Below are 72,089 nucleotides of genomic sequence, written 5' to 3'. Positions count from 1 at the left end.
CACTGTGAAGCATTCCACGGCCTCTGTAGTGTGGGTTCGATCCCCACCAGCCAGCGAGAATCCCACATGGCGCCATAGACTGCTCCTGTCTCGCCCTCTACTCCCCTCAGCAGTGTATTTTGTCAGTCTTCCTGTTCTGCTCCCCTCTCTGTCTCTGGTGAATCTTCTCACCTTCCCGCACATCTGGCCTGTACCCCATTCCTTGTATAAATAAATAAATCTTTAAAAAATATATTTTAGAAAAAAAATCTTTAAAAAAAAAAACTTGAGAAAGAAGGCACACTCCCAAACACATTTAATGAGCCCCCAATTAAGCTAACACCAAAACCATACAAAGAAAAGACACAAACAGAAAACTTCAGACCAATCTTCTTCAAGAACATAGATGCAAAAATTCTCAATAAAATCTTAACAGACCCAATCCGCCATGGGACTGGAACAAAAACAGACACACAGACCAATTAAATTCAATTAAAAATTCAGAAATAAATTTACACTTATATTCTCAACTAATCTATGACAAAGTACAGAATAGACAATGGAACTAAGAAAGTCTTTGATAATTGGTGCTGCGAAAATTGGAATGTTGCATGCAAAAGAATGAAACTAGACCACTTCCTCACACCATACACGAAAATCAACTCAAAAATGTATAAAATACATAGACAAACGACATTAAGCCATTAAAAAAAGATAAACACTCTATACCATAAACTTAAGAAAAATATTTTGAATTTGTCCCAGAAGCAAGAAAACAAAGGAGAAGATAAACAACTGGGACTACATCAAACTGAGAAGCTTCTGTAGAATGAAAGAGACATTAACCAAAATAAAGAGTCAACCTTCTGAATGGGAGAAAATACTTACAAGCATATAGCTTACAAGGGACGGACTTTTGAGCTCTACAAAGAGATCATACAACTAAACAAAAAGAAATCAATCCAACCAAAAAGTGGGCAAAGGAGCTTAATAGGCACTTTTCTTTTCTTTTTTTTTTTTTTTAATAGAGGCATGTTTGTTTGTTTGTTTGTTTGTTCGTTTTGTTTATACATGCACTGGGTACAGTCAGAAGCGCTGGAGGGTGAGAGAATTCACCAGAGCCAGAGCAGGGAGCAGAGCAGGCAGAAGGACCGAAGTACACTGCTGAGGGGAGCAGCGGGCGGCAGGAGAGGTCTGTGCGCCACGTGGGACCCTCCTCCGGTGGCCGGGGAGCAGCCGGGGATCGAACCGGCACGGCAGAGGCCGCGGGCAGCTTCGCAACCCAGCGCTCAACCGCTGCGCCACCAGGGAAGCCCAATAGGCACTTTTCTAAAGAAGACGTAAAAATGGCCAACAGGTACATGAAAAAATATTCATCATCAGTTATCATCAGAGAAAAATGCAAATCAAAACTATAATAAGATAGCATCTCATGCTAGTAAGAATGACATATATTTAAAACAAAACAACACAAAACAAAAAACCCAGAAACAAGTGCTGGTTATAGTGTGGAGTAAAAGGAACTCTTTACACTGTTGGTGGAAATGTAGACTGGCCCAGCCCTATGGAAAGCTGTGTGGAACTTCCTCAAAAAACTAAGAATGTATCTGCTATACAATACAGCAAGTCCACTCCTATGTATCTTCCAAAGAACACAAAAAAAGCTAATTCAGAAGGAAACCCATCCTCCTATGTTTATTTCAGCATTGTTTACAATAGCAAGATATGGAAACACCTAAATGCCCAAAACAAGATGAGTGGATCAAGGAAATGTGGTGTATATACCCAATGGAATACTACTCAGTGATCAAAAAAAGATAAACTCATGTCATTTGCAATTACATGAAAGGGGTTATGCTAAGCAAAATAAACCAGAAAGAGAAAGGTAAATACTGCATGGCTCACTTATATGTGGAAGTTAAAGAATCCAAACAAAAGTTCAAACAAAATCAAACTATAAAACTAACCCTTGACAGCTGCCCATAGATCTGATGCATCCAAGAGGAGAGGGAGAAAGGACGGCTGAGAACATAAAGAGGAGAGCACAGGGGACTATAGTGGAGGTCTGTAGCTATGTTGGTTGAAGGAGAGCTATGGTGACCAAACATATATTGTGAAAATATTAACAAGGACATAACACAGTAGTATTTTTTTTAATATATAAATAACAAATTAGAGCAGCAAAATATTGGTAACATATTCACTTCCATTAATGAAAATATCAGTGAGCTTATATTTCTATAAAAAGTTGAAGGGAGTGAGAGATATTAATGAACTGACATAGATTGGAAGAGACTGAGACATAAAATCTAAATTCAATGTGAGATCCTTAATGAGTCTTGGATAGGACAGTAGTGATAAAACTGGTAAAATTCTAAATAAGTCTGTTTTTTGTAGTATATGGTATTATATCCTAGTTTATTTTCTGGTTTTGATCATTGCTCCCATGGGACTGTCCATTGCAAATTAGATGTTTGGCCATCCTAATTGATCAGTGGAAAATGTTAATTCTGACATGACCACATTTATAATTATTATATATGTTATGACACATTTATAATTGTAACTATTAATATCAAATTATACAACACATTTTACATTGACAACTCATGTCACATTATCAATATTTCCTGACCTTCTCATGTTTTTCTCTCTAATATGCTTGTCTTTTTACTACCCCATTCAACTTCTACGTATATTTACCTAGATATATACATCTTCATTAAAATTATTGCTTAGGAATAATCTGTTAAGCACATTCATTTTTTACAAAACCTCTTTCATAAAAGAATTACATTTTGCAGTTATATCTAATCAGGATTTCTTTCTTGCTTTCTTTTTAAATATTTATTTATTTATTTATACAAGCACTGTGTACAGTAGAAGTGCGGGAGGGTGAGAGAATTCACCAGAGCCAGAGCAGGGAACAGAACAGGCAGACTAAAGAAATACATTGCTGAGGAGAGCAGCGGGCATGGCAGGAGAGGTTTGTGCGCCATGTGGGACCCTTCCTGGTGGCCAGGGATCGAACCAGCACTGCAGAGGCTGGGTGCAGCTTCACAGCCCAGCGCTCAACCGCTGCGCCACCAGGGGAGGCCCTCTTTTTTTTTTTTTTTAAGATTTATTTATTTATACAAGAACCAGGGTACTGGCTAGATGTGTGGGAGGGTGAGAGGATTCACCAGAGACAGAGTGGGGAACAGAACAGGCAGACTGATGAAATACACTGCTGAAGGGAGCAGTGGGTGAGACAGGAGAGGTTGGCCGTGCCATATGGGATTCTCGCCGGCTGGTGGGTTTCAAAACCATGCTTTAGAGGCTGAGGATAGCTTCACAGCACTGCGCTCAACTGCCTGCACCACCAGGGAGGCCCCTCTAATCAGGATTTCTTACAGTTACAGCAAATAATAACTTTGAGACTATTTCATAAATAATTACAGTGAATATATGAAAAACAAGGACATTGTTAAACTTAAAAATCTTACCAATAATGTTCAGTATGTTACTAGAAGATAAAAATTCATACTCAATATGAAAAAACATTTTAATAAATTCTATAATTTTATAGAATATTGAATATTAAAAATGAATATTACATGACAGACATTTTTATTTCTAAATAAATCTGTTTATTTGTTAACATGCAATATTAAAAATTATTTATTTGTATTTTTCCCAGGTGTACAGCTAAAGGTTTGATGAGAGTTGTAAGAGGAAAATATTCAGGACCCTGGCTTATATTCCATTGAGGCTTTCATTGTGAATGTGGAAGATCAAAAAAATCCCTGGATGTATATATTCCCAGAAGAATGAACAGGGATGAACAAGAATCTTAATGAATTTGGTTGAATGAACAAGAATCAACAACCCCTCAATAAGCAGATAATTGTGTTTTTTCCAATTGTTCTTACACTTTATGTAAACTGCAGTCAGAATTCCTATTGCCTATAGCACTATTGAAAGTGAGATCTTCAGAGTGATAGGAAGAATTCTCTGGAAAACCCAAACTTTTACAGAATCATCTGAGCTCTGCCTCCATGAGGTAGAAGATTTACTTCTGTGATGAGAAAATAGATCTGCCATAACTGTGTTAGTAACATCTTCAGTTAGTCACTAGAGAAATAACACTAGAATTTATTAAAGTGTAATAATGCATGTATTCATAAATATTTACTAACAGAATCCTTATAATAACCAAAAGGAGATATCACATTTCCAGAAAAAAGGGTTAAGAGGATTTATGGAGGTAACTTCAGGATGTCATTGAAATTTCACACCTACTTTGGTATAGAAAATTCAACTGTGATCCTTATAAATGAAAACAAGAAACCATAATCAGATGGTGCTTATAAGTTCCAAATAACTGAAAGATAAAATTAATATATTTCACATTTTTCCCTAACTAGAGTCTCTTCCCAGAAACCTTCTAAGAGCCCACTTAAACTCATTGTTTCTCAAGGTGTAGATCAAAGGATTAAGTGAAGGTGTAACTACAGTATAAAAGAGAGTGAGAAATTTACTCTGATTCTGTGTGTACTTGCTCTTTGGTTGGATGTAGACAGAAATTATAGTACCAAAGAACAAAACCACAACAATTAAGTGGGACCCACATGTCCCAAATGCTTTCCTCCTGCCTTCAGTGGATTTTATCCTCAGCACACTGCAAACAATGCAGCCATAAGACACCAAAATAAGTCCCATAGGCATAACCACATAGATGACAGTAGCCACAGAGAGCTCATTTTGCAGGAGGGTTGTGTCCGCACAGGCAATTTTAATCAGGGCAGGCTCCTCACATGCAAAGTCATCCACCCTGTGATGGCTGCAGAGGGGCAACTGGAAAACAAGGATGGTCTGAAGTGTGGCTTCAGCAAAACCACTGATCCAGGCTAGAGCTGCAAGTTGCCTGAGAAGCTTTGGATGCATGATAACAGTATAGTGGAGGGGTCGACAGATAGCATTAAAGCGATCATAGGCCATAATGGTCAAGAGGACACACTCCGTGGAGCCCAGCCCCAAAGCAATGTAGAACTGAAGCACACACCCAGTATAGCTGATGGTCTTGGGGCCCTTGAGATTCCAAAGCATTTGTGGGACAATACTGGTAGTGAAACAGAGGTCCAGGAAGGAGAGATTAGAGAGAAAGAAGTACATGGGTGTGTGAAGTTTGGGGTTCAAGTATGAGATAAGTATGATTGCTGTGTTCCCCATCAGTGTCACAATGTATATGATAGAGATTATCAGAAGTAGAGCCATTTCCAACTGGGGCTGGTCAGAGAAGCCCAGTAGGACAAACCCTGTTGGATTGCTAAAATTTGTGCCTTTCATTGTTTCTTCACTGAGAGTCACCTGTCTTGGTCATTCTTATTTATCCCTGTGGGAAGAAAATCAGGTATCATAACCAATGCAAAAATAATAAACTGAGTAAAACTTAAGTAATTGGACACTGGAATTATAGATGGAAAACAATAAATAAAATAATGCTATATATATATGAGAATGTGCAAACATGAAAACAAAATGAATTGAAAGGAAACATATATATGTGTACATATATGTGATAGACATTAGAATCATTTACTAAAACAGATTGGAGAGCTATATCAAACTATCTGAAGATTAAATACATATACCATCAATGTTCACTTAACAATAAAGCAAAGCAATTAAAAATAATATATTGTTCCATATAGAGAAATGTAAATCACTGTAGATACAATATGTAAATTTAAAGATACACCAAAGTGATGGAGAGACTGAGAGAAAATGTTTACAAAATTGGAGAAGGGAAACAAGATTGATTAGAAATTTCAAACAATTAGCTATGCTTATCATTAATATTAATTTTCATGAAGCAAATAACTACTGAAATAAGTAACTGAAATAGCTACTGAAATAAGTAATTATAAGTACAGAACTGATATTAGAGTTAAAATAAAACTGATCTCTCTGATACATTGGTTCACTCTCTATAAATTTTGATCTCTGGAAAAATTTGCTTTTCACTCTCCAATAAGCAAGTTCTTTCCCCTGGTGCTACCTTTTGTCCATATGTTTTAATATACTTTAATTACAAAAATATATAAAAATAATATATGTAAAAATGCCTAATGAAATCCATTAACTTTTTGTAAAGTAAATTATGTATAATTGATGAGTGTAATTTTAACAATTGATTTACAAAGATTATGGTATTTTTTATTTCTGAATGTCCAGTACTAGAGCACTGAAAGACTGTAGAAGGTTGATTATCTGTGGGATTAAAATATAAAGAACTTCCTAAAAGACAAACCAAAACCAAAAATTTCAAATAAAAATATCCTTAAAATACCCTAACCAGAAAATACAAACTTCTAAGAATTTTAGGCCATCATAACTGATTTTAAGCAATTGTTATACAGTACAGTTTAAAGAGATTAAGTGACTTGTTTTCTTTTTGGCTTCTGTGCTAACAGCATTTTAAAATCTGCAAGACCAAACTATTATGTGTTTTGAGTAAAGGGAAATCCTTCCAGAATTATAACAAAAGAAGTAAACTGATTCTGGTGGTACATTGCTTAGTATTTCTCTAACTGGTCAAATATTTTGGAAATAAAATGAAATCCTGAATGCTGTGATGCACCTCAGAATCGACAATGACTTTAACCATTTCCTCTTTTCACAGAAAAAGAAATGTGTTACTGAGAGATTAAATATCTGCTGGAAAAAAGATGAGTGTCCTCATTTTGTTTTATATACACTTCACTGTCATTTTTTTCTGTATTTATAATGATCTAACAATAGCCAATATTTTCCAAGGAGACTCCACACTGAAACTGCTCTGCCCTTACACAGTCTCATTATTCAATATGAGGAGAAGAGGATTTATGTGTAAAAGAGAAGGTGTTCAATTTAGGGGGTTAAGAATGTTATTGGGTTATAAATGAAAATGTCTTCTGTTAGCTGTCAAAAAAAAAAAAAGAACCAGTTCTGGATTTCCTCAACTTTAAAAATAAATTTTCCTTGTTTTTCCGTAACATGAAAAAGAAAGTCCTACCATCTAGGAAAAGTGACAAAGCAGCTGAAGAGGGTGTAGGTGATTTTTATGTAAAGTTTAATCATACTCACAGTTCCAGAGCAGGAGATTGAAGAACCACATATGAACTGTCTGTAAATTCATTCTGTCATGTAATATCTGAGCTTGAACTCTTCAGATTGGGGGTGTTTGCTTATGCTCTTCACACCTCTGGAGTTCTTACCAGACAGCTTTACTATATTTGATAAGGGGACAGGTCTCTGGAGGGAGAAAGCCACAGAGACTGCTTCTGTTTCTACTAGAAGACAATCGGTTTTATTCCACATTTTAAACATAAACATATGCATGTACACATGTATTTTGCTGTAAAATTATCAACAACAGACACCTTTATGTAATCGTAATAGATGTCACTGCTATATATATATCCATTACAGGGTAACAGAAGGGAGGGCAATTAAAATTCCAGGCTTTGAACACTGCAGTTCTAACTATATATATAGTGGACTTTGCAGTCAGTTAAGGTCATTCACCTACTCTATCACATATGCTACTTAAAATGTAAATATTTTTGATAGCTTCTTAAGAGATTTATTATTAAAATTAATTCATTAAGCTGTTCTTATGGGCCAATCTGTTTTGTATATATATATATATATATATATATACACACACATATATGTGCATATATATATATATATCTATATATGCATGCCTGAAGTTGATACACAATTACTGAAGATTCTTGAACTGATATATATAGACTTCTAGGAAATAAGAAACAATGGAGAGGAAGCAAAGTTTGATATCTAATATAAAAAGAACTTCACGAGCTTCTTAAATAATTAAAATAAAACCTTCATATCACAAATAAATTATACTTTACAGAGTTGCTATCATACCTTAAATAGGCAATGGTTTTTATAGTTATCTCTAAAGTAACTATACTTCTGTATGTGTGAAATGATCCACTGAGTTTGCAGTGCCCTGATAAGTGATGTTGAATACTTTTTCATGTGCCTGTAGGCCATTTGTACTTTCTTCTTTGAGAAGTATATTTTTAGCTATTCTGCCCATTTTCTATGGGCTTATTTGTTTTATTGAGTTGTATGAGTTCTTTGTAGATTTTGGATATTAGCCCTTTATTGAATGTATGATGTGCCATTTTGTAGGGTGTTATTTTTTTGAAGATTTATATTTTATTTATACTGTAGCTGGGGTACAGGCCAGAGGTGCGGGAGGGTGAGAGGATTCATGAGAGATAGAGTGGGGAGCAGAACAGGCAGACGTACAGAAAGCACTGCTGAGGGGAGCAGTGGGTGAGACAGGAGAGGTCTGCTGTGCCATGTGGGAATCTCCCTGGCTGGCCTGGAATCGAACATGTGCTACAGAGGCTACGGACAGCTTCACAGCACTGTGTCCAACCCGCTGTGCCACCGGGGAGGCCTGGGTGTTATTTTGTTTAAATGATATTTTCATTGTGAGATATCACCTCATTCCAGTGGGAATGGCCCATAAAAAAAAAATTGTTGAGGGTGTAGAGAAACAGAAATACTCATGCACTGATGGCGGGAATGTAGATTAGTTCACCCTCTTGGAAAACGGTGTAGATATGTCTCAAAATATTTAAACACTAGATATACCATATTACCCAGCAATTCCTTTCCTTGGCACTTATACAAAGACTAAAAAAAAAAAAAAGTAAATCAAAGGGATGTGTGCACTCCTTTGTTGATCGTGGCACTATTTATAATAGAGCAAAGTTATGCAAACAACCTAAGTGTCCAATGACAGATGATAGGATTAAGATGTGGTCATATTCAGGCTGGATTACTATTCATTTGTTTTTTAAAAAGACGTACTCTTGTCATGTGTGACAAGATAGATTGAATTGGAGGTGCTTGTGCTCAGTGAAATTAGTCAGAGGGAAAAAGACAAATACCAGATGATTTCACTCATAGGTGAAATACAGACACAAAACAAAGAAATTTACAAAGCTAGACAAAAATAAAGCCTAGAAATTTGACAGTAGAATTGAGGCTAACAGAGGGGAGAATAGGAATGGGAACAAGGTGAGGCAAGGCCCCGTGGTATATTACAAAGGGATATGGATGCTCCAGGGGTAAGTGGGGAGTGATGATGTCCTTCAAAGGAGATATGACCCTATTCCCCTGAATCATATACAGTGTGTTTAACCAATGTCACCTCAATAATAAAAAAATTAAAAAAGAAATAATCCCCTGTGTAGGATGTCACTCCCACACAGGCCAATGTTGTATAGGCCTGGGGATGGAGAAAATAATGTCTCCTGCTCACTATCAACCAGTAGGACCAATTTCTTGGTTCCCATGGGCCAAGGGTAATGCACCACTGAGGGCTCATGGAGCAAAACTTCCCCAAGAGTTCCGGGAAAAATACTGCAGACCCAGTGGGCTTAGAAGGCAGGACTGGGGCCATCTGTGACTTGCCTGGAGGGCAGAACATAGATGATTATTCTGAAGCCTTAAAATCTAATGGAAATCCAGTATTTAATAGATGTATTTAATAGATACAAGTTTTTAATACAGTATTTAATAGATACAAGTTTTGGACTTGTCACCTTTCACCTTCTTCTTTCAATTGTGCCCTTTTGGAATTTAAAAAACCTATCTGGGGCCTCCCTGGTGGCGCAGAGGTTGAGCGCTGGGCTGAAAAGCTGCCTGCAGCCTCTGCAGCGTCAGTTTGATCACCAGCCACCGGAGAGGGTCCCACATGGTGCACAGACCTCTCCTGCTGTGCCCGCTGCTCCCCTCAGCAATGTACTTCATAGGTCTACCTGTTCTGCTCCCCGCTCTAGCTCTGGTGAATTCTCTCACCCTCCCATGCTTCTGACTTTACCCATTACTTGTATAAATAAATCTTAAAAAAAAGTAACCTATCTTATTCCTGTTTACCGTGAAGCATGTAATGCTTCTCATTTCAGTTTCACAAATGAATTTGCTTCAGGATGAATCACAACTTGAGTCTCACCCATGCCTCATTTTTTTAAAAGTAGATTTTATTTTTGTTAATTTTTTCACAGTATTTGATTTCTCCCATCAGATGTAGTCCCCATAGTTCTCCCAGCACCCATGACCCATCACCATATTCCCTTGTTATTCCCTCCTGTTTTGACTCTTCTCACCCACCTCTCTGCTGAATGCCTGAGATCTATATTCAGCTTGCAGGTTTTCTTTCCCCTAACCCTTTGTTTGGTTTCTCTATATTCAACATATAAGTGAGATCATCTGATATTTTTCTTTTTTTCTTTTTTTTTTAAAGATTTTTTATTTATTTATACAAGCACTGGGTACAGTCAGAAGTGCAGGAGGGTGAGAGAATTCACCAGAGCCAGAGCGGGGAGCAGAGCAGGCAGAAGGGCCGAAGTACACTGCTGAGGGGAGCAGCGGGCGGCAGGAGAGGTCTGCACGCCATGTGGGACCCTCCTCCGGTGACCGGGGAGCAGCCGGGGATCCAACCGGCGCTGCAGAGGCTGCGGGCAGCTTCGCAACCCAGCGCTCAACCGCTGCGCCACCAGGGAGGCCCTAATATTTTTCTTTTTCTTTGACTTATTTCACTGAGCATAATCCCTTCCAGCTCCATCCGCGTTGCCACAAATGGCATGAGCTTTTCTTGATCGTTCAGTAATCCATTGCATATATATGCCACTTCTTGATCCATTTGCACGCTTATTTGAATGATATTTATATGAGGCTTTCAACTTAGAATTGAATATAGAAAAGGTTAGATTTTGGGGACTGTCTTTGAAACAGATCCCCATGGTGCAAGCCACAGGGCATGAATGGCTTTTCCCCACCACCTGAGTGGCAGGGTGTGGGGTAAATGAAGTTATCAAGCTTTTTCTGCCCTCCTGCCATTAGCACCTATGAACAGCATCTGCAGTCTTGCATGAGCACCTGTAATTATGGATACCTGGGCCAAGAGAGCAGGGGACATGGGCATATGTAAATGGGGACACCTGTACCAAGGGCAAAGGGCCACTCTGAGTTGGAACTACAAGCTGAGAGATAGGTGGAGAAATACTAAAAAAGAAAGAGTGTCTTTCCCCTGATTCAGCATTAAAGGCCTGTAAAAATCTACCAAAGACTCCAACATTATCTTTTTATCTGCGAGAACTGACAATGAAGCCTCTTGGGTTGTTTGCAAAACACAATACACACCAACTTTGTTGGGGCTGAGCCATGTCCCCTCCCACTGCACCAGTCAGATTTGATTGCCAGAGCTCCCTAAGCTCTGCTGGCATCTGCTTGGGTGCAGCAGTGGGAGCTTACCTGCCTGCTGCCAAAGTGTGTTGCCTTTGGGCATCCCAAAGCAACTTCAGCAGAAGCAGGCATTCCCCTCCCTGACACACCCTTGTGTAAGGGGGTCTACTGGGGCCCTGGTGACTAGTCACAGAAAATGCTGCCTGCAGGGGCAGAGAAGGAGAGAGCAGGATCTCTGATCCAGGCAGATGGGTAAAGGAGAGCCCTGGAGCCCTCGATGGCTTTTCAGGCTTTTATTAAGCTTCTTACAAAATAGTGTGGCCGGGGCTCCCAGCGAATCTTCACTTTCTGGGCTCTCTGGCGCTCTATCATGGTCTCTGCTGCTCTTTTTCTCCTTTGCTGCTCTGTAGGTTCTGCTCCCATTTGGCTGGTGTCTCTATGATGCCACCCTTATAAGCCCAGTCTCAGCCCAGGTGTGCCCACCTATGCATGCCCACACCCTCAGGCATGCATGTAGGACTGCAGGGAGGGCAGAAAAGCCTGACAATTTTTCACTTACCCTACACTACCTGAAGACCAACCTAGGCTGGCAGTGAACAGTAGTTTCTCCACCATCTGTCCTGGGGTATTGTTGTGGCAAGCCCACAGGCTGGAAAGGTCAGAGGGCAAGGCAGGGAGTCCAGGGGGTACTAGGAAGCAGGTGAGCAACCGAGTCCCCAGCCCCTGCCACAGATCTTTATGCTTTCTCTCTGGTGTTCTCTTGTGGAGTTCTTGCATTTCCTGTAGCCACACCACTTACCCCATTGTAGTTGTCCTCCTGTAGCCTTCTGAGTGACACCACCCACTCACATATGCCCACACTCATGCTGCAGGTGTCCATCACCAGGTATATATGGCCCAAGCCCACGCTCCCAGGTACCTTTTGCATCAACAAGATCAAGGCCACCGGTGATAGCCACAGAGGCTAGTGGTGCAAAGGCTTGATTAATTCACTTACCCAGCCCCCTCAGGGTTTTTCACTCTACAATATACTCACATTGGGGAATGTGGAATGCTGCAGCCATGACCCATAAAATTAAATGATATGCAGCTGAATACAACAGCCCAGTCCACCAAGCTGTTGGGGCACCCAACAGGAGAAAAGACAAGGTGATAGGCACCAGCAGATGATCTATCAAGTCTGCTACCGAAAGTGTTGCATATGTGAGGGGGTAACCACTATTCACTCACAGCATCTGCCCTCATGCCAGGAGCCATCATGCTTCCCTGGCCTTCTCTGGCTGTGATCACAGCCCCAAGCCATATACTTCCCATACATCTACACCAATGATGCAATCTGACATTGGCAACACATTCACTTTATACTCCTTTGGGGGTAATCACTCAATCCCCAGGAGTACTATCACTATTGTCATTCTGACACTCAGCTTTCATAGCCACCAATGTGACAAGCAAGCCCCTGCACTACTGCCAGCCCTTTGCACATGGGTCAGTGTAGGGTAAGGAAAAATGTCAGGCTTTTCTGCCCTCCCGCCATCAGGATAGATGATGGATCCTTGCGGTCCTGAACACATGCCTGATGGCGGGCACCTGGAATAGGGTGTGGGCCTAGGTAGATGGGATTCACCTGGGCTAAGACTGTGCTTTTAAGGGTGGCATCACGGGACTGCCAGTAGAAGCTGAAAGAGAAGCCAAGAATGAATGGAAACCGAAAGAAGCAGAGAGAAGGCCAGAGAGCCCAGATAGAATGAAGACTTGTTGGGGGCTGGGAGGCCTGCCAGCCTCCCCCGGGCCCCCAGCACACTTGCCTGCTGTGTACGGGGTAAATCCCAATAAAAGACCTGCAAAACCCCTGAGGGCTCCAGAACTCCTCCTTTACCTGGTCTGCATGGGATCAGAAAACCTGCACTGTGGTCCTTCCTGCCCTTTACAGTCAGGAACCCGAGGATACAAGCTCCACACGTGGCCTCTCTCTGGTCCCCTCTTTGGCTGTGGTGTCCACCATAACTTACTTTCCCCACCTATTCCCCAAGGATGGGCTCCTCAGAACCTCACTCTTATTCAAATAGTGAACAGGGCATCACCCACAGGTGATTTTAAGAGGCTCATTTGCCTTCTTTAACATCCTTCGGCTGCTTAGCAACCACTCAGGGCTTGCAAACCTTGGCACCAGCTTTTTGATACATCTCCTGCATGAGTGCAGAGAACTTGGCAAGGACTTCCTCCCTCAGCCAGTCTTAAGCTGCTGTAATACCTGCCACTGCCTCCACTCTAACTGTCAGCAGGGGTTATCACCACACCAGGCTGTGCCCACCACAGCTCCCTGACTGGTCCAGCACAGCCACCTGCTGTGACCCTGGGGGTTGCAGGCAGCACACAAGTGGAGGCCCATGGAGGCCCTCTGCACAACCCTGGATTCTCATCAACTTGGGTGTACAAATGATTCCACCCACCCCCATGTCCCACAAACAGAGCAAGAAACCTGTCAAAGTTCTTCCACCTTCTGGAAGAAACTGTTCATCCAAGTCCATCGGTTCTTTACTGTCAGCACTGGGCGAGCTCAGAATGATGGATGGGGGTCCAGTTCTTCCTGACAAGTCTGCTGCCTCAGGGGTCGTGGGCTGGTCCTCTCAGGCCTTCTCCTCCACACGAGGTCACGTCCTGTAGGTCCTGGACCTTGTCTGTCTCCTGTATTCCTGAAGCCTCTTTACCTCTTCTCAGTTCCTGGACTTTGGTCACGCCCAGCAGCACTATGGTGCCTCCAGCATTGTCCTCGAGTCCATTTGCAGCGCTGTGAGGGAAACACTCAACCCCCAGCCCTGTCTCTGAGCAGGGACCATGTCTTTCCATTGTCTCCCCACTGTGTGCAGAGTCCTCTCCACCTGCAGCAGGAACTCCACAGAAAGGAGACCGGCCACCAAAAGCTACGCGATCACAGCCCGCCACCCCTCAGTACCTCCCAAGGTCTTTGGTGGGCTTCATGCCCATCTGCACCAAATCATTTTGCCAACTACTGCCACGAATGTTTACACTTTCTCTCAGGTCTCTCTCTGGCATTCTCTCATGGTCTCACCCTTTCTGTAACCAGGCCAATCACTCATCCTCTCATAGCCGTCTGTCTCTGAATGATGCTGCCCTTATATCCTCAGTAAGGTAGAAGGGCAAGGCAGGGAGGAGAGGACCAAACAGGGTATACTAGGAGGCAGGCGGGCGACTAAAACCCCAGCCCCCACCACAGATCTGTACACTTTCTCTCTGGCGTTCTCTTGTGGTGATCTCATAGCTTCTGTAGTCATGCTGCTCATTCCATTGTAGTCATCCTGCAGCCCTCTGAGTGATGCCAAACTTATAGCCCTGGCCTCCAGGCGCAGGTATACCCACTCACGCCTGCCCTCACCCATGATCCAGGTGTCCACCATCAGGTATACCGGCTTGAGCCCATGCTTCCAAGCGTCTTTTGCATCAACAAGATCAAGGCCACAGGTGATATTCACAGAGGTCAGTGGTGTAAAGGCCTGATTATTACACATACCCTATAACCCACGTCCCTCAGGGATTTTTGCCCTATAATCTACCCATTTTATGGAATGCTGCAGCCATGACCCATAAAAGTAAACAGCATGCAGCTGAATACAACAGAATACAAGAGCCCAGTCCACTGAGTTGTTGGGGCACCCACGTAGGGGTGAAAAGACAAGGTGATTGGCACCAGCAGATGATCCATCAAGTCTGCTACCGAAGGCACTGCTTATGTGAGGGGGGCACCACACTTCACTCATGGCATGTGCCCTCACGGCAGGAGCAATCATACTTCCCTGGCCTTCTCTGGCTGTGGTCTTAGCCCCAACCCATATACTACCCATACATCTACCCCAACGATGTACTCTGACGTTGGCAACACATTCACTTTATACTCCTTTGGGGGTAATCACTCAGTCCTCAGGGGTACACTCTCTACTGTCATTCTGACACTCAGTTTTCATAGCCACCAATGTGACAAGCAGGCCCCTGAACTACTGCCAACCTTTTGCACATGGATCGGGAACCAGTGGATATAAGTTCCACACGCGGCCTCTCTCTGGCCCCCTCTTTGGCTGAGGTGTCCACCACAAGCTACTTTCCCCATCCGTCCCCCAAGAACGGGCTCCTCAGCACCTCACTCTTAAACAGTGGACAGGATATCTATCACAGGTGATTTTAAGAGGCTCATTTGCCTTCTTTAGCATTCTTCGGCTACTTAACAACCACTCAGGGCTTGCCAACCTTGGCACCAGCTTTTTGATACATCTCGTACATGAGTGCAGAGAGTCTGGCAAGGGCTTCCTCCCTCAGCCAGTCTTAAGCTGCTGTAACACCTGCCACCGCCTCTACTCTAACTGTCCGTGGGGCCCATCACATGTGACTATGCCCACTGCTGCTCCCTGGCTGGTCTAGCACAGCCACCTGCTGTGACCCTGGGGGTGGCAGGCAGCACACAAGGCTGCTTTAGGCCACCGAGGCCCTCTGCACAACCCTGGATTCTCATCAACTTGGGTGTACAAATGATCCCACCCACCCCCATGTCCCACAAACAGAGCAAGAAACCTGTCAAAGTTCCTCCAACTTCTGGCAGAACTGTTCATCCAAGTCCATCAGTTCTTTACTGTCAGCACTGGGCGAGCTCAGAATGATGGATGGGGGTCCAGTTATTCCTGACAAGTCTGCTGCCTCAGGGGTCGTGGGCTGGCCCTCTCAGGCCTTCTCCTCCACACGAGGTCATGTCCTGTAGGCCTGGACCTTGTCCGTCTCCTGTATTCCTGAAGTCTCTTTACCTCTTCTCAGTTCCTGGACTTTGGTCACGCCCAGCGGTGCCATGGTGCCTCCAGCGTTGTCCTCGAGTCCTTTGCAGAGCTGTGAGGGAAACACTCAACCCCCAGCCCTGCCTCTGAGCAGGGACCATGTCTGTCCATTGTCTCCCCACTGTGTGCAGAGTCCTCTCCACTGCATCGGGAACTCGGAGAGGGAGGTGCCCACAGAGAGGAAGCCGTCACTGGGACTACAGGCCTGCAGCCCGCCATCCCTTAGTGCCTCCCGTGGTTTCCATGCGCATCTGCACCAAGTCATCCTGCCCACTACCACCACGAATCTTTACACTTTCTCTCGGGGCTCGCTCTGTTGTTCTCTCCTGGTCTCACCTCTTCTGTAGTCAGGCCGCTCATCCTACTGTAACTGACTGTCTCTGAGTGACACCACCCTTATATCCTTAGCAAGGTAGGAGGGCAAGGCAGGGAGGTCAGGGGATACTAGGAGGCAGGCAGCGACTGAGCCTCCTGCCCCCGCCACATATCTTTATGCTTTCTCTCTGGCGTGCTCTCGTGGTGGTCTTGCAGCTTCTATAGCCACGCTACTCACCCCGTTGTAGTCGCTCTCTTGTAGCCATCTGAGTGATGCCGCCCTTATAGCCTCAGCCTCCAGGGCTCAGGTGTGCCCATTTATGCACGCCCACGCCATACTCCAGGTGTCCACCATCAGGCACGCATGTCCTGGGACCACACCAAGCGCCTTTGGAGCAACATCATCATGGCTACAGGTGATAGCCACAGAAGGTAATGGCATTAGAAGCCTGAGCAATTCGTTTACCCTACAGCATATACCCTGGGTCTCTGGCACTAGAGGCAACCCTGAGGCCCATGGCTCCTGGGCCATGGGAAGGAGTGTTGGAACCCCCTGAAACCACAAGAAGTAGAGACCTGTAGAGAGCTGGGCCAACATGGCAGCTCACAGTGGAGTCCATCCTGCAGCAGCTGGGACTTCTGTAGTTGACAGTCTTGAGCTCATGCAGATCAAAAATTCAGCAAACTGATGCCAATCAAATTCTGAGGATGGAGAAACATCCCAATCAGGCTTGCAGGATGGGAGACTTTTATGCAACCAACTCAGGCCCGGTAAGTTTGCCACTGGTTCTAGCAGCCTCCAATCAACTAGCACAGCAATGAGAAGTATGAGACACACGAAAGTCAAGTCTGATACCACAATTCACAGGGATGATGCTCTCCATCCTCCCTGGAGAAGGGCAGCTTATTATTCAGAGGTATTCTTTCCTGCTGAACAGCTCCTTGCAGTCTCTCAGGCCCCACTGTCATCCCCATGCCCAAACTGACATGGCCCTTTTAGCCCTCCCTACTAGGCCCAGGTGTCCATAATCATGGGAGGATTGCAAGTCTGCAGGTGCTGGCCTTAGAAGCCAGTGGAAGGAGGGTAAAAACAAAGCCTGATTCTTAACTCATTTACCCTTCAGGGACCCTGAGAGGATATAAGCAGGACAGGAGACAGTCTGGTTCAATTCAGCAGTCAGCCTCTGAAGAGAAAAGTATTCTGCAGACAACCTCTGAGAGAGTAACAAAGCTTTGTAGACCTCCAGTCCTCCATGGACCACTGTAGAGATCCATTGCACCTGCTCCTGGCTCTGCCTCTAACATCGCATGCAAGGGGTGTAGTCAGCCTCAGCCTGGTGTCGCTGACATTCCCTCCTGCTGATAGATGGTGACCAGCACCACTGACCAGTGCTATCCAGCATTGCTGACAGGTGACTGGCACTCTGTGTCTGTCTACCTTGAGAGCTGTCCACCAATTCTGATCATCCAGCACCACCTGCCAATTCTGCTGCCTCCTTAGTTGTCTAGTCTGACATCTGGTGCTGTCCAGCCCAGGCTTCAGACTGTTGCTGTGGGATACTGTGATGCCACCTTAGTGGCCCCACCTCTTACCCCTCCAGTTGCCACTGTGAGTTGGATCTGGCCCACTGATTTCTGATGTGTCGCAGCTCCAGGCCCCTGTTGACAGGACAGCACCATCTTTCATGAGTGGCCTCCGGTTGGGACTACTGGACTACAGACACTAAGTAGGGTGAGACAGCTAGCCACAGGTGGCCTTAGAAACTCTTGTGTTTCCCCAGTTTCCTGTTAAATAAACCCCATTCTAATTTGTACCCTGAGCCTGAGTAGTCTTGGCAACTGTTAGTGCATGGTGAGAACCCATAGACAATGATTACCTGATACCATTTTGGCACTATCTTATTGTGATGGTGAATGTATTTTGCATATAAGGAGGACATGTATTTGGGAATCCACATGGCAGAGTGTTATGTCTAATTTGTGCCCTCCCAAAATTTGTATGTTGAAGCTGGACCCACAGTTACTGTACTTGTAGATAAGATCTTTAATGTAAATTAAGGTTAAATAAGGTCGTAAAGTGGGGCCCTAATAGAATGTGACTAGAGTCTTTATATGAATAAATACTAGATCTGCACATATAAAGAGAAAGATCTTGGGAGGGTACACAGAGAAGGCAACCATCTCTAAGCCAGGAAAAGAAGTCTCAGGAAACGAACCCCACTGGTATCTTTTTTTTAAAAGATTTATTTATTTATTTATACAAGCACTGGGTACAGTCAGAAGCGCGGGAGGGTGAGAGAATTCACCAGAACCAGAGGGGAGAGTAGAGCAGGCAGACTGACGAAGTACACTGCTGTGGGGAGCAGTGGGCGGCAGGAGAGGTCTGCGCGCCATGTGGGACCCTCACCCGGCAGCCAGGGACCCTCGCCCGGCAGCCAGAAAAACAAAGTAAAGAATCAAGGAATCTGAGAAGGCTGAAAAATAGTGGGCATAATTACAAAATGGGAGAATGTAAATAGAAATTACATTGATGGCATTTGATGATGAGAATATTCAAAATATGTCATTATTCACCAATGGTATTCATGAACTAATAGCATAATGTTTTCTCCCATTCAGTAGGTTTTTTTTTTTTAATTTTAGTTATGGTTTCTTTCACTGTACAGAAACTTTCAAGTTTGATGTAGTCTGAACTGATTATGTTCTCTTTTTTTTTTTCTTTGCTGTTGAGAATGAATCTCTAAAGACATCACTAAAGCTCATGCCATGTAATGTTTTCCCTATGTTTTTGTCTATGTACGTTATGGTTTCAGGTTTTCACGTAAGTTTTTGACCCAGTTTGAATTGATTTTGGTGTATGATTTGAAATTGTGCTCTAATTTCATTCTATTGCAGGCAATTGTCCAGATTTCCCAAGAACATTATGAAGAGGCTATCCTCTTTCTGTGGTATGTTTTCAGCTCCTTTCCATATATATGTGGGTTTATTTCTGGGTTCTCAATTCTATTCAGTTGTTCTATGTGTCTGTTTTGTTCCAGTGCCAGGCTGTTCTAATTATTGTGCTTTTATTAGCTTGCGGTTTGTGAGTGTGATACCGCCACTCATTTTCTTCTTTGACATTTCTTTTGCTAATCAGGATCCATAAGAATTTGGTAATTCTTGCTCTATTTCTTTGAAGAATGCCATTGGGATTATTACTGGGATTGAAATTAATCTATAAATTGCTTCTGGCCTGTAGAGTTCTGTTGAGAAATCTGTCAATCGTCTTATTGGGGTTCCCTTATATGTGATTCTCGGCCTTTCACTGGTTGCTGTAAGGATTCTTTATCTTTAATTTTGCCATTTTAATTATAACTTCCTGGTGTGTATCTGTTTGGGATTATTTTATTTGATACCCTGAGCTTTCTGTATCTGGATATTTATTTCCTTCCCAAGTTTGGGGGTATTTCTCAGCTATTATTTCTTCATATAGGATTTCTGCCCCTTTCTATCTTATTCTAGAATTTCTATGAAGCAAATATTGTTCCTTTTGATTCTGTTTCATAAGTCTCTTATGTTGTTTTTATTTTATTACTTATTTTAACTTTTTGTTGATTTTAGATGATTTCCACTATTCTATCTTCCATCTCACTAATTCCATCTTCCATCTCACTAATTCCTTCCTCAGCCTAATTGAGTCTACTTGTGAGATCATCTATTGTATTTTTAATATCAATTATTGCATTCTTTATTTCTGTGACTTTATATTTCCTCTGTCCTTGATGTATTTCTCATTTTTCCAGTCATTTTACTATTAATTTCAGTAAGCATAATTGTTCTGGATTGGGACAATGGGAAGATGACATCCCAGGAATCTCCCAGCTTTGCTCTGGGAAGAATAAACTAAGAAGTCCAAACAGTTCCTGAACTCAAAGTAACATTGGCTTACATTGTTGTTTGTATTTTGAAAGTATAGAAACTCCCTTCTACAGATGGTACCATATAGTGCTCCCACCAACCAAACAGCCCACCATCTTAGTCTTTTTGCTTCCTCTCTATTTCGTGCTTGCCCCTCCCTCTTCCCCTCTCCCTTTGAATGTCTCAGTTCTATAGCCTGCTTTCAAGGTCTAGTTTTTGGATTTGACTTTAACTGACCCTTTGTCCTTATTTTTTATATGTTCTTGTTTCCCCTGCAGATACTATAGACCTATTCAAAGCAGAATCTCTTCTTATTTTATTTTGCTTTATGCTTAGAGACTATTACAGTCTTTGTCAAATATTAAACCTTTTGTGACTTATTGTTGAGAAGTTTGGAAGGATATTTACATATCTATTTACATGGAATCATATCCACTGAATTGCAAAAAAAAAAAGTCGCTTATAAAGGCAATTACTTTGGAATGGGGGGCTGCAATTGTATGGGGAATATAACAATAAAATTTATAAAAAATAAATAAATAAATAAAAAAAAGAAGGATTCTGCCAAAAAAAAAAAATAAAGGCAATTACTTTGGAAAGTAATTTTTAGATAAACATTTAAAGACAGGAGGCTGTGCATGTGCATGTATGTGTCTAAGCATGTACATGGACATGCTCAAGAAAAGGCTCCACATCTATGGAAATTAAGAGCAAGTTTGAAAACTGAACATCATATAGCTGAAAAGTCTAAATAAGGATCATTAAGGCCTTTCTTCTTCCTTCACTCACCCATTACATTCAGGTGTTCATAGTACACTTTCCCTCAGGTTTGTCTGGAGGAACTGAGTTGGGGGAGGGAGATCAGCACTGGCTGCTTCCCAGAGAATAGTATGAGTGGAGCACTAAACTGATAATGGGAATAGTGAACAGTAACATGCTGCAAGATGAGTCCATCCCCTTGTCCCCTACACAACTCCAGAATGCCAGCCAGGTCTATTCCTTAAAGAAAAATGTCAGAGGGAGAATCCTTCAATGAAGAACCTGAACTCCCCCAGAGAAGGCATCTTCAGTTATGTGCACTTGAGATCCCTGAGAAACCATATGATGGTCCCCCTACAACTCACCTACACTCTGCTCCTATGATGCTAGAAGCCCCACTCCTGCCCACAGAGCTTTCAGCATGGTGGAACAAGTGAGAAGCCTGGAGGAAAAACTAGGGAAGCAGCTACTTGAAGTATACTTACTCCTGAGGTTACAGTTCTGAGTACATGCTACCTCCTGAAATTTGGTGTGCTAGGCATTTTTCATTTTTACATTCATTTTTTTTAAGGTATCATTGGCTTAGATTATTGTTTGTGTTGTAGACATACAGAATCCCCTATTTAGGTGTTCTTACTATACCACATCCACTACCAAAGCACCACAGTCCATCCCCATAGTCCTGTGTACTGTGAATTTTTGATAGTTATCAAGTTTTTATATTTATGAGGAGACTAAAGATTTTAAATTAGTTTAAAAAATTCTTTCGTTATTAAGAACATAGATTTCATGTTACATTTTCGGACAATTAAAAATTGCCATTCTCCAAACCATAGGCATTTGAAAACTTAATATATTCAATATCTTTTGTTGAATATTGCTCACCTACGGGATTGCTGAAATAGGGGTTCGATTATTAGCTTCAGAGTTACTTTAGAAAATAATGTTTGAATAATGCATGGACTAAATGATCCATAAGTATTGCTTTAACTCTAAGATACTTTGAATCTGTAATTATGTATGAGTTTATATAAATAACTACTATTTCCTTTTCAAACGAGACTCATACACATGTATGATTTTTCTGGTGACCAATTAAATTGCATTTGTTAGTAGATAAAAAAAAATTCACAGAAAATTAAGTCTTCACTTAAACTATAAAAATATTTTGTAAAATATATATTTTTATCTCCCTGAAATGCATAGACTATAACATCAGTTGAACCAAGATGATAATTAACTACTTTCCACTGAGGCAATTCCTTGAGGGAGGGCTCCAGGAAGTCCAATGCTTTGCACTTAGTGTTTTCCCGAAATACTAAACATACCAAACAGATTTGTTCCCTAGTGCCTAGGCAGCGCTGGCTTCATTTCAAGTATCATGGGCTTAATGTTAAATTAAAATGTCCCTGGATCTATGTTCCCTGTTCAATCTTATATGAAAACATCTCAGCTCTTCCCTACATGAGAAATTTCAAGATTAAGCTACCAGCTAAATTCTAGAACAAAGATGCTCAATTTGAATTAAATAAGATTTGTTTCTACTGACTAACTTCAACTTTGGTGAGTGAAATTTCTTCACATTTGACAAAAAAATATGATTGTTCTTGTGAAGATACCAACCCATAACCTTTGTGGTGCTCTACACATACCATTCATTTTATTCATTTTCTGGATTTTGTTTTGATTATCTTGAGTCTTATGATCACACACAAATTTTTGTTGTTGGTATATCTCTTCTACATTTCTGAGCTGACAAACGCACCATTATCAGACACATATATTTGGTATTTCTATAGGTGTATCTATTTTTAAATATCTGTTTAAAAGACAGTCCTGAATTATGTCACAGTCTGACTTAGCACACCTAAAAGATGTGAGAAACACTAAATATTCTTTTTTTTTTTTTTTTTTTAGAATTAACTTTTTTTTTTTTTTTAAGATTTTTATTTATTTATTTTATTTATACAAGCACTGGGTACAGTCAGAAGCGTGGGAGGGTGAGAGAATTCACCAGAGCCAGAGCGGGGAGCAGAGCAGGCAGAAGGACCGAAGTACACTGCTGAGGGGAGCAGCGGGCGGCAGGAGAGGTCTGCGCGCCATGTGGGACCCTCCTCTGGTGGCCGGGGAGCAGCCGGGGATCGAACCGGCGCTGCAGAGGCTGCAGGCAGCTTCGCAACCCAGCGCTCAACCGCTGCGCCACCGGGGAGGCCCAGAAACACTAAATATTCTTTTTTAGATACTATAACACTAATAAACAGCAACATTTTAGATATAGGGAAACTTAATTAATTTGGAATAATTAACACGATAAAGATAAAATGGACATTATCAGCTTATCTTCAGTTCTTGCCTTTATCAGGTTAATTAATACAACTTGAAACAGAGGTAAGTCTTCTTCTGTTTTATGAGACAGTGAAGGGATTCTCTAAGTATTTAAGTGCATTAATATAACCAAGTATATTAATCCAAATATAAATCCAATTTCCTACAGATTTTTAAGATGTTATTCACCATTCTGTGAAAAATTGAAGGTTAATAACCAACTCCAATTATATCTGTAGATGGAGAACAATGATTGTGCTTGCTGAACTGGAATTGCTATCAAAATTCAGAAGCCTGTCATATTCATTTAATTGCAAGCCAATCTTACTTAAATCAGGATTGTCCCACAGATTCTATCAGCCATTCATGACGTGAATTCTGCTAGAAGAAATCAATTTATATGTGGTAAACAAAAAAGAAGACATATCTGTTTTGTAGTCAGTAAGACAATGTGAACTATTACTCATTGGTAACTTTTTCAGATACACTATCAACTCTGCCCTTTCTGAATTATTTTTTTAATTTATTTTATATATATTTTTACATCATGTTCATTTTTAAACAAAGTTTTCTTTTTTTTTCGCCCCTCCACCCCACCCGACAGGTGTAGTCTCCATAGAATATCCTTTTTCTTAATGCCAGTCAAGATCATTTTTGTTTCAGGTATGTACTCCTTCGGATTTCCCAACTACTCCATCAGTATATTCTCTTTCCAAGTGATGTCTTTGTTCTTGCTGGCATGTGTGTAAGAGAATCCAGCAGCCTGACCCTGTCATTCAGCCAAACTAATGTGGGATATTTGGCTTGTTTCATGCTTCCTTTCTCCCCAGGATGGTACTGGGCACACTTTCGAAGAAACATCTTCTTGCCCTTCCCAACATCACTCATTTTTATTTTACTTATTTTTTTACATCATTGTTCATTTTTAAACAATATTTTCCTCTCCCACCTCAGGTGTAGTCCCCATAGAGTTTCCTTCATCAATGCACACGGGCTCTATCACCACAGTTCCCTGTGCTCCTCCCTCCCTCCCTCTGATCCCTCTCCCTCCCCCTCTTCTGCAGGATGTCTCTAATTTATAGTTGTCTGTTTTTGTTTTGTTGTGTTTGTATTGTTATTAATTTTTTACACTGATGTCTTATTTGGTTCCCTTTAAATCAATCTTTCTTGTGCATGACCCAAAGTTTCTCGCTGAGATTCTGAACATTCCACTCTTGTTCATTTTTTAGCATTTTTTTTAAAGATTTATTTATTTATTTGTTTGTTTATACAAGAACCGGTGTACAGGCCAGATGCACAGGAGGGTGAGAGGATTCACCAGAGACAGAGCAGGGAACAGAACAGGCAAAATGACTGAAATACACTGCTGAGGGAAGCAGCGAGCGAGACAGGAGAGGTTTGTCGCACCATGTGGGACCCTCACCGGCCAGCCGGGATCGAACCGGCACTGCAGAGGCTGCTGACAGATTCACAGCATGGCGCTCAATGGCCTGCACCACCAGGGGAGGCCCCATTTTTTAAAGCTTTTTTATCTTGCTTCTGTAACTAGGTCTTTACAAATGACCATAGAAAATCCACAAATGAACTTCCCAATGATAAATTCAAAGTGCTCTTGTTATTTCAAATATCCTGTTTTGAAGTTATGACACTATTGTAGAGTTTTATTTTCTTTTTAAATTTTCCGCTGCCTCTATCATGCCCTTCAGGGCTGTTTTTCTCCTTTTTATGTGAATATTCTTTCTTTTTTTTTAAGATTTTTTAATTTATTTATACAAAAACCAGGGGACAGGCCAGATGTGTGAGAGGGTGAGAGGATTCACCAGAGACAGAGCGGGGAACAGAACAGGCAGACTGATGAAACACACTGCTGAGGGAAGCAGCGGGTGAGACAGGAGAGGTCTGCCGCGCCATGTGGGGCCCTCGTGGACAGTTGGGATCGGCCCCACGCTGCAGAGGCCGTGGACAGCTTCACAGGGCGGCACTCAACCGCCTGCGCCACCAAGGGAGGCCCTGACTATTCTTTCAGTCTTTTTGATTGGGTCCTTGTCTGCATACATATTGAAATTGAATTGAATATATAAAAGTCTGTCCTTAAATCTACCTCTTTTCTATCACTTACTTTTTCCTCAATAGTATTCTTGTAAGTACCATTTAAAGGAACCAGATCAAATGCATTTCTTTTTTTTAATTTCAATTTTATTTTTATATTCCCCATACAATTGCAACCCCCTTATTTTGACCCCAATCCCGCCCCTCCCCGCCCCCCGCCCCCCATAGAGTGTCTCTGGTTCATAGTTGTTTGTTGATTTTGATATTTTCTTTCTTATAGCTATTCTTTTTCCTGGTCCCTTATTTAGGTTTTCTAGATTCCTGCTATGAGTGAGACCATCCAGTATTTTTCTTTTTCTTTCTGGCTTATTTTGCTGAGCATGATCCCTTCCAGCGCCATCCATGTTGCTGCAAATGGCATGTGTTTATCTTTTTTGGATGCTGAGTAATATTCCATGGTGTATATGTACCACATCTTCTTGATCCAGTCATCTATTTTTGGGCATTTGGGTTGTTTCCAAAGCTTAGCTATTGTAAACAGTGCTGCTATAAACATAGGGGTGCAGGTGCTCTTTGGAATTGATGTTTCTGTGTCCTTTGGGTAAATACCTAGGAGTGGAATTGCTGGATCATATGGAAGCTCTATGTTCAGTAGGTCCAGAAATCTCCACACAGCTCTCCACAGTGGTTGGACCAGTTTGCACTCCCACCAACAGTGCAGAAGAGTTCCTTTTTCTCCACATCCTCGCCAACATTTGTTGATGCTAGTTTTTTTAATATGTGCCATTCTCACTGGTGTGAGATGGTATCTCATGGTAGTTTTGATTTGCATTTCCCTGATTACAAGTGATGTTGAACATTTTTTCATATGCTTGTTGGCCATTTGCATTTCCTCTTCAGAGAAGTTTCGTTTTAGCTCTTCTGCCCATTTTTTGACAGGATTATTTTCTTTGTTGTTGTTGAGTCTCATCAGCTCTTTGCAGAATTTTGTGATCAGTCCTTTATCATTAGTGTTGTGTGCAAATATGTTCTCCCAGTTGGTGGGGTTTCTCTTTGTTTTGGTTATTGTCTCTTTTGCTGTGCAGAAGCTCTTTAATTTGATGTAGTCCCAGCTGCTTATCTTTGCCTTCCTACATGATTTACTCACTATTAATGAAATAGGGGTATTTCAAGTACTACCATTCTTCTGAGTTCCATAACCTTTCATCTATCTTAATGGCTGGCATACTAAGATAGATGAAAGGTCCTTCCATCATAACATATGGGGACAAAGGTCCCCAACCATCTTCCTGTCACAGCTATCTCTGTCAAAGTATAACACAAATTCTCTTTTATCTACACATCCAATCAAGATTGTATCTTTATTATCTCTTGGTGCAAACTCATCGCTATGAAAATATTTTATCCCTCAATTTTATGTCCTTTCGATCAACCATACAAGCTTTTACCAGATGTTTCCTAAAAATTAGCTTCAGTGAGTTCTCAAAATACATTACAGGGAAATAGAAAGATAGCAGTTCAAGTGATTTCCAATCTTTTTTCATTGCTTAGGGAGTCATAAGTGTATAAAATCATGATATCTGATGGAGTAGCTCAAGAAAGTTGATAATTAACTTTTTGTCTATGTGTAATTAAAATCAATCATGTGAATATTTAGTTAAGTAAATAATTATTGTTCCAGTACATTATTATGACTTTTTAAAAACCTGTATAAAATTGGCAATCAGATTTTAGGGGTTCTATATTCCTAGATAATGACTAAAGATTTTTTTAGAATTAAATGTTTACTAATTAATGTGGAGATAAATCCACTTTGAGTTCTTTTATGCTGAATACATTGAGTGCCTTGACATGTAGATATATTATAAATTATACATTATTTTCCTACTCTTCTTTGACTTCCTAAACAGAGTTATACTTGCTATCTTCAACCATGGCCAACTTGACCTCAGTGAGTGGATTCTTTCTTATGGGGTTTTCTGATGACCGCAAACTCCAGCTTTTACATGCCGTGCTGTTTTTGGTGACATACCTGCTGGCCTTAACTGGCAACATCCTTATTATTACCATAACTTCTTTGGACCATCGCCTCCATTCCCCCATGTATTATTTCCTGAAGCACCTCTCTCTTTTGGATCTCTGTTTTATCTCTGTTACAGTACCTCAGTCCATTGCAAACTCACTTATGAACAGTGGTTACATTTCCTTTGGCCAGTGTATTCTTCAAGTTTTCTTCTTCATAGCTCTAGCCTCATCGGAAGTGGCCATCCTCACAGTGATGTCCTATGACCGGTATGTTGCTATCTGTGAACCACTGCGATATGAGACCATAATGGATCCCTATGCTTGTAAGCATGCAGTAATTGCTGTGTGGGTTGCTGGGGGCCTCTCTGGCCTCATGCACACAGCTGTTAACTTCTCCATACCTCTCTGTGGGAAGAGAGTCATTCACCAGTTCTTCTGTGATGTTCCTCAGATGTTGAAACTAGCATGTTCTTATGAATTCATTAATGAGCTTGCAGTAGCTGCATTCACCACCTCAACAGCATTTGTCTGTTTAATTTCCATTGTGCTCTCCTACATTCGTATATTCTCTACAGTGCTGAGAATCCCAACATCTGAGGGCCGGACTAAAGTCTTCTCTACCTGCCTACCACACCTATTTGTAGTCACCTTCTTCCTATCAGCTGCAGGCTTTGAGTTCCTCAGGCCCCCTTCTAATTCCCAGTCAGCTATGGACTTCATGTTCTCCATATTCTATACTGTGATACCACCAACACTCAATCCAGTTGTCTATAGTTTACGGAATGAAGCCATGAAGACAGCTCTGAGGAAAGTTCTGTCAAAGGAAGAATTTGCTCATAGAAAAATATATGGAAAGGCTATTTTTAAATTCTAAATACACATTCAAGTAAAAGGTATTTGCTATTATTTTTCAGATTGTATGAGGAATAAATCTACTTTTTTTTCAGAATTTCCTACCAAATTTTCTATTTTTTTATAATCTCAAAATATAAGAATATTGACTTTCCTTTCTCTAGTTCAAGTCTTAGTTTAAGGCATCTTCTAGAAGTTTTTCTGAAATCATAGAGAAAAAGCATTTATTTTGAAGCCTGGTCAGCATAAGTTAATGTTGGTTTTTGATAAATAAAGTCCAGACTATTGTCTGTAGGCTCATTGTGTTTATGAGATAGTGTATACATGGTGTGTATGTGTAATTTCCAATGGGTCTTCAAGTTTTTTATCTATATTAAGTATCCATATTAGTTTTCCCTTTCTATTGAGTATTAAAATAGTATTTACAGTCAGTCTTTCACACATGTCAGGTATGTTATATAACATTTCAATTTTATCAAACAAATCTTCAAGCTAGTATACATTGTCCCCATTCTATCAGTTAATACTCTAAATTTAAGAGAGAGACATTTTGTTGTGATATCTCAAATAGAAAGTAGTAAAACTGTGATTCCAATTAATATTTGTCTGACTCAGCTCTTGTTTATTTGCCTCTACTCATTGCAAATACTTTGTTTCTCAATGTGATTGTTTACATATAAGTCAATGATAAAAAAATAAGTTCACTAATTAAATAACCACGATACATGTTTGTTGGAGGCGGTCATTTTGTGTAGTGAGTAAAAGGGCCTTGACCTGAGTCTTTAAGGCATGTGAAAACACATGTGTCTTGGAAGAAAACTTTTAAGTGACAGGACTTGGTGTTGAGAGTCTGGAAAGTGACTTGTGTGGAGTCAGGCTTCTACATCTCCACAGTCTGAAAATAACAAAATGGAGAGATCCTGCACAGTGAGCAGAAGGGCCTTGACCTGAGTCCCTAAAACATGTGAAAACACATGCGTCTCGGAAAAAAACCTCTGGGTGACAGGACTTGGTGTTGAGAGCCTAAAAGTAAAGTACATACACATGTTTATTGCTGAAAATGTATTAATTATTTCATTTCCTCTCCTGAGCTGTGGAAATTTTGACAACTTTGCTATAGTGTTAGGCATGAGATAACTCCTGCTTCTATATATCAAAACAAAGATAGATACAACAGGAAAAATTTACACCGATGAATACGTGAGCCACAGATCTTGTATATCTGAAGTTGTGACTCATTTGGGAGTAATTTAATATTCTTCAACAAGGACTCATCTTGAGCAGGTTCTCTCAATTTTAAGTAAATCAAAGTAAATACTCTAATAGAATGGGAATGAGCAACTGCTGAATATTGGGAGAGTATTTTTATGTTTTTTGATTAATTTTTCTGTCTATAATAGTACACACACATGAATACTATTTGTTTTTTTTTTTAAAGGTGATACATTTCTCTTTCACTATAAGTTTGGCTTTGATGAAACATTTTATTAGTGCCATATTTTGCTGTTTTGAATTATAAATAACAGCTTTTCCTCTTTATATGCAAACTTAAATACACATATATTTATTTAAATATACTGCATATAATTTGTAAAAAATTCCAAAATGGAGATAAGAAAAGAAAAATCCACTGTAACTAACTAATATTATGCTATTAATGAATATATTGCTATATTTTTTAATTTTTGTTTTTGCAAGTTTAGATATTAGATTGTTTTACAATATCACTGTACATAAGGATCAATAAATTCTTTTGTTTTACAATTATGTCATAACCATGTTTCTAGTTCTATATGTAAAATAATTTTGTATATATGGTTGTATGTTATACTTAATAATACTGTATTTAGAATGTTAGTATTGTCATTGTTCTAAGTTATATTTTAATGAATATTTTAATCTATGCATATAATTATATATGTATATAATTAATTTCTTAGGTTACATGCCTAATAGAATTACCTCTTAATTATTCTCCTATGCCTACATTCACCTGTTCAATATATCATTGAATCTCCTTGGACATTTATACACTTCTGTTCATATTCTGTAAAATAGAGAGATTTCCATGGAATGCATTAATACTAAAATTTAATTAAAAAGAATGTTTTTCTCTCAGAGAGAATTTTAAAATTCTTGTGGGAAATAAAAAACACTACTAAACAAAGATAATCAACACAGAGGAATTAAAAGTTTATTTGAATGAGAATATCCATTTCTATCAAGAAGAAATTGACATATATCACTGTATAAATCCAAGGCATGCAGCATGGTGATTTGATTTCCATATTATGAAATGATCACCAAAATAGGTTCTTCTAAAATCCATCTTGACATATAGATACTAGGAGAAGAAAAGAAAAAATATGTTCGTTGATGAGAACCCATGATTTATACTCAAAAATTTTCCTATATATTATATAGCAGTGTTAGCTATAGTCATCATGTTACACATTACAGCTGAAGTACTTACTTATTTTGTAGCTGCAAGTTTCTACCTTTTGACTACCTTCCTTCAATTTTTCTTTCTATGGGTTTTTTTCTTTTAATTTTATATTCCACATATAATTTAGGTTATATAGTATTTGTTGTTCACTGCCTAACTTAATTCACTTGACATAATGTCCTTGAGGTTATTCACAAATGGTGAAATTTCTTCATTTTAATTGCTGAATAATATTTCATTGGATAGATGATAAATAACAGATAGGTAGATACAGACATTTACATATATAGGGAGAATTTTGATACACACACATTCATCCTTTAATGAAAACTTTGGCAGTTTCATTTTTACAATAAAAAAAGATTTATTAATTTTTATACAAGAACTGGGGTACAGGCCAGATGTGCAGGAGGGTAAGAGGATTCACCTGAGACAGAGCGGGAAACAGAACAGGAAGACCGGCCAAAATACACTGCTGAAGGGACCAATGGGTGAGACAGGAGAGGTCTGCCCTGCCATGTGGGTGTCTCCACAGCCGGTGGGGATAGAACCAGCACTACAGAGACTGCAGACAGCTTCACAGTGCTGCACTCAACTGGCTGCGCCACCAGGGAGACCCACTTTGTCAGTTTCTATATTGGTTATTGTATTATAACCAATTCTACTATAAACTTGCTGGTGTAAACACCCTGTTGAATTAATGTTTCATTTCTTTTAGATAAATACCCAAAAGTGAAATTGTTGGATCATTTGAGAGTTATATTACTAATTTTTGAGGATTTTCCATACTGTTTTTCATAATGACTGTTTCAATTCACACTCCCACCAACAATGTACAAATGTAATCTAGTTTCCATATCCATGCCAGCATTTATCTCTTATATTTTTGATAATGACCACTATAACTGGCACGGTGTGTTATCTCATTTTGCTTTTAATTTTCACTTCACTAAGTAACATTAAGCATCTTTCATGTAGCTGTTGGCATTTTGTATATTTTATTTGGATAAATATCTATTCAGGTCCATTCCCATTTTATTGAGTGGTATAAATTCTTTATGTAGTTGGGATAGTAACTTTATAACATACATAGTTTGCAAATATTTTCCCTATCGCATGGTTGTATTTTCACTTTGTTGATGGTCACATTTGCTGAGCTGAAGCTTTTTAGTTTGAGTCTGTCCTATTTCTTTGTTTTTAATTTTGTTGCTTGTACCTTATGTGTATAAAAAAATAATTAACAAGATTCATGTCAGGGAGCTTTATTCTTTTGTATTCTTCAAGGAGTTCATGGCTTCAGATGTTTTCATTGTCTTTAATCAATTTTAGGTTAATATTTTGTGAGTGCTATAAAACAGGTGCCTTTCTTTTACATAGGAATATCCAATTATCCCTGCACCATTTTGTAATGAGATTGCGTTTTCTCTTTTGAATATTAAATATTGGCTCCCTTGCCAAATATGTTAAATATATAGGCTTGGATTTATATCTGGACTCTAGATTCTGTTCCATTAATCTATTCCTGTGCTTTTTATCGTTGCCATACTGTTTGATAACCAGAACCTTATAGTAGAATTTGAAATCAGGAATTATTAATACTAAATGTTTGTTCTTTCTCAGGATTTCTTTGGCTATTCAAGGACTTTTGTACATAATTGTTTTTTCTGGATCTGTAAAAAAATGCCATCATGATATTGATACGTATTAAATTGAATATATAAATGACTTTGGTATTTTACTGATTTAATGCTATTATAAGTAAATGAATTTCTTTCTTTTTAGACTGTTTTTAGTGTACAGAAATGCTAATGATTCTTTGTATGTTAAATCTGTATCCTGTAACTTAAGTGAATTCATTAATTAGATTTAATATTTTTTGATTGAATCTTTAGAATTTCCTATACATAAAACAATATCATCTGCAAATAGAGATAATTTTACTTCTTTTTTTTTAGATCTGGTAGCTTTTATTTCTTTTTCTGGTCTGAATATTTTCATTAGGATTTCCAATATTATCTTTAACAGGTGTGGTGAGAGTGGAGACCCCTGTCTTGATACCAATCTTAGAGAAAAAGCTTTCAATATTTCACCACTGTGTATGATATTAGGTGTGGTCCTGTCATATATTGCTTCTGGTATATGGAGATAGTAAGTCTTTACCAATAAATAATTGCTTTAGATTAGATTATTTGATTGTTTTGTTGATTTGGATGAATTATTCTATTTTGGTTCCTTATCAGTTGTATGGTGTGCAAATATTTTTTGCTATTCAGTAGGGTGTCACTTCATATTGACAACTATCTCTTTTATTGTACAGAAGTTTTTAGTTTGCACTAAATAGACATTTACCCAAAGAATAAATGCAAATATCCAACAAATATATGAAAAAATTTTCCTCATTACTTATTATAAAGGAAATGCAAGTGAAAACCACAATTAGATACTACCTCATACCTATGAGAATGACCCATATTGAAAACAGAAGCAATCTCTGCTGGCAAAGAGGTGGAGAAAAAGGAACCTTCTTAAACTGCTGGTGAGAATTTAAACTGATTCACCCACATGGAAAGATGTGTGGAGATTACTTAAACCACTAAAAATGGATCAGAAATATGACCCAGCTATTCTACTCTTAAAAATCTACCCAAAGAACATAAAAACACCAATATGAAAGGAAACCTGTACTCTTATGTTTATTACAGCACTGTTTATAATAGACAAGATATGGAAACAAGATAAATGCCCCAAAATAGATGACTGGATCAAGAATATGTGGTATATATATACAATGGAATACTATTCAGCAAAAAATAAACTCGTTCCATTTGCAACATCATGGATGGAGCTGGAAGGCATTATGCTAAGAAAAATAAGTCAGAAGGTAAAAGACAAATATCAGATGGCATCACTTGTATGTGGAATACAGAGAAACTAAGCAAAGGGTCAGACAAAGATAAAACTTGAAAACTGACCATAGATAAGAGGAATCCAGGAGGGAACAAGAGGGTGAAAATATGTTGGAGGAAAGAGTACAGAGGCTTTTGATGGATTTGGGTGCTTTGGTGGTAGGAGAACTACAATAACTAAGCATGAGGAGAAAAGTCATATACTGTCCAAAAATCAACAACGATAGAAGAAAAAATTACTTCATAAATAAATTACTACTTTAAATATAAATGGGTTAAATTTTCCAATCCAATTTATGGAAACAACCTAGGTGTTCAAAGATAGATGAGTGAATAAGGAAGATGTGCAATATAAACAACAGACTACTGGTCAGTATAAAGAATATGAATGGTTCCCATTTTCAATAATATGGATGGAATTTAATGAAATTTTGATAACTGATGTAAATTAGAAGGAGAAAGACAGACACCAGATGATGTCTCTCATATATCAAATATAAAGAAGCACAACAAATGAAGAGACAAAACTAAACCAAAACAAATGTTGCAAACATAATAGTAGAGCTATTTTTTTAAGAGCTACTTTGTAAACATATGTATGTATTTCTCCATTGAAAACACAAAACAGCTCACATAACTAAAGAGGTATAAACCTAAACCCTTAAATTATATGTATTGTAAACCAATGTTACCTCAATAAAAATGTTACAAAATATATTTAATTCAGTTAAGTACAAAAAATTAATTAAGATATAGAATGAATGGATTAAAAAATTGACATCCAACAATATGCTTCTTACAACAGACTCATTTTAGTCTTAACAATGTGCATTGACTGAGAGTGAAGAGATGGAAAAAATATATTTCAATCATATAATAGCCAAAGGAGAGCTGGGTGCTATATATCAGAAAAAAAAAAATGAGCTTCAAACTGAAATTGGTAAAAAAGACAAAGAAGGTTATTATGCACTGATAAAGGTAGGGAGTCAATACATCAAGATGATATATTGTGCATGTAATTATTTATGCAACCAACACTGCAGCACCTAAATTATAAAACAAAAACTAGCAGAGGAAAAGGTAGGGTAAATATTGATACAATAATAGTTGAACATTTCCTCACACTCAAGAATGGATAGATCATACAGACAGATGACCAATAAGGAATATCAACTTTTAGCAATACTATAGACCAAATTTACCTAACAAACATATGTGGAATATAGAGAAACCAAGCAGAGTCAGATAGAGTCAATATTACAACATAATCCTGAAATCTAACCACAGAAATGAAGCTGCCAGAGAAAGGGGGACAGAGAGAAGTGAAAACCAAGTGGGGAGTACAATGGACTATGGGGGTCTGTGGGAGTCTACTTGGTGAGTGTGTCATAGTAACAACACCTGAAGGTGGAGTTCCTGTACCTTTAAAACACAAAGCTGTAGGGGGCCTCCCCAGTGGCTCAGCGGTTGAGCACTGGGTTGTGAAGCTGCCCACAGCCTCTGCAGCGCCGGTTCATTCCACCTGGGTGAGGGTCCCACCCGGGTGAGGGTCCCACATGGCATGCAGACCTCTCCTGCCACCTCCGCTGCTCCCCTCAGCCGAGTATTTTGTCAGTCTGCCTGTTCTGTTCCCCACTCTGTCTCTGGTGAATTCTCCTACCCTCCTGTGCTTCTGACTGTACCCGTGCTTGTATAAATAAATAGATAAATAATAAATAAATCTTTAAAAAAAATAAAACACAAAGCTGTAAACCAATGTTACCTCAGTTATAAAAAACAAATCTGGCTGTGAAATTGATGTTACCAGAGGAGCGGGAAAGGAGAGTAGACAAGGGGATTGGGAAGACAATAGACTATAGTGGAGGACTTTGAGTGCCATGGCAGTGGGTTTGGTATAATAACACACATCTGAAGATGTATGGACCTATACCTCTGCATCATATACAATGTTGTAAACCAATGTTATGCTGAACATACATTTTTTACATAAATTGTGTACATACAGAGACTTGAGGATTGGCCTAGAGTATTCCCTGCATTTTGTTTCTTGATCAGCATGTGTTCACTGTAATAGTTCACCAAGCTGTATGTTTGTGAATTGCTTATTTTTTACACAATTAAATTAATCAATAGAGCTTCATAATAAAAGATTCTCTTGATATTGAATATTTTACAGTTATTAACTGAATCTAAGTCTCTTTCAGTTGGCTAATGTGCTGTGAAATGTGGCAAAATCTTTATTATCATATTACTACTCATGATAAATCTTAGCTAAAATTTTATTGCCATTTATTCTCGCACTTTTGCAGCTGTTTTCCTCCATCATTATCGCATGCCTGAAACATGTCGCACATAAGATTTGTCTGGACTCAAACAATTGGAAGAAGTGTCTTTAAACAAGAGAGATTCATTTTTTCTATGAAAACCTGTAGAAAAGTATAAAGGATTGATATGAATGTGGAAAGTTTATAGGTGGCAAGCAGAAACTCAAAGATGTTTCCTCTTGGAGTCTTTAGTTTACCTTGGAAATTAGAAGCAAAAAAAGTAATAATCTGCTTTAGAGATATTTAGGACACAGGATAGAGAGATTAAATAATTTGTTTGTTATGGAGATAGAAGAAATGAAAAAGAGGAAGAGACTTCTGGGTGAATCAAGACTGCACTTGAAATTAAGAAAAATCAGGGGTCAAAGGCATCACTCAACATATTTGGACATTTATCTTCAGCAATATTTGAGTGTCTTTAAGTATTGAGGTAGAAAGTTCTTTTGAAAGGCTCCATTCCTACAGTTTTGAAATGTGACAGAAAGACAAGGTGACAGAAAATACAACAAAAATGAAAATAATTTGAAGTTCTGTATTTATAACATGTATGTACTCACATATATAATACATACTATATTGATAGTGAGAATGTAACATGAATATGGCAGAATGAGAAAACAACTTCATGTTGGGAGATTCTGAGGGTACAGTTTAAATATCTATGATTTGGTGTAGATTTAAACAATACTGAATGATCATAGAGGCAAATGAATATCTTTCAGGAAGTTCTCCTGGGACAGCTCTCTGGATACTGCAGAGCCTGATATTAATTGGCATATTGGGAGAACTTTGTCCTTGAGATCTTTTCCTATTTGTGTCCTGTGTCCTTTTCCAGTCTCTCCTGACTTGCCAATCTTTGGGGATCGTCACCTCAAATAACAGTACCCACAACAGACACATGGGTCTGAGACACTGTGTTGTCATTTCAAGGTAACAACAATACGCACCCATGGCTTAAAATTCTTTTACATGTAAAATGAGATTTTCAATGTGCAAAAATTAAATCTGGAAAAATCTCTTTTAACTAAGTTGCTTCTATTGATACCTTGATTTTATATCTATACCATGCACATGATTTTAACTATTACTAGTAAATTGAGATTCTAGTTCAAAGCAATATTTATCTTGAGGAAGGGTGTTCTTATGATGTTAGTTTCGTATCATAGTGAAATATAATTCTTCTACAAAACTAAGATGAGCATATTCTCTTATAAATAAGGATCCAGTTCATGACTGAACTTATCTCCTGTTGAGGTTTGGATCTTGTCCTATTGAGGTATTTTTTGGGGCAGAGGTGCAGAGAGTAGTAAAAACACAGGGAAAATTCTTACTTGGCTGTGTAGTGCAAAGTAGCAACAAACAAGTCACATTAAAGGGAACAGATCATGAAACATAAATTGGGGCAGTGATTCATTCTTATAACTGTATATAGATGAGCATGTATGTATATGATTGGAAGAGCATTTATTAGAATTAGATTAAAATATATATTAACTGGTTTGATCCTGGGGGCGGGGTTATTCTCTTGTTACTATTATGGTCTTTTTTCACTATTTTAAGGGATATCTTAGTGACTTTATGCTGTTTATAGAATGCCCTGGCCCTCTACCTGATCCTTACCTTGGCTTTCATTCCTTTTCAGAGAGTTCTGACAAGTATCATATTTAGAAGATAAATTAAATTAATATATTAATCTCTAAGAATTATTTAATATGTTTTACATCTATGTTTAACATTTACAAATGATAAAAAATTTCAGGATATGTAGTTATTATAAGGGAAGAATTTTTAAGCCTGAGTGATTTTTGCTGATGACTTGTAGAAAACACCAATTTGTCCTAAACATGTACAGTCTTTGGGAATGTGCTCTGAATTAGTGAGTATATGTAAAACATTTGCATTTACAACTATTGGACTTTTTAAAAAGTTCCTTTAAAAACTTGTCCTCTTTAAGATTCTAGAAGGTAAAATTTCTTTTTTTTAAGATTTATTTATTTATGCATGCAAGAGCTGGGGTACAAGCTAGAGTTGGAGGGAGGGTGAGAGGATTCACCAGAGACAGAGTGGGGAGCAGAACAGGCAGATCTACTGAAAGGGGAACAGAGGGCAGATCTACTGCTGAGGGGAACAAAGGGTGAGTCAGGAGAGGTCTGGTACGCCATGTGAGTAGCTCCCTGGCTGGCCTGGGATAAAACTCATGCTGCAGAGGGTGGTGATTTGTTTAACCTCTTGCACCACCAGGGAGGCCCCTAAAAGGTAAAATTTCTATGTAGACTTCATATATGTTGAAGCAACCTCTTTCACCTCACCAAAGAAGTCTCCTTTCCCTGATCCTCATTTCCTTCATTCAGATTCAACCACCTTTTCATTCAGCATGCAAGACCAGAAGCCCCTTTCTCCAAAGCCACAAAATAAAAATGTCAAGGAAATTTTTCTTGGAATGCTTTGCATGAATTGACATCAAAAATAAGCTTGTGGACTAAATGAGTTAACTAATCCCTAAAGGAAATATGTTTTTTGAAGTCATATGTGTATGATTAAACATTTTGATATGAATGTTGTTACTGTTACTTTCAATAGCCAAATATTTGCAATTTCATAGGAAAAATAACCTTTTAAGTTCCAGGTTTGTGTGTCAATTATATTTCAGTTCTTTCAAAAAATGCCCACCTTAAGATCCTGGTTGAAAAATGAAATGTATATATCATTTTCATGTATAAAATATTGATGTCCCTCATTTGTCACCCATTTAATTTGAATGATTTGTCATAAGCCATAAATTAACTGAATGCATTTTATTCTTCTGATAACCTCTTTCTTCCCTCTTTATTTCTTCTGCAATAAATTTTAGCTTCTATTATTTTTCTCGGGAAAACTCTTTGGCTTCACAATTACCCTTCATGTACCTCTCGTAAGGTCTTATCATTAATGCCGTCTCTTGTAGCTTCTGAAGGACACCATAGGGTCACTGTAATTTCTCTTAGAGTCAACTTCTCTTAGCTATTGTAAAGGTTGACATTATGGCCAATGGTCAACACATTATACTCTTTTAAATTCTCGTAGTAGGGCCTCCCCGGTGGCGCAGAGGTTGAATGCTGGCCTGCGAAGCTGCCCGCAGCCTCTGCAGTGCGGGTTCGATTCCCAGCCAGCCAGGGAGATTCCCACATGGCATAGCAAACCTCTCCTGTCGCACCTGCTACTCCCCTCAGCAGTGTGTTTCATCAGTCTATCTGTTCTGCTCCTTGCTCTGACTCTGGTGAATTCTCTCACCCTCCCATGCTTCTGACTGTACCCAGTGCTCGTATAGATAAATAAATAAATCTTTAAAAAAATAAAAAAAAAATTCTCATAATAGTTTCCTTTTTCTGAACAAGGTAATGGGTATCACCAATAGGAGTATCAAAGAAGACTTCATCCTGGTGGGTTTCTCTGATCAACCAGACCTGGAAAATATATTTTTCATAGGTGTTTTGGTATCCTATCTCTTGACTCTTGTGGGAAATACCGTCATAATTCTGCTGTCTTCCGCAGACCCTAAACTCAAAACACCCATGTACTTTTTCCTCACTCATCTCTCCCTAGTTGATATCTGCTTCACCACCAGTATAGTTCCACAGCTGCTGTGGAACCTAAGAGGACCGGCCAAGAACATCACTGTCCCAGGCTGTGCTATCCAGCTCTATGTCTCCCTGGCATTGGGCACCACTGAATGTGTTCTCCTGGCTGTAATGGCCTTTGATCGCTATGCTGCTGTTTGCAAACCTCTCCATTATGCAGTTGTGATGAATCCACGATTGTGCCGTGCTCTGGCGGGTGTCGCATGGCTGAGTGGAATAGGAAACACTCTCATCCAGAGCACTATCACCCTGTTGCTGCCTCGCTGTGGACACCGATGGATCCATCATTTCTTCTGTGAGGTACCCTCTATGATTAGGCTTGCATGTGTGGACATCCATGCCAATGAGATCCAGCTCTTCATTGCTTCATTGGTCTTGCTCCTCTTGCCCTTATCACTGATATTGATATCCTACGGCCACATAGTCAAGGCAGTGATCAAGATCAAGTCAGCTCAGGCTTGGCGCAAAGCCCTGGGCACATGTGGATCTCACTTGATAGTCGTGTCCCTCTTCTATGGAAGCATCACCGCTATCTACATCCATCCCAACAGCTCTTATTCCCATACTCAAGGGAAGTTCATCTCCCTTTTCTACACAGTAGTGACCCCAACCCTCAATCCTCTCATTTATACACTGAGAAATAAAGATGTGAAAGGAGCACTGAGAAGACTGTTTCACAGAGACCCAGGCTCGTAAAAGAAAAAGGAGAGCACAGGGCAGTCCGTTTGCGTGGCAAAAATGAAACAAAAGGTCTTTTTCTCAAGACTGTACTAAACTATAAGGAACATATGTAATTTTCATAATCTATATTATTGTATTTTAGTTGTCCTCATAATCACCTGTTCTCTCCAATATGATTCCCAGGCTCATATTGGGCCTTGTATGAGGCAATATTTCCCCACACCCTTGAAATATCTATCATGCAGCTATGTGTTTCTTGCTTTCCCTCCCTTCCTGTATTCATTTTTAACCTTTTTTCCTTCATCCCTTCCTTTTTTAAAATGCTTCTTTCTTTTTGGGGGGCCTCCCCTGGTGGCACAGACGGTTGAGCGCAGCGTTGTGATCTGTCCGCAGCCTCTGCAGCGCTGGTTCTGTCCCAGCCGCCGGCGAGAATCCGACATAGCGTGGCAGACCTCTCCAGTCTCACCTGCTGTTCCCCTCAGCAGTGTATTTCGTCAGTCAGCCTGGTCTGTTTCCCGCTCTGTCTCTGGTGAATCCTCTCACCCTCCCGCGCATCTGGCTTTTACCCCGGTTCTTGTATAAAATAAATAAATAAATCTTTTAAAAAAATGCTTGACATCTGACCAAAAATGTTAGTTGTTTGATTTGAGCATGCATATTTTCATAAACAAGCCAATAGCAATTATTCTTTGATGAAATAATGACTGTGAATCAATTATATTGCTTAGTTATTCCCTTATTCCTATTATTTCCTATTAGCCAAATCCAGAGATGAGCACAGGAGAAGAGGGATATATTCAACATGTAAATGTTTAAGCAAAGATGCTTTATCCAAACACTGTGTTGCACACCTCACCCTTAGTCAAATAATTTAACCCCAATATGCAATCTGGATCCACCTACTATACCAACATCAGATGAGATCCTGATTGGCAATATTCCCCTGAAGAAGCTGAAGAGATATCAAACTTATCTATCATTAAACTATGTAATTATCCATATTTTTGTTTTTTTAGAAAAAAGCCATTTTTCTGCCTTTTACGCTCACATCTACCCTTTTTCATTTCACATCATCATTTAACTCCTCACATTAAATCTCAATAATAAATTTATACAAAAGTAATTTAACCTGTGATCTATGCCATTTAAAAATATCCCATAAAATGAAAATATATTCACAAAGAACTGACATGCCAAGTAATAAATCAATATATGATAATAAATCAACATGATTCACTAAATATTAAAAATGTAAGCATAACAGCATCACTGCATGTTAATCATTGTGTAGGATTGGAATCTCCTAACACTGCTTACAAATTATATATAATATTCTTATGAAATATATTTCATGATTAATAAAACAATTAAGGTCACAACAGAAACACAATGAAACAAGAGGGCAAATATATAAAATGCCTATTTGTCTGAGAAGTAATAGTAAAGTATATATGTACATATTACTGAATATCCCTTTGAAGGAAGAGAGAAAAAAAGTATGTAAAGAAAATTGCTTTCTAAGTAAGAACATCCTTAATGTGTTAAAGCCCAGAAGGAATTGCCAAAGAGTAAGTGAAAATCAAATCAATGACTTCCAATGATATAAATCAGGAATAAAAATAATACAGCACTTTATATTTTTATAACTGAGTAAATCTTTATTGAATAAAATTTTGAATCTCATTTTCAAGTTTAGCTCACACATTTCTATTGATTTGTTTGCTTAACCAGATATGTAAATAGTATTTTGAGTATAATAATTTACTTAGCATAGCCAGCAAAATAAAAATTCTTATTCCTATTCCAATCTAAAAACCATAAAAAGATATACAAAATACAAAATGGTGTGAATCTGTAAAGACACAGAATTGGAGAGGACTTGAAAGCAGCAAAGAGATCAATAAACATTTAAAAGATAAGAAATAGATTGAAGGTTGCAGATGACTTATAGAAGAATTGATGAAACTTAACTGCTTTTAGAGGATTTGGAGGTAAGAGCGGGAGTCAGTAAGAATAGAGGAAATTCATACTGCAGATCCCTGGAATAGCATTAAAGGTTTAGGAAATGTAAGAATGTGTCATCCTTAGTTTTAATTAGAGAGAGACTATACCACACTTGGCTGAGATTTGACTGGTGCCATACCAAAAGCAAAGAATTTTGTTAAGCACAGCAAACAATAATCCTCCATTTTTTTTCTCATTCTAGTCTTAGAACGCTGGTAACCAACCTTATAACACTCTAGTCAGGAAAACAGAAGTATACATAGAGATCATCTAAAAAATTGTAGGAACACACCAAATGTGTACTAACATTTGTGTTATTCTAGCAAAAATCATCCTATTAAATGAACTTGAATGCTTAATTTCATTTTAGGTGGTTCATTATTCTTGTGCAGAAAAGCAGCCTTTATATTTGTTTTATATCCTGTGACTTTACTGAATTCAGCCCCGTGGAATCTTTAGGGGTTTTATATATAAAAGCAAAGACAATATTTTGCTTTTACCTTTCTTGAGTAATTACTCTGCCTAGGACTTCCAATATCATGCTTAATTTAGAAATAGTGACACCCCTGTTCTTAATTTAGAAATAGTGGGCACCCCTGTTCTAATCATGATCTTAAAGGAAAGATTTCAGCTTTTTGGTTGAGTATGTTAGCATGAGATTTTCACATATCACCTTTATTTTGTTGGGGCATTTTCCCTCTATACCTAAGCTGTCAAGAGTTTTTATTGTAATATGTTTTTAATTTTGTCAAATGATTTTTCTGTATCTACTGAGAAAATTATATAACTTTTATGCTTTATTTATCTATATATGCATTTACCACTTTCGTTGTTGAATCACTCAAGTATCACAGGATAAATGCCACTTCATCATTCTGTATTGTATTTTTTAATGTGCACTGATTCCTGTTTCTAGAATTTGTTCAGAATTTTCTGTCTATATTCATTAGGAATATTGGTATTTAACTTACCTTTAATAACTTATCATTAGTAATGTCATTAATTTATTTCCTTGTCTGGCTTTGGTTTTAAGGTAATGCTGGTCTCATATAATTAATTTGAAACTATTCCCTCATGTTCAATTTTTTAAGAGTATGAGAAGTGTGGAATTTAGTTCTTTATTTAATACTTATTTATTGTGCAGAAGAAATGGGATGTAGGCTAGAGGTGTGAAGGGTTAGAGGATTCACCAAAGACAGAGCTGGGAGCATAACAGGAAGATTTACTGAGAAACATTGCTAAGGGGATCAGTAGATGAGACGGGAGTGGTCTGCTGTGCCATTTGGGCTATCTCCCTGGCTGGGGATTGAACTCAGACCATCACAGTGATAGCACTGAAACTTAACCCCTAGACAACAAGGGAGGGCCAGCATTTTAGTTCTTTAAATGTTCAATAGAATTCACCTTTGAAGTCATCTGATCCTTGATTTTTCTTTGTAGGGAGGTATTTAATTATGATTCAGGCTTCTTAATTATTATTGGATGATTCAAATTTTCTCTGTCTTCATGAGTCTGACATAGTAGTTTGTATCTAAAAAAATATAACTTTCCTCTTGGTTGTTTAAATTGTGATGTATGATTGCATGTAGTAGTTTCTTGCAGTCCTTAGTATCACAGGTATTCGTTGTAATGACTCCACTTTTGTTTTTTTAGTAAGTTTTGCTTAAGTTTTCTCTCCATTTTTGCTAAGTTAAACAAACTAAAGTTTTTGTGAGTCTTTTTTGATCTTACTGAAATCGTCTCAGGGTTGGCATCAATGTGCCCAGATTCAGAGGCTCATTCTTTCCATCAGTTCTATTTTATACTAATGATCTTTGGGAAAGTGAATACATAATAGTAACATGAAATAAAGAAAAAAGAACATATATTAAAGGAAAGGAAAAGAAAGGAAGGGGAAGAAAAAGAAACTCTAGCTTCCTCTGGGGAAGCATGAGCAAATTCAAGAACAAAAAGCTATAACATTATAATCAGATTCTATAACTATTTTTATTTTATTTTTTACTCTGAGGGGAAATTTTCAAAAAGAAAATGTAGCCAAAATTCACACTCTAACTTATTAAAACTATGAGCAGTTTTGAATATTTGATTTCAAAATTTTTCATATGACTTATGAGTTTATTTCCTTTATACATCATCCCATGTTTGCTTACCTCCTTTCTTGTGCCCCGAAGTTACCCAATATAAAGTTTTCCAAAGGCCATGTTTTTTCCCTTCACATCAAAAACTTCCTGATGTAATGTGAAACTATTCTCCAAAATTAGTAGCATTCTACACACACACCTACTTTGTATAAGAGATCTCATATTTACATACTTATTTAAAATGTCATTGCTCCAAATATTCACATCCATAAAATAGATAACACATTGTAATTCAATTTAATATTTTAAATATTTTATTTTATATGTATTTTACATCATTTTCCATTTTTGCACAATGCATGCATTTTCATCTTGGTTATAGTCCCCGTACAATTCCCAGCCCCCTTTTTTTGACCATAATCCCTCTTACCCCTGCCCCATAGTGTGTCTCTGGCTTATAGTTGCTTGTTGATTTTGATATTTACTTTATTGTAATGAGTCTTTCACCAGTCTCTTATTCAGGCTTTCTAAATTCCTGCTATGAGTGAGACCATCAATAATGGATTTTAATATACTAAACCATGTTATGGGATTCTCAGGACCTGTTGTTAGGTTATTTTTAAGGTTCTTTTTATAGGTAGTCTTATGATTATTACAAATTATAATGGATAACCAAAGTAGCTGCTCAAAATCTGAGATTCAATGTATGAACCTCAATTTCTAACAAAAAATAACCTTAAACACTAAATTCTAGTTTTCCAGGAGGCCTGATAGTTGAGATTTTTTTTCCTAATGTTTAATATCTTTTTTTTTTTTAAGATTTATTTATTTATTTGTTTGCTTATTTATACAAGCACGGGGTACAGTCAGAAGTACGGGAGGGTGAGAGAATTCACCAGAGCCAGAGCAGGGAGCGGAATAGGCAGAAGGACCAAAGTACACTGCTGACGGGAGCAGCAGGCGCACAGGAGAGGTCTGCACACCATGTGGGGCCCTCCTCTGGTGGCCGGGGATCGAACCTGTGCTGCAGAGGCTGCGGGCAGCTTTCGCAGCCCAGCGCTCAACTGCTGCGCCACCAGGGGAGGCTCCATGTTTAACATCTTGTTTTCCTTTCTGAATATGTGAGTTATTGACACCATCATTTTCCAAATGTAGTACTCAGACCAGTAACTGTAACATTTTAGGCATTCAAATTCATGGGTGTCACGTTAGGCCTTGTGAATCAGAATTACTTGGTGTGGGATTTAGGTACCCCTGTTTTAACAAACTCTCCAAGTGAATACTTTTGCCACTTAGCTAGACACAACAAAATGCCACGATTTAATCCCTGCTCTGTGTGAAAATGTGAAAGTTTCTAATTTTCCAGTGACAGAAAGGTGGAGAAAATGAGGTTTGTTTGTTTTTTTTAAAGATGTATTTATTTATTTAAACAAGAACCGGGGGTACAGGCCAGATGCTCAGGAGGGTGAGAAGATTCACCAGAGACAGAACAGAGAACAGAACAGGCAGACTGATGAAACACACTGCTGAGGGGAGCAGCAGGTGAGACAGGAGAGGTCTGCCGTGCCATGTGGGACCCATGCTGGCCGGCCGTGATCAAACCGGCACTGCAGAGTTTGCGGACAGCTTCACAACGCGGCACTCAACCAGCTGCGCCACCAGGGGATGCCCGAAAATGAGGTATTTTTATTATTCAATCTAGGTTTCTATTACAAGAGATGCAAAAAAAAAAAAAAAAAAAAAACCCTAGATTCTCAAGGGAATCAACATATTTAAAATTGGCCATCTAATAGAGGAGAGATGAGAAAGGTCAGAATTTGGTGTTCAACTTTAATGGTACCCACACACCAAAAACAGCTGGGGTAAGTTTTCCAAGCTTGAATAAGGAAACAGGAAATGTTTTATGGAAACTGGAAGAGTTTATGTTCTTCAAATTGAGTTTAAAACACAAGACAATTCTAACAAGAAGGACACTTACTTTTCCTGAAAATTAGAAGATTAATTTAGTTCAGATAAATATATTATAATAGTGAACCGGCAAATTGGTAAAGACTAATCTTTTATATGTTTAGGTATATATTCACTGAAGTAACTATAGTATAAAAAGTATGTTTTTTTAAAGATTTTTGATTTATTTATGCATACAAGAATTGGGGTATAGGCCAAAGGTGCGGGGGGTGAGAAGATTCACCAGAGACGGAGTGGGGAGCAGAACAGGCAGAATGACTGAAATACACTGCTGAGGGGAGCTGCGGGTGAGACAGGAGATGTCTGCTGTGACATTTGGGTAGCTCCCTGGACAGCCAGGGATCGAACTTGTGCTGCAGAGGCTGCTGATGGTTTCACAATGCTGTGTTAACTACCTTGCGCCACCAGGGAGGCCCGAAAAGTGTTTTTAAGATAATCTTTGCTATCACTGTGAAAGACAATACCTTAGATAGTTAAATGTTCAGTATAATTGTGTCTTTTTTTCTCCAATTCCTTCATGTCTTTCATTAGAATGCATAGGTTTTAGATGTAGGCAGTTATATAAATTGCAAAGGACAAATTTTGATATACTAAAATGTTGATTAAGTATTTCAAGCCTTTATTTCTTACAAAAGTAGAGACTAAAATGCTAAGCTCATAAAAAGATAAAAGATACCTGTGTGGATTAAATGACATTTATTTTATGACAGACTGTGGCATCTGACTCATGAAAATGATTGTTCAAAATCAATTAGTTTTTTGAACCCTCAGTCTGATGACAATTATTTGTGTAACTTGGAAGATTAAAATATTTAAAAAGCAAAAATTAAAATTAAGTATGGACAATAATTAAGGCAGTTTTTAAAAATAATTTTATCAATTTGGGGAAAAGAGAAACAAGAACAAGATAGAAAGGAGAAATTATTTTGCTCTTTAATTTTCCTGCTTTCTACTACGTAATGTGAGGCTTTAATTTAAATGGATAAAGTTGGAGATATTATAGCTATCTATAAGTAACCTTGTGATTCATATTCATAGAATTAGAGAAGAAAGCTTTTCAAAATTGTCAGGCAAAACATAAGTTTAAAAATTTTAGTTGATTTAACATGCATTTTTTAAAAGATTTATTTATTGATGCATACAAGAACTGGCCAGAGGTGTAGGATACAGGCCAGAGGTGTAGGGGGTGAGAGGACTTACCAGTGACAGAGCGGGGAACAGAACAGGCAGATTGACTGAAACACACTGCTGAGGGGAGCAGCTGGTGAGGCACCATGTGAGTAGCTCCCTGGCCGGCCGGGGATGGAACTTGTGCTGCAGTAGCTGTGAACATCTTTATAGTGCGGTGCTTAACCCCTTGCGCCACCAGGGAGGATCTAATATGCATTTTTATAGTAAGTAAATCTAAAAGTACTGTGAGAGTAGGATATAGAAATCGAGTGCCCAATGCTAATTTCATCCTTCATGGAAGAGACTTGAGGGAGGCAGGAAAATTCTGAACTATCAACAGGAGAGACTGCTGCATTAGACAGAACAAAAACAACATGAATGAGAGAAGCTACCATACTAATAAAAGTCTCCCAGAATGATAAATATTGGGGCTAGAGTGATACCTAAGGTTTTTTCCTGACAATCCGTCCATTATGGGGAGTTGTGAAGTCAAGGGCCTAAAGGTTTAAGATTCTCTTAAATATCATTTCTAAGAATATGAATTAATAAGATACAAACAAATATCTGGTGAGATTTCACTTGGATTAGAATAAAGACCAAATAAACAGTCATATACCCTATTTTATTACTTCCTGGAACTCACAGATTGAAACACAGAAACATGAGTCATTTATTAATAAATCAACCCTCATATACTAATGAATGATTTCATGAAGGCATAGCTCTTGGTTGTTTCTATCCCACAAAGCCCGAAACACTGCACAGTGAACTGACACTTGATTTATCTCTTTCATTAAAAATGTAGATCACTTAATACCTCTGTAGAATTTCTTTCTGAAGTTATATATTGGGTATTTGAATGTTTTTCTCCCACATTTAAAACCACCTCAAAGCAATCACTGTGTTCCTCTTTAGAAAACATATTTGTCTGTAATAAATGGTAAAAAAAATTACTTTAACAGAAGGCAGTGTGCAAAGAAGTTGAATTAAAATCATGATTCAGAGAGAAATATATTTGATACCAGACTATGCTCCATGGAATCAAATTAAACGCTAAAGCTGAGAATGACATATATCGCCTTTGTAAAAGCTTCTTTTCCTCACTCTTGATTTCAATGAGGTATTCATTAAGTACAATGTTAATTACAGAATAATAACTCTACATAATTTGGCCCTTGGCTCCACAATTACTGGAGCTCTGCTATAGAAGAATCGTTTGTCAGGAAAGAACTGTATCACCCCACTAACCAACTCACCATGTTTATATTCCCAATCCCATATTTCCTCTGTAGAGTCATTCCATCTGCTAAAATGAGTCAATAGGATATCCATAACTCCAATTCATCTAATTTTCAGAAACCTCTAATCAAGACTTGATCATCAGTTTTCTGCTACCTGGGTTTCACCTGTGGAAATGGAGTAGTATTTTTTCATGATGCAAATACAATTATTTATGTATGTGTGTGTGATGGGACTGTGTTTGCACTCCACTGAAACTACTGATTTACTAGTGCTTTCTCTATGTTCCAGGTTTACCAGAAATAATTAATTTCACCGTTGGGTCCCCAACCATCTAAATCAAAACTGAGAAATAGCAGTTACTTTAAAAAATTATTGTTGAAAGAAGTAATGATGAATTAATAAAAAAAATTATATTCCTCTACTACATTTCCCCTATTCTTTTTCTTTCTTTTCCAGCTATCACAGTTCGACTCCTCAAAATGTTTACGGCAAATATAACCACAGACAGTGGATTCCTCCTTATGGGGTTTTCTAGCAACCGTGAGTTACAGATCTTACATGCTTTGCTTTTCTTGGTGATGTACATTTTGGCCTTAGCAGGGAACCTCACCATTATCACCATCACAATTCTGGACCAACAACTCCAACACCCTATGTATTATTTCCTGAGACATCTTTCCTTTCTGGACCTCTCCTTCATTTCTGTCACAGTCCCACAGTCCATTCACAATTCACTGATGGATGACGGCTACATTTCCCGGTGCCAGTGCATACTTCAGGTTTTTTTCTTCACATCATTGGCCTGGGCGGAGGTGGCCATTCTCACAGTGATGTCTTACGACCGCTATGCCGCCATTTGCTTTCCACTCCACTATGAGGTCATCATGACGCCTCGAACCTGCACGTGGGCTGTGATAGCTGTTTGGCTAAGCGGAGGTATCTCTGGAATATTGTACACAGCAACCACGTTCTCTATCACCTTCTGTAGAGCCAAAATAATCCATCAGTTCTTCTGTGATATCCCCCAGTTGCTGAAACTCTCCTGCTCTGACGATTACCTGGGAGTGATCGGAGTGGCTGCTTTCATGTCTGTGATGGCGCTCATCTGCTTCTCCTCCATAGTCCTGTCCTATGTCCACATCTTTTCCACAGTTCTGAAAATACCGTCTGCTGAGGGCCGGTCCAAGGCCTTCTCTACCTGCCTACCACACCTCTTTGTTGTGTCATTTTTTCTCTCCACAGGCACCTTTGAATTTCTAAAACCACCTTCAGATTCTCCAACTGCTTTTGACATTCTGATTTCTATTTTTTATACAGTATTGCCCCCAACCCTCAATCCTATTATCTACAGCTTTAGAAATGAGGCCATGAAGGGAGTTTTAAGAAAGGTATTGTTAGGTGGAGAACTCACTAAGAAAAAAAGGTTTTTGTCTTGTTGATGGTTGCCGAATTTTACACAAGGAACTTCTTTAATAATTAGAATTCTTTCAGTATAGGTGAATCAATTTTTTTCCTCTATAGATAAGTCATTTAATATAGTCATTGTCATAATGGAAACTCTTCATGTGTTTTATTGACCTTTTAAAAAACATTTCCTTTGTTCTTTTACATTCAGAGAAAAATAAACCATTATAAACTTTTAATAAAAGTCCATTGTTTTTCTTTCCCTCTCAATATCTACAGATATACAAAATCATATAAACAGACCTGCCAATAAACAACACACACTTTTTTTAAACTCTGCGTAGACAACTTACAGTAGTAATAAGAATAAAATGGGACAATTTATCCACAGATCCACTCATGCCATTTAATTTCAAATGTCATCTTAACTTTTGTTTAATACATACTAATTTGCTTACTGGTACAAATATATATACCAACCTTATATGCTATATAGTTTTACTATTATAATTAATGACTAATGACAACTCAATCTCATCCAATCTTAAGCTTCACCTTTAAAAAGGACAGCATGAACAAGCAGACACTGTGTGGCATTTCTGCTGTAGTTGATGGCTGAGGCATTAAACTTTGAGGAGCATAAGTAGAGGAATCTGGAGTCTAGTAAGAATTTTTGTCTGTTTTCTATAAATTCAACTATGATATGGAAGCAAATCATCAGGTGGGTTAATTAACTATTTCATTTTTCTTTATTTATAATTAAAGTAAAATTGCATTATAAGATCACATAAATTTCCAGTGTGCATTATTGAGAATCAACAAATGTATATTATTAAGGTCACTGCTAAAAGTTCAAATCTACACTTACTGTACCATTTTCTGCTTTTTTCCTAATTTACCCACTCCCTTCCCCTTTTCTTCTGGTAACACTCAATGGTCATACAGTCCAACATAGTATCAGCAATTGAAGGGAAAAATTGACAATTTGACCTCCTAACAGTGTCAGAAGATGAGTCTCTAAACTTTATGACATGTGGGAGTCAGATAATTTTGCAGTTAGGAGATGCAAAGATGACATTTAGTCACCCAGTGAGCACAACTATGAAAGTGAAAATTGCACTGGATAAAGACAGATTAAGAAAAACATTATTCAAAGATAATTCAAAATTCAAACAAAGCCAAATTTCAGTCTGAGCTCAACTTGGCTTAAATAAAGAGCTGGAGAGTGGAGAGAGTAAAACCAGCCATGATGACTAATTAATTCTATTCAAAGGAAAATGTTTTTTTGTTTTTGTTTTTCTTGTTTTTTTTCCTGCATCTTCTTAAAAGAGGATAGTTTGAACAGTTAGATAAAAGCACCTGCGAAGGTCACACTCCTATCCTCCCAGGGACATTGGGAGATATGGATGTATTTTCCCTTGAATATATTCCAAAGGGATGATATCCCAGTATTAAAGAAGGATATACTTCAGTTGTCAAACTGGCAAAAGAAAATTGTCTTAAGTGCTTTAAGGAAAGGAGAATGAAGGGCCTAGAGCTAGGAAGACATGTGTCTAAAATTTAGCCAAAGTGGACTCAACAAGCAGCACAGACGTGGTGGGCCCTGCAGGTCCTGCCAAGCAACAGAGCAGGCCTAGCAAGCAGCACAGATGCAGCAACTGGGCACCACAGTTATTGGTGCAGAGCCAGCCATTGGCACATGCAGTGGACCCTGGCAGGCTCTGCTAAGTGGGAAAGCAGGCCTCATCAAGCCCCTGTCAAGCAGTGCTGGCGGAAAACCCACATCAGCAGCAATGGCAGGACTTGACCCCTCCTATATGCAGTTTTTGGAGCAGAGTCAGGGGCCACTGTGCAGACAGTCCTGCATATTAGAATCAAGCTAAGCATCCCTTGGACAGCAGATCAGTGCAGACTTCAATAGGGGTGACACAGGAGATATTTATTTCACTGACCCTGGGAGTCTGTTAAGGTTTTCTACTTCTTCCTGATTCAGTCTTGTAAGGTTTTATGCTTGTAAGAGCTTGTTCATTTCTTATGTATTTTCCTATTGTTGTCATAAAGATGTCCATAGTAGTCTTTTATGATTCTTTATATTCCTGATCTGTCCGTTGCAACAAATCCTCACTCATTTCTGATTCTGTTTATCAGAGTTTTCTCCCTTTTACTTAGTCCAGCTAGAGGTTTCTCTATTTTTAAATTTTTTCCAACAACTAGTTTTTGGTTTCATTGATCCTTTGCACTGTCTTTACTTTTTTACTTCATTTATTTCTACTCTAATTACTATTTCCTTCCTTATACTGGCTTTCAAGTTTTTTTTTTTTCTTCTTTTACTAATATTCAATTTTCTGGCTTATAGATGTTCATTGCAATCTCTTATGGCCCCTGTATTTTGAAATGACTGTTGTAATTTCCCCTCTTTGTTTGTTTGTTCTATTTATTAGATTTTTCTCCCTTTTTTCCTTAATGAGTCTAGGTAAAAGTTTGTTTATTTTTTCAAAGACTCAGCTTATGGTTTTATTAGTGCTTTTAATCATCTTTTTTTTAATTTCTGTTTAACTTATGTTTATTTATTTTAATTTTAAATTTTAATTTTCTGTTCTAATTTTTATTATTTTCTCTTTCTTCTGGCTTTTGATTTCATTTGTTCTTTTTTTCCTATATCCTGAAGGTATAATGTCAGATTATTTATTTGAGATCTTTCTTATTTCTCGATGTAATATCCCTCTTATTAATGTTTTTGCTGCATCCATAGATTTGGCAGATTATGTCTCAATTTTGTTTATCTTGAGGTATTGTTAAATTTCTTTTCAATTTTTTCTTTAACTCAAAGTCACACAGTGATGTGTTTAGTCTCCACATATTAAAGGCTTTTCCACATATTGTTTTATGGTTGAATTCTAATTTGATGCTATTGTGATCAGAGATGATACTTGATTTGAATTCAATCTTCATGAATTTATTGATGCTTGTTTTGTAACATAATATGTAGACTGTCTTCCATAATGTTCCATTTGCACTTGAGAAGAAAGTGTGGTCAGGTTTTGTGGGGTAGAGTGTTCTATAAATGTCTTATAGGCTCATCTGGTTTAATTCTGTAAATAAAGCTATTGTTAGTTTCTTGACTTTCTGTCTGGTTGATGAATGGAGTGCTGAAGTCCTCCACCCACTATTATGTTTTTGCCTATGTCTGTTTTTTGTTAATTGCTGTCACATATATTTTGGTGTTCCTTTGTTTGGTGCATACATATTAATGATTGTCATGTCTTCCTAATATATTGATATCCTGAATCATAATATAATGTTTATCCCTGTTTCTTATTACCTTCTTAACTAGAAATTTATTTTATCATTTATTTATTTTATTATCTATATGATATGTTTATATATATATAGTCACATGCAGAAAAATTAAATTACACTACTCTCTCACACCATTTTCAAAAATGAACTCAAAAGGAATTAAAGACTTGGGTCAAGACCAGAGACTATATAATGTATAAAGGAAAATATAGGCAAAACACTCCATGGCATTGACTATAGTAATATCTTTGTTAATTTAAGGGAAATTAAAGCAAAAATCAATAAAAGGAACTACATCAAACTGAAAAGCTCTTACACAATGAATGAAACTATCATTGAAATAAAAAGACATCCTACTGAATGGAAAACAATATTTTCCCATCATGTATCTGACAGGAGGTTAGTATCTGAGATCTACAGAGAACTGAGAAAACTCAATTTAAAAAAAAAAAAAGAACCAAATTTAAACATGGTCATAAGTAATAAACACACACTTAAAAAAAAGATATACAAATGGACTGCAGGCACATATAGAAGTGTTAAACATCACTTATCATCAGGGAAATGCAGACAGAAACTACAATAATGTACTTCAAGCCTATGAGAATGGCCCAAATTAAAATAAAACCAGAAACAACATATGCTGGTGAGGTGTGGAAAAAAATAAAACCTCACACACTGTTGGTGGGAACAGGACTGGCCCAGGTCTTATGGAAGACAGTAACGAAGATTCTCAAAATATTAAAAGTAATATAACAAATGACTCAATGATTCCAGCTATCTACCCAAAGAGAGAAAGAAAGAAAGGAAAGAAAGGGCCTCCCTGGTGGCACAAGGAGTTAAGACACAACCTATAAAGCTATCTGTAGCCTCTGCAGCACGAGTTCGATCCCCGGCCAGGGAGCTACCCACATGGCCCAGCAGACCTCTCCTGCCTTGCCCGCTGCTCCCCTCAGCAGTGTATTTCAGTAGATCTGCCTTTTTTGCTCCCCACTCTGTCTCTGGTGGATCCTCTCACCCCCCACATCTCTGGCCTGTATCCCAGCTCTTGTATGCATAAATAAATAATATTAGGAAGGAAGGAAGGAAGGAAGGAAGGAAGGAAGGAAGGAAGGAAGGAAGGAAGGAAGGAAGGAAGGAAGGAAGGAAGGAAGGAAGGAAGGAAGAACATTAAGTTGAAGGGACGCATGCACGCCTATTGGAGGAGGAAGTTAGGAAATGGGTACAGGCACTCAGTTAGGAACAGGGTGCCCCAAGCCCCAAGTCCATTTACTAGCCTGATTGAGAAACAATCACAGGCAGGGAGGGTGTCCCCCCACTACACCTCAGTTCAGTTAAAAATGGAATGTTCATGCTCAGCGAAATAAGCCAGAAAGAAAAAGAAAAATACCGGATGGTCTCACTCATAGCAGGAATCTAGAAAACTTAAATAAGGGACCAGGAAAATGAATAACTATAAGAAAGTGAAAATCAAAATCAACAAAAAACTATGAACCAGAGACACTCTATAGGGGGTGGGGGGACAGGGAGGGGAGGGATTGGGGTCAAAATAAGGGGGTTGCAACTGTATGGGGAATATAAAAATGAAATTCATTTAAAAAAAAAAAAAGGAATGTTCAGAACAGCAACATAATAGCACAATAGCAATTGTGCCCAACAGCACTGAGCTATTAAGCACAATAGCAATGGGCCAAAGCTGGTTTCAGAAAAGCAGGCTGGGTAATGTGGGAAAACTCAGTGGGCCTCCGAAGCCCAGGAGAGCTTCTCAGGTCCAGGCAATCAGCAAGACACACAACTGGGAGATACCCAACAGCCAAACATCACTCCTTGCCCAGTAATAAAGAACTAGAAATACAACACATTGGAAATAAATAATACACTAAAAATTATAGGTAACAGGACATTATAAAATGATTAAAACATACCCAACTTCAACTGACCTTTCAACTGCAGCCTAGTTCTGCTATCCTCGGGTTTTGTGGACAGAACGTTACCCTGAGGGTCGGTCACAAGTAGAGTGGCCCAGGAGCTCTGGGGTTAGGCTGTGGGCAGGCACCATAGTCTGCCCAAGAGATTAGACTGTTCACAGGCCTGGCAAGCCCAGATAGGGGAGGGGTGGCTATTTTCAGGACTAGATTTATCAATCTTTCGGAAGCTAGCTGCAAGCCACCTGTGCACTGCCTGCTCCCTGTCAGTCCTGCAGGCAGCGTCTCCTCAGAAGAATGTGGCCTCTCAGCTCCAGTATGCTAGCTAGCTGCGGGAAGCCGAGGAAGTTTGGGTGGGTTAAATGCTGTGCTTCTCAGGGCTACTGAGTAGCCACAAGCAGTCCCAGGAGCCATCTGCTCCGCTTTATTCCTCCAGTCTGTTTGCTCAGGGAAACAAGCACTCTTTTGGCTACATTGGTCTGTGATTTTCTAGAAACCCATGAATTCAGGCAGGGGAGGGTGAGGTACTTCTCTCACTGGCTCGGTATCAATCTTGGCAAGTGCATACCTCAGACTTTCCTACAATTTCCAATGGCCTCTGGCTTTCTTCCTTGTGAAGTGACTAATCATCAAATCCTCAAATGTCTTCTAAATGCAGTTATCCCCACACAAATACTGGTCTGCTGTGTCCCCAAAATTAGCAACTGAAAATATGGATGTATATGATTCCACCATTTCTGGGACTTAGGAGTCCAAGAGCTCTTAGCTGGTACCTATGGATAAGCTCTCCCTTGAGGTTATTTTGAAGCTGTAAGACGGTACTATGGGCTCATCTAATGGCCCTACTGGATAGGCCTTCTGGAATAGGAGAGGAGCCCTATTTCCAAGTTCAGGGATGTGATTATTAGCAGTTCTTAGTCTAGTAATCCTCTTTGTGATCTAAGTCTAGTAATCCTCTTTATGGAACTGCTTCACAACATGAGTTGCTGGTTTCCCCCAGGACAGGTTGTATCGCTGGCTTATTATGAAGTATAACTCAGGAACAGCCAAGTGGAACAGATACATGGGAAGGAAAATGAGCTGTCCTGCCCTACGGTTATGCCACTCTTCCTGAATAATGATTATCTGCAACCTGAAAGTGCCAAGTTATATATTTTTTGAAAATCATTTTAATGTATATGATCAAAAATATGAAAATTTTAAATAAAGACAGGTTCACTGTACTGCACTGAGGCTTATCATAGTCATAGTCAAAAGGAAATATGTGTACTCCCTATATTTAAGTTTAAATTTTAAAAACAATGTTTTTGTTTTTAAAGACTATTTTATCTTCTTTTTATATTTCCATGAGTTGGAAGGTTAGATTACTTATTTGATAGTATTTGTTGAGATAGACCTGATTTGCTATATACTTCCCTACTAGTACTATTCATTTTAACAACAGGGGATAGGACAGATGTGCTATCCCTGAGAGGATTCACCAGAGACAGAGTGGGGAACAGAACAGGCAGACTGACTGAAATACACTGCTGAGGGGAGCAGCAGGGAGACAGGAGACGTCTGCTGCCCCATGTGGGAATCTCACCGCCCAGCAGGGATGGAACTCTTGCTGCAGAGGCTGCGGACAGCTTCACAGAGCTGTGCTCAACCACCTGAGCCACCAGGGGAGGCCCCCTACTAGTACTTTTTTTCTTGCTTCCCATAGGTTCTGTATGGTTGTATCTTCATTTTCACTTGTCCCCAGGAAAATTTTTTCTCCCTTGATTTATTCATTTTTCTGTAGTTCTTTAGAAGCATATTATTTAATGTTCATATATTTGCAATTTGTTTCACTATATTCCAGCTTTCCTCTTAGGGTTGATTTCTAGTTTCATAATATTTTCATCAGAAAGTATGCTGATATGCTTCAATATTTAGAAATCTATTTAGACTTGGTTTGTGTCCCAACATGGTTTATCCTTGCAACTGCTCTATATGCAACTGAGAAGAATGAACATTTGGCTACTTTGAGATGGAATATTATGTACATTGTCTTCATTTTGTCTAATATGTTATTTAAAACCATTAGTTCTGTGTTGATTTTTCCATTGCTATGGTCTATCCATTGATGTAAGTGGGTGAGTTAATATGCCATAGTATTATTATTTTACCTATGTCACCCTGTAGGTCTGTTAACATTTGCCTTATGTATCTGGCACCCCTATATGTGTGCATGTATATTAATAAGTGTTATATATTCTTGGTATATTAATCCCTTTATTATTATATAGTGTCCTTATTTGTCTTGTATTACCTTTTTACTGGAAATCTACTTTACCTGATAGGAGTTTTTTTTTTTCTTCTATTTTTTTTTGCTTAATATGTCTAAATTCACCCTTTCACTATGAATCTATATTGGACTTTAGAACTGATTTGATGATGTAAGTGGAATGTAAGTGCCCTACTCTTATTTTCAATGTTTCTTTCCTTTAAATTTTTATTTTATAATTATTTTTAAACTTATTCTGAGATAGAGTTACAACTTTCTCATTACGTCCTTATTTTACCACCATAATTAAGATTTTACATCCTCTCCTTTACATGCAGAATAAATCCTTTCAACATGTCTTGTGAGTCAGTTTCAATGAATTGGATATTTTTGTTTTGAAAATTCTTCATTTCTCCTTTATGTCTGAGTGATCATTTTCCAGGGGAGAGTACACTTGGCCAGTAGTTTCTATCGTTTAGTATTTTGAATATATCAGTCTGCTCTCTCCTGACATGTAGAGTTTCTACTGAGAAATATAATGATAACCTGATGGGAATACCTTTTTATGTTACATGACTTTTTCCCCTAGCAGTGTTTAATAATTTTCCTTCATCATTGACTTGGATATTTTATTATTTTGTCTTAATGTATTTAGTTTTGTAGTAGGTATTCTATTGTCGTCATAGGTATATATAATTATGTAGAATTAGTTTTATCCCCAAGTTTGGGGAGTTCTAAGCAATTATTCCTTTGAATAAGTTCTGTTCAAACTTCTAGTATCTGGGGATGCAATCATTTTTAAATCTCCTTTCAAATGAAGTTCTAATAATTCTAGCACAGTTTTACATTTTTTTCTAACCATCTTATTTTTCTCCTCTTGAGTCATATCTTTTTTTTTAATTTGAGATGAAATTGATTTATGTAACTGTATGTATTCAGAGACTTAAGATATCACTTTCACAGATATATGTCAAATCCACCACCAAACCCACCACCAAGGCACCCATATCCTCCTCTATAATCCATTATATTCCCTCCTCACATTGCTCTTCCCTTTCCCTCTCCCTCTGGTAGCCTCAATATAATAGTCATATATCTAGGGCTTGCAATTAGTTTGGTTTTGTCTGACACTGTGATGTTTCTCTATGTATAACACATATAAATGAAACCATCTGGTAATTTTCTCTTTTCCTGTGTTACTATGTTTAGTATTATCACCTCTAGTTGTTGCGAGTTGGAAAGAGCTCATCTCTTTTTTATAGCTCAGTAGTATTCTATTGTGAATATATACCATATAATTTCTAAATTTTTATCTTCAAGTTCACTAATTCTTTCATCCAGAAGGTATTTTCTACTCCTGCTGGTTTCTATAGCAGTCTTCATTTCATTTATTTATTAAATTTTTCATATCTGGGTTTCTAAAAAATAGATTCCATCTTTTTGGAGTCCATCAGATTGTCTTTTTTATTGTCTTGTGTTTGTTGAGATTTGGCCTGACAGTCATTTTGAATTCTCTGTCCATTAGATTACCCATCTGTGTCTTTAAGTTTGGGATTTAGGAAATCTTCTTTCTTTTTTGTGATGACATGTTGCTGTGTCGGCTCTCCACACATTTGCTTTATCTTCTAGTAATTCAGTATCTTACTTATTTTTGACATTAGGTGGTGCTGTGGCTTCAGGTTTAGTTTCTTTTCTTGTACATCAGGACAGTGGGTGAGGAGAGTAGAGAGTAGGGAGGCTTCCTAAGACAGCAGCTGTGGGTGGGTGGGGAGATGATGGACTCAAACACATTGTCACATTTGTACTATAGCCAATGTCTTTTAATTGAATGCTTATCTTATTATTCCAAATTAAATCTCCCAACAGAACAGATTTACGAAAGAAAACATCACTAAAACACTACTGAATAGAAGAAAATATTTACACACTGTATATCTGAAAAGGGACAGATATAGATCTACAAAAATTTCATACAGTTCAACAAAAGGAAAATAAATAACCCAATTAAAAACTGTGCAAACAGCTACATGGACACTTCTCCAAAGGAGACATACAGATGGTCTACAGGCACATGAAAAAATATTCATCATCACATATTGTCAGGGAAGTGAAAATCAAACCACAATGAAATAGCACCATGCACCTATGAGAATGACTTAAATCCAAAATTCCAGAAACAATAAATCTGGTAAGGTTGTGGAGAAATAGGTACCTTCTTACTTTATAGAATGGCCTAACATCTAAAAAGAGTTTGGTTGTTTCTCAAAAGATTAACATTAAACCTGCTATATAACCCAGAAACCCCATTCTTGTACAGTTACCTAAAGAATACAAAAGGGTTACAAAAAAAGCAAACTAAAAGGTAGCACTAGAAAAGTGAATATGAAACTGAGTCTTTAGAAGGGAATGTGGATGAGGAAGAGCCAAGAAAAAAGTGAGGAGGAAGCACAACAGAGAAAGCACAAAATGGTTGACTATGGATATTTTTGTGGTCTCTGTGTTGTAGTAACAACCCCCGAGATCTTATTTTTGTAAAATGCAATGATGTAAACCAATGATACGTAAATAATAAAATATATATTGTACAATTTTGTACAATTTATATTTCAGTCTTTTTTTGGATTTTGGTGTTATTTTCAATTGCTATTTTTCTGTCTTTAGTATGTAGAAATACCTTTTTTTGTATATTGATCTCATATCCTATAACTATATAAATTCATTTATTAGTTTGTAGAATGACAGAAATACACCATATGATTTTTTTAAAAGATTTATTTATTTTTACACAAGAACCGGTGTACAGAGCAGATGTGCAGGAGGGTGAGAGGATCCACCAGAGACAGAGCAGGGAGCAGATCAGGAAGACTGATGAGAGGAGCAGCAGGTGAGAAAGGAGAGGTCTGTTGCACCATGTGGGATCCTCGCTGGCCAGCCAGGATCGAACCAGCGCTGCAGAGGCTGCAGACAGTGCGGCGCTCAACCGCCTGCGCCAACAGGGAGGCCCACCATATGATTTTTTAAGAAGTAAATAAAGTGATTGTGGAGAAGCATTTTACTTATTGCTTTACAATTATGATGCATTTCCTTTTTCTTGCTTTAGTAACTGGCTAGAGCTTCCATATAATGATGAATATGAATGATGGGCGTGCATATCTTTGGCTCTTTTCCCAACATTCATTCTTTCAAAATTTTCATTCAGTTTTCTGATAATTTAGTATTTTGTCATTAAAATGATGTTACTTGTAGATTTTCATTGGATGCAAGTTGTGAGGTTGGCATAGTTCCTTTTTATTCCTAGTGTGCTGAGTTTTATCACAAAAAGATTTTAAATATCATCAGCATTCCCCATCTTTTATGATCTGATGCTTCCCATATAGTCTTTAATCAAGTGAATTATAATTGATTTAATGTTGAACCTGCCTTGAATTCCTGGCAAAAATCATTACTGGTCATGTTGCATTAACCACATAGTTGAGTTATATGCTAGAGTTTTGTTTTGTTTTGGTTTTTTTGACTATTTTTTTAAGATTTATTTATTTATGCATACAAGAACTAGAGTACAGGCTAGAGATTGGGGGGGTGGTGGTGAGAGGATTCACAAGAGACAGAGTGGGGAACAGAACAGGCAGATTGACTGAAATACACTGCTGAGGGAAGCAGCGGGCCAGACAAGAGAGGTCTGTTGTGCCATGTGGGTAGGTCTCTGGCCAAGGATTGAACTCATGCTACAGTGGCTGCAGATAGCTTCAAAGATTGCATCTTAACTCCTGCACCACCAGGGAAGCCCATTTTTTGACTATTTTTATGCCCATGTCATGAAGGATATTATTCTATATAATTTATTTTTAATTTAATATGATGAAATTGTAGTGATATCAGGTTGATGCTGGTCTCTCAAAATGAATAGCAAGGTGTTCCCTAATTTGTATATTATGGAAGATTTTGTAAGATTGATGCTAGTTCATAACTACATGAAAGATTTTGCTGGCACAAACATCTGGGCCTGGGTTTGTTGTTGTTGGAAGGTAATTTCCTTTGGTTAACTTCTAAATTTTATATTATAATTTTAATTATTTTGTTAGTCATTTACAAAACTATAATTTGGAAGTACAACTTCACACTGCAGATGCTTCCTTCACCCTCTACCAAAACTCATGTGTCAATGCATTACACCTTTCTGTCTCCTATCCAACTTTTCTTTCTTCCCCAATTTCTGCTGGTAAGCTGTCTATTTTTCAGCCTATGGGTTATTTTAGCTGTGCACTACCAGTTTTCTTTGGTTATTTATATTCCAAAAATGAGTAAAACCATCCAGTAACTGTCCTTCACTTTCCAATTTATTTCACTTAGCATAATCTCCTCAAAGATCCATCTATTTTGTTTCAAATGGCATTATTTCATCTTTTTTAAAAATTTAGCTGTAGAGTTAGTATTCCATTGTGGTATATATTCTGAAATATCTGTATCTAGTCATATGGTATTTGGCATTTAGTTTGGTTTCATGACTTGGTTACTGTGAATAATATTACTGTGATATACGGGTTCATTAAGTGCTTTCATATTTGTATTTTCATATTCTTAAGGTAAGTATTTTCTTTTATGCTATTTTCCATAGAGGCCACACCAAATTATATTCCCACTGACAGGGGATAAAAGATCCTTTTGCTGTACATACCCACCAATATTTGTTGTTTACAGTCTTTTTGATATAGACCAGTCTAATGGTCTGTATCTTATTGTGGTTTTGACTTGTATTTTCCTTATTATAAGTAATGGTGAGCATTTTCTCATGTGTCTGTAGGCCACCTACATGTCTTTGGAGAAGTGTCTGTTTAGATATTTTGCCCATTTATTTTTTTGTTTGGATGCTTTCATTTGGTTTTGTTGTTGTTGTTGACAGATAAGTTTTTTTTTTTTTTTATAAATCAGAGACATCCTGCAGGGGAGGAGGAGGGAGAGGGATCAGTGGGAGGGAGGGAGGGAGGAGCACAAGGGTCTGAGGTGATGGTATATGGGTGCCTTGGGGAAGGAAATTCCATGGGGACTCAATCTGAGGTGGGGGAAGCAAATATTGTCTAAAAATGAACAATGATGTAAAAATTAAAAAAAAAATTATAAAAAAGGCAAGCTTTTTTATATGTTTTGGAAATTAATCTCTTGGCAGACATGTGATGTGCAAATATTTTTTCTCAACTCATATATTGATTTTTAATTACAGTGGTGGCTTCTTATGAGGTAATTTTGTTTGTTTATTTTATGTAGTCTCATTTGTTTTTCTTCACTTTGTTAGCCTTGCCGTTGGGATTGTCTCCACAAATAAATCTGTGCAGTTGATGTCCAGGTATGTATCATCTATATTTTATTTTAATTAATTTGTGGTTTCAGGTATTATATTTGAGTCTTTAGTACAGTTTGAATTAATGCTTTATATGGATTTAAGTAATGATATTTTTATCCCATTTATCTGTCCAGTTTCCCAAAATCACTTATTAAAGAAGCTTTCTTTTTTTCCATTGTATATTTGTGATTCCTTTGTCAAAGATTAACTGTCCAATTTTTGCCAATATATTTCTTGGATCTCTATCCTATTCCACTAGTCCATGTTTCTGTTTTTGTTCTAGCACCATGCTACTTTCATTGCTAGAGCTGTGTAGTATAGTTTGAAGCCAAGGAGAATGATATCTCCAGTTTTTGTTTTGTTTTATTTGTTTAGTCAAGATTGCTTTGGCTTTTCATAGCCTTTTATACATCATTACAGATGTTATAATCGTTTGACCTAATGCATTGTAAAATATATTAGAATTTTGATAGGTAGTGCACTGAATCTATAAATTGTTTTATGTAATATGGCCAATTTAACAATGTTAGTGTTTCCATCTGTGAACGTGAGATATCTTTCCATTTCTATTGTGCATGTTTTTATTTTAGTAAGTAGTGTCTTACAGTTTTCAAAGTATAGACCTTTATCTCCTTTGTTGAACTTACTCTACAATATATTATCCTTTCTAGTGTGATTGTAAATAGGATGGTTTTCTTAATTCCTCTTTCTTCTAATTAATTGTTGCATATAGAAATAAAACAAATTTTATGTACTGATTTTGTATTTAGTCACTTTATTGCTAGTGTATATCATTTCTAATGACTTTGGTAGAATCTATTGGGTTTTCTATGTATGTTATTATGTCATCTGTGAGTAGTGATAGCTTTATCTTCTTTTAGAATTTGATTTCCCTTTACATATTTTCCATGCCAAATAGTTTTGCAGTCATTTTTCCTTTTTATAGAGAAGTATCAAGTTTTACTCCCTGTTAATATTTTGACACATTAAGATATCTGGTACACTTCCACCACCACAGCACCTGTAGTTCTCCATGGTAGACCTTTGGATTTTTCCCTGTATTACCCCTCTCCACTCTGGATGCTTCAGATCTATGATCAACTTTCAAGGGTTTGTTTTAATGTCTGTCTTTGTCTGACCCACTGGGTCCTTTATATTCCATGTATAAATGAAACATCCTATATTAATCACCTTCTGACTTATTTTGATAAGCATACCTTACACCTCCATCTTTATAGGTGACAAAAATAGAAGACTGCAGACCAGTATTCCTGATGAACACAGATGCAAAATTCCTCAACAAATTCTTAGCAAATACAATTAAACAATGCATTAATAGGATAATACATAATGACCAATGAGATTTATTCCAGGGATGTATGGATAGCTCAATATCCAAAATATGATGAATGTAATTCACCACATCAACAGAAGGAAAGATAAAAAACCATATGATCATATCAATTCAGAGAAAACATTTGATACAAGTCAACATTCATTTATGAAAAAACTCAATAATGGGGGTAGATACCTCAAAATAATATAATAAAGTCCATATATGACAAACCCACAGCTAATATCAAACTCAATCATGAAAAACTGAAAGCTTTTCTCTAAGATCTGATTTGGGACAATGATGTTCATTTTTGCCAATAGTATTTAACACAGTATTGAAAGTTCTAGCTAGATAAGTTAGGTAACAGAAGGATATGAAAGAAGCCAAAATTGGGAAAGAAGTAAATCACTAATCATTTGCAGCTTACATGAATCAACAAAAAAAACCCTAAGGAGTCTGCAAAGGAATTGATTAAAATAATAATTCAGCACAATAAATTGTCAATTTTCAAAATCAATTTACAAAAATAATTTGCACTCCCATATGCATACAATGAGCTAAAAGAGAATGAAATCAAGAAAACATCCCCCTTTACTATCACATCCAAAAAATGTAAATGCCTAAAATAAACTTAATGAAGGAAGTGAAGGATCTCTACATTGAAATTTATAAGACATTGTTAAGAGAAATAGAAAAAGACACACAGAAATGTGAAGATATTTCATGTTCATGGACTGGAAGAATTAACATTGTTAAAGGGATAGCTTACTCCAAGCAATATTTATATTCCATGTATAAATGAAACATCCTATATTAATCATCTTCTGACTTATTTTGATAAGCATACCTTACACCTTCCTCTTTATAGGTGACAAAAATAGAAGACTGCAGACCAGTATTCCTGATGCAATCTTTATCAATGCAATCTTTATCAAAGTTTCAAAGGCATTCTTCAAAGAAATAGAACAAGAACTACTTAAACTCATATGGAAACATAAATATCCAGAACAGATAAAACAATCCTCACACAAAAGGAAGAATTGAAGCATCACACTCCCATCTTTAAACTATACTGCAAAACAAAAATAATCATTACACTACGGTATTTGAGTAAAAATACACACAGAGATCAAAGGAACAGAATTGAAAGCCCACAAATACACCCATGTAAACATTTACAAGGACAGTTAGACTATGACAAAGACTCAACAGTGTACAATGGAGAAAGTAACCATCTCTTCAACAAATGGTATTGTGAAATTTGGACATCTACATACAAAAGAATGAAAGAAAACCATTATCTCACAATATACACCAAAAAAGGTAACAAAATGGGTAAGAGACTTAGACATAAAGTACTTAGAATATTATAAAATACTTAGAAGAAGACAGGCAAAAACACTTTGTAGCATAAATTTCAGTGAAGGTTTCACAGATACCTCTCCAATTGCAAGAAAAATAAAAGAGAACATAAACCACTGTATCTAAAAATCCTCTGCACAGTGAAATAGACCATAAATGAAACTAAAGATATAGTTTATATAGACCATATATCCTGCTAAATGGTAGGAATTATTTGGACATCACACATTTGACAATGGGCTGATATCAAAGAACTACAAATTATTCATATAAACTAACAGAAAGAAAACAAATGATCCAATTTAAAAAATTGGCAGGAAAGATAAATAAGCACTTCTCCAAAGAATGTGTGCAGATGATAAATTTGGCAAATAAGCAATGGAAAATGAATAAGCAAATGAAAATTCTCATCATCATTTACCATCAGGGAAATGGAAATCAAAACTAACCCTCATACACTGTCAGTTGGAATATAGACTGGCCCAGCCATCATGAAAACAGTGTAGAGGTTTCTCAAAATATTAAAAATAGATCTACTGTATGACCCAGTATTTCTACCCCCTACCTAAAAAATACAAAAACATTAATTCAAAAGGATGTATGCATGTCTATATTTTTTGCAGTACTATTTACAATAACCAAGTTATGTAAACAACTTAAGTTACCAACAACTTAAGAGGGCATTAAGAAGATGTGGCATATATACACAGTGGAACATGTATTTATAATTTGTATGTATTTATAAAAAGAACTTTTTCTACAGAAGGAAAAAGAAGGTTTCACTTATATGTGGAATTTAGAGAAACAATAGACAGAACCAAAGCAAAAACAAGCCCTAGAAGTTCTACTATTGAATTGAACTATCAAAGGGCAGGAGGAGGGTGGACAGCAGGGTGAGGATGGGGTCCAATAGATTATAATGAAAGACTATGGGTGCCTTGGTGGTGGGTGTGACGTGGTCACACACACCTGAAGAGGTACAACCCTATTATCTCTGAATCATGTACAATCTTGAAAACCAATGTCACCTAAAAAAATGTCAAGTTGCTTTTATATTTTGCATTCTTTCTTTTTTTTTTTCTCTAGCAGAATTCACTATTGTTTCCTTATCTTTTGCTTTTAACAATTGAACAATGATGTGTCTTTGTGAAGGTTGTATTGCATATAGAAATTTGGGTGTTGTTGTTGCTTTTTTTTTTCCTGCTTCCCATCCAGGTCTGGAATGTTCTGAGCTATATCTTTTTTTAAAGATTTGTTTTATTTATTTATACAAGAACTGGGGTACAGGCCAGATGCACGGGAGGGTGATAGGATTCACCAGAGACACAGTGAGGAACATAACAGGCAGACTGACAAAATACACTGCTGAGGGGAGCAGCGGGCACAACAGGAGAGGTCTGCCAAGCCAGGTGGGACCCTCGCTAGGCCGGCTGGTATCAAACTGGCGCTGCAGAGGCTGCAGAGAGCTTCACAGCGTGGCGCTCAACCACCTGAGCCACCAGGAGAGGTCCCTCTTTCACCCTTTGAAATATTCACAATTGGTAAGTTTCTTCTTCTAATGTGTGATATTTTACAAAGAATTTCTCCCCTTTTTAAAAAATCCTTAGTTATCTCTCTTCTTTCATTGGGTAATTTGCACATTTTAATCTTCACTTTCTGAAATTCTCTCTACTTCCAGTCAGTCAATTCAATAAGTTTTCCATATTCCTCCCTATTTCATTCAGTCTCTTTTATTTTTCTTTTAATATCTTTAATCCCTTTAATGTAGAACTTGTTTTGTTCCTGGATCTCTTTTCTCAGTTGCTGCATCTGCTTTTCTATGTAGCATTATCCTTCCAAAAGGGCAATATTAGTGTTGCTAAAATTGTAATTATAAAATCTTTAAGTTAGTAATTATGTGTTTTTTTCTATAATCCTGGACTTATTCTTCCTTTCGGCTTTTCCATTTTTGTTCAGATTTTCTTACTTCACGAACAGGTGCTGTGTTTGGACACTGAATTTAATATTTTTCTCTTCTTTTATTTTATGCCAGATAATGAAGGGAGGAGAGGCTAGAAGTCAAAATTTCCATCTCAGTCCAATTGGAAAATGAGGACAGATTAACTTGGCCTCCTCCTCTCTGGTGGTCAGGAATGTGCCAGCATGTCCCTGGGGACACACTGAGGGATGAGTTGTAAAGCAGGCTTGCAAGGGAAGACTCTGCTGCTCAGTGAGCAGAACACTTGTTTTTTATTTGCAGAAATACACAAGAATGATTGATTATGTGATAATAGCAAGAGAAGCAGGATCCAGGGGAATCAAAGTGTATTCATCTTTATGGGGAACAGGACTTCAAAGGGGGTCAATATTATAGGGAGCAGGAGGGGACATGCCAGGCACGTATACAGGGAGTACTTCCCATGCAGGTACTTGGTGTAATTTCTGAACTACTCCCAGACCACCTTGAACCCTGACCACACAATCAGTTAATGACTACCTAGGCATCCCCAGCCACCTCATGATGTGGACCATTGTCTTAAAGCAGTCATGTGGGAGTGCCTTATCCAAAGCACCTATGTGCTATTCACATAGGTGTATAGCAAGACCACGTGCACATGGGTGCAGAGGCCCTAAGTGGAGAAAAAGGCCACACTTCCCCATCCCAATTAGTAAGCTCTTTTTATTGCTTCAGTATGTCTAGATCCCCAGGCTCACTTCCTTTCTGTTCTATGTGGCATGGACAGTGTGTAGTTGAGCAGTGACTTCTGGGCATGGAGCTGGACAAGGGGTAGGGGCCGGTTTACAACAGGCCTCTCTTGGATTTTCCAACTGGAAGAGTGGTTGGGTTTCCACATCCATGCTGTTAATAAGGAGCCAGACATAAGATGTGGGTCAGAGATCTCTAGGGTCTCCCAGATAGGAAGATTGATAGGCTTTGCTACCCACACCAAGGAAGCCAGACTGTCTGTGACTGAACAAGGAGTACTCTTGCATGTACTCCCTTATCTCCTCAGCCCTTCGTTGAAGTGATTTACTGATCTGTTCTATGCACCTCACCATCTGTCAGATCCAGCGTGTTCTGCTGACTGAAATGGTCCCTGCCCTTGCTCTGACTCCCTTTACCTCCTCCCCACATTGTCATAACAGCAAACCACCAACCTCAGCATAAAATTTCCATGGGAAACTCCCCAGTCTGGCAATAAACTTTTGAAAATTTCTGTTAGCAAGCGTCAGTTTAGTTATTATTTTCCTTAGCTGTGGTTATGAGAGTGACTCATCTGACTTTCCCTCTTCGGTCACATAGTACATATTTGGACGGTTTGTTAAGTACAAATTCAATTGCTTAATATGCAAAGGAGTACATGGTTTATCTACTTCCTGCATAAACTTTTTTTTGGAGTCTCATATGTATTATTTCAATAAATGTAACATTTATCTCCTTTTTCAAAATAGAACTTAAACTGAAGGTTCTTAATATCACATAAAATTGATTTTCCACAATGTGTTATTTCAGTAAATGTAACATTTATCTTAGCCTTTCCAAAAGATTTATAATAGATGATTCTTAATATTACATGAAATTTACTTTCAGCACAGTGTTTTCTCAGTAAATGAAATATGCATGTTGGATTTTTTAATCAAATACTATAGAAGATTCTAATTTTTATATGAAATTGCCTTTCTTCACAGTTATTTTCGTAACTGCAACATGTATCCTATTTTTTAAGTAGAACTCGAAGGAAGAGTCATTTTTACATATCAACCTCAGTATAGCGATATTTTACTAATGTAATATATATCCTACATTTTCCAGTGGAACTCTAACAGAACATTCCTAAAATTACATGAACTTGTCTTTTGACAGATTTTTTTCAGTATATATAATATTTACTCAATTTTTTCAATAAATTTCTAATGATGTTTCTTCTTTTACCTATCATTAAAATTTCTATGTATTATTTTTCTTTTTTTACTATATATGTACATATGTATGCAAAAAATAAAGTTCTAGTAGTCGTTGTGCTTCTCACCACTATGGAACAGATTCCTATGTCCATTCTCTCCAGCCCCTGGGTTCTCATCTGGTAACTACTATTTTTTGTTAGAGTATTAGTTATTTTGGAGAGTTTTTTGTTTGCTTGCTTTGTCCTTATAGTACACATGTGTGTCAAAACATTCAGTAATTGTCTTTTTCTAACTCATTTTGCTAAGTATAATTACCACAAGTTCCAAGATTTCATCTTTTAAAATCTGAATAGTGTTTTAAATAGTATTCCATTAGTATTTCAATAGTATTCCATTGAGGTGTATACATGTACAATATCTTCTTTATTCCATCATCCATTGACAGGCTGTTAGGTTTCAGGTCTTTGCTATTTTGAATAGTGCTACAATGACCATCAGAGTGCATGTATTTTTTAGAATTTGTGTTTTCAGATTCTTTAGATAAATAGAAGTAGAATTGCTGGATCATATAGAATTTCTATTCTTACTTTTTAAGGGAATCTCCATGTTGTTTTTCACAGAGCCTGTGCCAGATATATTCCCACCAATATTTTACAAAAGCCCGCTTTTTCTCTACATACTTATCAACACTTGATATCTCTGTTCATGCTGACATATGCCATTTTCACAGGTGTGAGATGATATTTCATTGTGGCCTTGGTTTTCATATCCCTAATAATAAGCAATAGAGAATATTTTTCATGTGTCTCTTTGCCATCTGAATATCTTCTCTGGGGAAGTGACTCTTCAGATTTATAGTGACTGAAAAGTAAGTCTTTTTGTTATAGTCTGGCTTCCAAGTCATTAGATGAATACCACACACACTTGGCAGGGCAATCTGCGTTTCTCAGTATACTGATTCAAAGGTTAATCTCATTTAAAGACATCCTCACAGACATATTCAGAATGTCTATGCCAAATTCTTGGATATACCATGGCCCAGTGGAGTTGACTCAGATTATTAACAAAAACCCCCTTTACTATTATTTATTATATTTACTAATATAATATAATATATATATTATTCAGATATTATATTGTATATCTATTTTATATAGATATAATGTATATCTATATTCTATATTCTATATTCTTTCTATATATTAAATGCTGTTTTCTTCAAAGAATTTCTTGAGCTATAGTCTACCCATTTTGTTTTTATTTCATTCAGTTTCCTTTGTGATTTGTTGTTTTTTCCATGGGTTATATAGATTATTCAATTTTTTTTAATATTTGGTGAAGGAGAGGTTCACATATTTGTGCCATGATTTCCTGTAGAAATCTTTTATGGTATGAAATATACTTTATATGATCTTAATTACTTTGTCTATTGAGATTGTTCTATAATCCATAGTATCTTCTATCTTAATGTTCACTGTTCACTTGAAAAGAAAGGATTTTCTGTTTTGTTAGAGAGACAGTGCTCTAAATATCAATTAGGTCAAGTTTGTTGGTAGTGTACTTCAGTTTTCTGGTAAACTGGTATCAATTACTCAGAGTAATATTTGAATCTATAAATATAATTGTAGAGTATCTCTTTTATATAAAGTTTATATGTTTTGAAGATATGTATATATTTATAAATACATTACATAAATGCATATTTATATATGTATATAATATGCATATGTGTGTACATAATATATACATATGAATATATACATGCTACATAAATAGGGGTGCTGGAACACTAATTCATTCACATGAGGAAATGAGGAAGGTGGACCCTACACCAAAATAAATTGCAGGTGTATTAAATAACTAATTGTGACAAAACTACAATATTCTTGAAGAGTAACTTTTGTTTTCAAAGTAGGTAGCAATTTATTTAAAATAATGCAAAAAGTAGAAGCCAAGGTGGTAATACAGTGATTACACTAAATTTAACAAACTCTGTTAATCAATCACCATTATAACTACATTGGATAGATAAGTACAGAAACTGATTTAGAAGTTTAAAAAAAATTCAGAATATACAATACTATAAATTAATAAGGGGAGGAGAGAAAATGATAGAAAAGTAGCGAAGAGTCTAACACAGACATCTTCGAATAGCCACTACATATTAGAAAACTTATACACCCATAATAATTAGAAAACTATAGTAACTATTAAAAAGCACATTTAAAATGACACAACCTTGTTAGAGACTGAGGAAATGGAAATTAAAACCACAGTAATGTATACAAAATACCTTCAAGAATCCTTGCCTCTTTGAATTCTTCCATCTCATTTTTTAAGTAAAATTGCATACAGTGAAATGTTCAAATCATAAATATAAAATAACAATGCATTTTGGAAAGTTCATCTATCAATACAATTTATGCCATAACATAAATAAGTTTTCATTTACCCAAGATGATCCCTTGTACTCATTTTCAGTCAAACACCTCCACATTTTAATCCACACGGAACAACCATTACAACTATATTTTTTTTCACAATGGATTGGTTTTTG

The 72,089-nt window shown here is 37.5% G+C and overlaps 3 protein-coding genes across 3 annotated transcripts; 2 read left to right on the top strand and 1 right to left on the bottom strand.

The window, feature by feature from the left end:
* Window positions 1–4,377: 4,377 nt before the first annotated feature.
* LOC311167889 (olfactory receptor 2G3-like) lies at window positions 4,378–5,307 on the bottom strand (the record flags this gene model as incomplete). Its single annotated transcript, XM_084229045.1, has 1 exon — window positions 4,378–5,307. One exon carries the CDS (start codon window positions 5,305–5,307, stop codon window positions 4,378–4,380), a length of 930 nt encoding a protein of 309 aa, XP_084085171.1.
* Window positions 5,308–27,351: 22,044 nt separating this feature from the next.
* Window positions 27,352–50,173, top strand: LOC311188262 (uncharacterized protein; the record flags this gene model as incomplete). The annotated part of the gene is made up of 2 exons (XM_084259404.1): window positions 27,352–28,306; window positions 49,191–50,173. The coding sequence occupies 2 exons, from the start codon at window positions 27,352–27,354 to the stop codon at window positions 50,171–50,173; spliced, it is 1,938 nt and encodes a 645-aa protein (XP_084115530.1).
* On the top strand, window positions 39,149–40,284 carry LOC311167888 (olfactory receptor 2G3-like; the record flags this gene model as incomplete). The annotated part of the gene is made up of 1 exon (XM_084229044.1): window positions 39,149–40,284. Exon 1 carries the CDS (start codon window positions 39,349–39,351, stop codon window positions 40,282–40,284), a length of 936 nt encoding a protein of 311 aa, XP_084085170.1. The 5' UTR covers window positions 39,149–39,348.
* Window positions 50,174–72,089: the final 21,916 nt, after the last annotated feature.

The sequence above is a fragment of the Talpa europaea genome (genome assembly GCF_964194135.1).
Source record: "Talpa europaea genome assembly, chromosome: 2".
Classification (NCBI taxonomy): Eukaryota; Metazoa; Chordata; class Mammalia; order Eulipotyphla; family Talpidae; genus Talpa; species Talpa europaea.
The sequence above is the reverse complement of the archived record's forward strand: the minus strand, read 5'-3'. Positions and strand labels throughout refer to the sequence as shown.